The 70,144-nt window shown below is 39.3% G+C and overlaps 2 long non-coding RNA genes across 3 annotated transcripts; both read left to right on the top strand.

Annotated features, from left to right (window-relative positions):
* The first annotated feature begins 10,922 nt into the window (after window positions 1-10,922).
* LOC136115497 (uncharacterized) lies at window positions 10,923-43,789 on the top strand. 2 transcript variants are annotated; one of them, XR_010653211.2, is made up of 4 exons: window positions 10,923-11,167; window positions 31,336-31,455; window positions 32,261-40,238; window positions 43,141-43,789. It is a non-coding gene; the product is annotated as an uncharacterized lncRNA (long non-coding RNA). The 2 variants fall into 2 exon arrangements; XR_010653210.2 differs by lacking the exon at window positions 43,141-43,789 and having other exon boundaries at window positions 10,947-11,167; window positions 31,336-31,448; window positions 32,261-34,261.
* Window positions 13,978-17,251, top strand: LOC139826430 (uncharacterized). The gene is made up of 2 exons (XR_011736481.1): window positions 13,978-14,506; window positions 17,067-17,251. It is a non-coding gene; the product is annotated as an uncharacterized lncRNA (long non-coding RNA).
* Window positions 43,790-70,144: the final 26,355 nt, after the last annotated feature.

Genomic DNA, 70,144 nt, shown 5'->3' with positions numbered 1-70,144 from the left:
ATCTATGTATCTTTCTATATATTTGGTCCCATGACTATGTCATGCACACCCACATTCATTGAAAACTTGTGTTATCTAGAGCACATGCTGGGAACACAGCAGACGACAGACTGATCAAACTGTAGGCTCCAAATTTGCCACGTAAAGTATTGCTCGTTTTATCTACTGTCGTTTCTGAAGTGGTTACTGTTCAGCTAAGCTAACTTGAAATGTATTTTGTAATAGTTAGCACACATTTCCTTTTTCTCCTAAAAAATGAGCAAGTACTTTGTTGCTGAGCAGTGCAGTAGAGATAGAAGGGCCTGTGGTGTGTTGTGACTTCACTTAACCGCTGCATGTTAAAATGATTTAAATGTCTCTGACAGTAGTATTTCTTCTTAAAAAGCACTAAGTGATTCTGATGTTTTCTTCTTTGTACTGTACCTTAAGGCTTCATCTACATTGTTTTAATACACACTAAAGTGTCTGAAAAATTGAGCCATAACAGCAGGAATTTTGTCAGCCATGGGTCAGTACATGGTACAGTTTCCCACAGTAGCATTTTTGTGTAAAAAATCTTACCATGAGTGAGCAGACTACAAATTGGCAAAGTGTTCCAGATGTGTAATGTGAATAAAAAGGTGAAGATCTTTGGTATTTTGGTGTTGGAGCAAGCAGCAGATGATGAACGGCTCACTCAAATCTGCAGCGCGACTGGGGAAAAGAGCTTGTGCCGCTTTGCAGGAGCTGGACCCCTGAAGGTCTCGCAGGTCAGAAAGAGCATTTTAAAATCGATCATCCACTTCATGGGGAAGCAGCATAATGAACAAAGTAGCTCCGGTGTGTTTGGAGGCTTGGGAGGGAGTTAATAACCTGACAGGAGCATTCTTCAGACTCTCGGTGAAAATACCATGGGCCTCTACTCAGTGTCTCTGGTCCCCAAGCATCCAGAAATGTATTCCAGGCACTTGCAGGTATTGCTATGAGCCTTCAGCTGATTCTCGTGATAAAATTTAAAAAACAAACGATAAACTTGACACTCCAAGAATGTTCTTCTTCTATGAATCAGACTAAATGAGCAATGTGTACAAGACTCAGGCATAGGAGTTCGCCACCGCCACTGACACTTGGAACACCCGCCGCTGCATTCCTCACAAGAATGATAATTTGTGGAGCTCTAAACCGTGAAAGAGGCCCCAGGATGAATGACCGTGAGTGAGTGGGGATCCAACAACGGCTTGTTCTAATCCCATGTTGTGAAAAGGGAGAAAAATTCCCCAGAAAGTCAGTGGCCGGAAAACCGCAACACAGTGAGCCCTGAAGAAGGTAGCTGTCATCGTAGCTGAAAGCACCTCTGCCATCTAATTAGAGTTAATAAAATGAAGTGGTAAACCAACATCTGAGTTATTAAGATCTTCCCTCGCTGATGGGACTTATCTGGTGTTCGACGGATGCTCGTTACGTGTTTATACCTGGTGGTAAAGTCTTGTGTTGCTTCAGTAGCTTTAACAGGAAATGATGCTTTGTGATCACACAATAAAAGCTAGTAAGGAATTTTTTTACCTGTACTTTATTGTTTTACTCTCTGTCCTCTCTCCCTAAGCCTATCCAAGTGTTATCAGGAGCAATTCTTCACTCTGTTTAAAATAAAGGAAACCTTGAAAACATAACAGGATGATTATGAAGAAATAGGGATGGCAGCGTAACAGGCTGAATTAATCCCCAATGTAAATCCATTAATTTCAGCACAGATACACTAGTATGAATCTGGGTCAAAAATGTCTAAAATAAATGTAGTCAAGATGTAAAGCTCAAATTAAAACGTGGAACAGAACAACACATTTGTTGAGCGCTTTCAACTGTGTCCTCCTGTGCCTTATTGTGATTCCAGTGTACCCCTGAGGTAAAAATGTGAAGAACTCTGCCATCCTTCTGTAATGCGAAGTGTCACAGAGGCAGAGTTAGCATTAGTTCTCCAATGCGTGAAGGAGAGATCAATGAGTTTTGTAAACTGGCTCCAGGTAAATGATGCTAAAACAGTCAGTGTTACAGTGTTAACTGGGAATACGCAGTTCTGGAGGCCAAGACCCATGAGTCTTGGGACGTGTTTGAAAAAGCTGAATGTTTTCAATCGTGCCCTTTGAGTTCTCTGAGATTAAAAGGGAATAATAAAATAAAAATTGAAAAAGATTTAGAAAAAATGAAAATAGTTCTGCTGGCAAACTCTCTGCTGTAGAGGTGCCTCCTCTAAAACGATTCTCTAACAATCTGCGATACCGTGGGGCACAGGAAAACTCAGACATACTGGAAGTAAGTATGTTTTTCATTCTTAAACATTTCAGCCTTTTTCCCAAGGAATTAATCTGATTGTAATCGCTGGATGTTTGTGTGTGAGTGAGTCCCATGACAGTTTCATCATAATTTCACCTGGACACTTCAGAGCTCGTCGTCCAGTTCTTACCAAACCTGCCTGACAGATTCCTAGTTCTTACATGCCTGATGAAAAGGTGAAGCCAGTGTCAAGAGGAGACCTTCGTTATTACCACCAGCAAGGGTAGCGCTACAATGTGAGCTCGTCCCTGATTAAAATCTACACAGAACAGCACCCTAAATGCTGGCAAAGCATCAACTACCCCTCATATCTTATTCAGAATTAGAAAATCCAAGCACAAGACACAAAAAAACAAAAGAGAGCAGGCTTTGCTAACATGATATTTGTAGGCAGACAAATTTGAGCCTGTCGTGTAATAACACCCTGGAAAAGAAAGCTGTCTGTTTTAAAATGGTGGGGTTTGTTGTTGTTTTGTTTTGTTTGGGTTTTGGTTTGTTTTTTGAATTTATACACTGTGTTTTATGTAATAACCTGTGAAATGTTCTTCATAAATGGTAAAGACAGGTCTGCACCTGGCCTTGCAGATACTTAGAAGTACATATGTATGAAGACAGCTATGCTATATATATGTGTGTGTGATACGTGTGTGTATATGAAAAGCTCTGATTGATATCTCTGTGTGTGTTTACATGCATATGTGCATGTCTATATACTATATATATTTATATTTACAGAAAACTAGACAAAACACTGTCGCCACCTTCTTCATTAGAGTTCTGGGCATAGGTGTCTCAATTTAGGACTTTGCATTTAGGTACCAGTGAATAGTGCTGAGATGAATCTTTGGAAAATGTACCCCTTAGGTGACCAAAAAATGGATTTATCAAAACAAGTGTATGCACCTCTCATGCAAATATTGTTCTTCAGGCAGAAGGGCTGCATCAGGCAAGTGCTTCCCTTCCCTTCCCTTCCCTTCCCTTCCCTTCCCTTCCCTTCCCTTCCCTTCCCTTCCCTTCCCTTCCCTTCCCTTCCCTTCCCTTCCCTTCCCTTCCCTTCCCTTCCCTTCCCTTCCCTTCCCTTCCCTTCCCTTCCCTTCCCTTCCCTTCCCTTCCCTTCCCTTCCCTTCCCTTCCCTTCCCTTCCCTTCCCTTCCCTTCCCTTCCCTTCCCTTCCCTTCCCTTCCCTTCCCTTCCCTTCCCTTCCCTTCCCTTCCCTTCCCCCCCCTCCCCTCCCCTCCCCTCCCCTCCCCTCCCCTCCCCTCCCCTCCCCTTCCCTAGGTAAGTAAAGGAGTGAACATTCATGTAAGTTGGTAGAGATGAGTCCAGCACACCTGTGGCCATGAGAGCATGTGTGTGTTCTCATTTACAGTCTGAAGACCATAACCAGCTATGTCAATTGAGAAATACGTCAAATCTGAGACTTGAAGATCCTGACACAGCTCGCAGCAAAAGCCTCTCAAGAAGAGTATTTTTTTCTTCATGTGTCTTGATTTCCTGGTGCATATATGCATCTACATCCTCTGTTGGTGTAAGACTGTTGGAAAACAACAGGTTAATAGCAATTCTCTAACCAAAACTTCACACGGCAGCTGAACAGGAAATGGTTTTGATGGGGTTTTCTGCAGAACTACTTTTCAGACTATGAGGGAGGAAAAGAAGAGCTAAGACAATGCTCAAATAGACCTTTGGCTTTCAAAATGCTTCTCTATTCACTGCAACCATTTCAGGCTTTTTTTCCCCTCTTTGTCAGCATTTTATAAATATTTCAAAACATTTAGGTTTGTTGTCTATGGAGGGGAAAAAAAGAATAAACAAGAAAAACTTAGTTCTCTACAAAAATGTTTGAACTCAGCCTGGCTGCTGAACAAGGAGGCATTCATAACAGGATATCAGTTCAAAAGTGTTTTGAAAATAGTAGCATTGGTTATGTACCAGTGTGAGCAAACCCAAAAAGATGTACAAAAATTATTTTAATCATGAAAGTAAATGTAATTGTGAATACAGTTGTATTTACACATGCTTAATACAATCCGCATTTAAATTCTGAAGGACTGTAGGAGACAAGAGAAATGTGAACCCCACCCCCAGTAACCCACTAGTAACAGACAGAATTATGTCAATATTAAATTAGGAGGAAATCAGGTGGCACTATCCCTCTTCACATCTCTGTTCACACCACACAAGCAGTATTTTGAGCCCAGCAGACGCATCCTACATTTCAAGCTCCTGTATGTGGCATCTTCAGGAGCACAAGTGTTGTGGGGACATTTACACTGGGCTCTTTTGGGCATGTGAGAATTTTTTTAGCTTAAACAGGATGTGAACAGCACCAGCTCACTTGGTAGGTAATGCCATGTTTAGAAAACATCGTAAAAGGAGGAAATTGGAGTTTTTTGCTTTTAGATATGATAGGGAATGTGTAACCGAGACATTCTCTCACACCACTTTTAGTCCTTTCTTCTTTCTGTCCCTGTCTCGGGAGTGGTTTCAGTCTTTACCATAACTGTATGAATGCTTATGAAACACTTATTTGTCATTAATAACTTAGAAAAAAATGATGGAAATTGTGGGATTTTGTTGTGTTGTTGTTGTTGTTGTTGTTTGGGATTTTTTCCTTTGTTTGTTTTTTAATAACAGCACTTTATTGATGCTTCCCTTGTGCTGAAAAATTACAGTACCTTTGTACCTCCATCTTCCACATGCCTTTTGTTCCAAAGTCCCGAAAAGATACCTTATCACTAAGTACTAGTTATTGATACAAATCAAACAGCAGTCTCGAGAATTTGGTCATAATCTCTTGTGGTCAGCATGATCTTTAAACTCCCTCCTTCTTTCTTCTGTTACACTCAATCATGGTTTTCGTATTATTTAAAAAAAATAATTTTCTGTAAGAAAATGGAGACAAACAGGGCAAGCAGCTGCCTGAATGTTAGACAACGTAGGAGAAGTGAAGATGATGTGCTGCTCTTTGATGTGTCTATTCAATATTTACTGTCAACTTCAACTAACATTTATATAATATGAATATTTTAAATCAGACTCATTACTACACCCAAGTACTTACTTGATTAAATACATTACAACCAGCTCTGCCCTCCCATATTCCTTTAAATACCAGCTACTTGTCTGCACAATGAAAGCAGAAAATCAGGAAATAATGGAAAATGATTTGATAACTTGGATTTTCCCTTTGTAGCAAGAATTGTTCCTCCTTGTTTATCAGCAGCATATCTTGGGTATTGCCTTAAGACTTGGAATTTTAAAAAATAGATTATCATTCTCCAATTTTTGTATGAACTTTTGTTATACAAATAGGATAAATTCAAGACACTAGAGAACCTGTTGTGAAGCAGCGCAATAGTTGCATGAATGTGTAGAGATCATGGCTGTGCTTTCTGACTAAGGTTAGTACCCAGAAAAAGATGGAATTATAAACGCTGAAGATCATGGCATGTACCTAAAATGACCTAATGTTTTTATATATCTCTTTTTTTTTTCCTCTCTTATCTTATACAGGGCTGATTTTTTTGTTCCTAACTGAGAGGTGGTGTGGATTCCTCACCCATTTGCTACCCCAGGTCGTTCTGTCTTTTCCCCACTGCCTTGCAGCCGGTGTCTTGCTGAGATTTAACTGAGCTTACCCTGGTGTATATCTCTGTCTGCACTGAACCCACAGGGAAGCCTGAGTTGGGTAGAATTCCTGTTTGTGGCAGATGACTTCTTGGATTTAGCTTTAAGATTAATGTGCAGTTCCGGGCACTCTGAATTCATTATCCTGTGTTAACCAAAACTGCGACTCTTACGATGAAGAATGCTGTGGTTATCTAGAAATTGTGTGCTTAATGTGCATCACTGAGCCATTTCAACATTAGATCATTTTCATGTATCCTTTATTAGTTTTTTTGAGCTACATTGCTTCTTTTTATTTGCCTACCTGGTTTGTTTGTTCAACCTGTACTGAGTGGACGTCCTGACTCATAAAATGTAATGGCTGTGGTAACTCATGGGGTATACGAACACAGTAGTACACAGTGAGCCTTTGCTACAAAACCACCTACACAGGGTGGCTCTGAGGAGTGTGAGCAAAGGCCGAGCTGCGTTACAGTAGGTCAGATGCTTAAATAACCTTTCCAAGGACAGTCACTGGTCAGAAGCAGTGGCTTGAAGTATTTTTGTGTGTTTATAATGGCCATGAACCTCTGTCACAATTTTTCCCTGAGCAAAGAAGAAATATATGGCACTTACTGTGGGACAAGTCAGGAATGCTTATCTGATATTATAAAACCAAAACCAAACCAACAGCAACAAACAAAAAGAGTTGACTCTGTGTCTGCTCTGGTCGGAAGGCAGGAGCCTCGGTCAAGTTGCAATGAGTTTATCGAGAAATGTAGAAATGAGTGTAAGGTAGCTTTTAGTCTTCTAAATAGGGGACGAACTTACCTAATTTACAATCTGTTGGTCAGTGCTGGAAAGCTGTTAGCTGAACAAGTCCCAGGTTATTATCTTGGAAAGAGTTGCCTATGTATCTGGTTAAATGGGAGATTGCTGCTGACTGGGGACTCCCTTGCTATAAAGATAATTTACATGTGAAATGTTGCTTCTGTTCGGACACAATTAAAGCTTCTGTGTCATGTTCTTCATGACTGCTAACTGTGGAGCTACTGTGCCATCAGCTCATTCTCAATTACTCAGAATATGTGGCTCACTCTATTTTTTGAAGTTTTGCATGTTACGTATCATTCTAGTAATATATAAACCCTGCCCTCAGCTCTTCAAAGTTGACCAGTTGCAAATAAAGGAAATGCTTTTAAAAGCAAGAGGGAGAATGACTCTAGAATACAATATGACTGCTGGAAAATTAAAGTAATTATCTTTTAATATACTTTTTACTGTTATTTTCACAAAGTTTTTGTGAGGTTACTGAAAAAACAAGAAACATTTGATTCAAATCTGGGGAAGGGAAGGGAAGGGAAGGGAAGGGAAGGGAAGGGAAGGGAAGGGAAGGGAAGGGAAGGGAAGGGAAGGGAAGGGAAGGGAAGGGAAGGGAAGGGAAGGGAAGGGAAGGGAAGGGAAGGGAAGGGAAGGGAAGGGAAGGGAAGGGAAGGGAAGGGAAGGGAAGGGAAGGGAAGGGAAGGGAAGGGAAGGGAAGGGAAGGGAAAGGACCCGTAACATAAAGCGAATTTCAGACAGGAACAGTTTTTAAGACTACTGCAAGAGGATGCTGTGGCAAGCCCAGCGGCCCTGCTGCTAGCCCAAAGATGGAGGCAGCTGCCTCCACCTGCTTTAAGCGGGCACGACCTGAAAGCCGGACTCTGGGTGTGTTAATTTCCAGGCCCCATCCCTGTTCTGGGTGCTGGATGGCCGCAATTTGCTTTCCTCCTGCAGGCCGTGCGGGTCTCTCCGGTGTCTGCGGACTAGTGCCATGGGGAAGGGTCGGCAGGTCTTGGGGATGAGATGGGCAGGGGGCTGCCCCAGCGACCCACTCTGCAAGCCCTCGAGGAGCCTAGAAGGGATTCTTGAACCTGGGACAGAGAAAAAAAATAAATAAATAAGGAAAAATACAATAAACATTAGGGATCCTTTCACGGCAATAATCCTGTGTAGGGATTGTGTCATCGGGATGCCAGAGTCCCCGAGGCTCCGGGACACCCCCACTCTGGGGTGCTCGGAGGAGATGTATGGAATTCAGAAAGGTGTATGTGATTTGCCAAGGCAAACGTTTGGCTGAAAGATGCCCAGTGTCAGCCGGGATTAAACTGTCCGAGGACGGGGCTGTCTCCGTGCCGGAATAAAGTGGATGCTGTGAGAAAATCGACTGTCACACATGGTTTGACAAATTCTGGGTTGCTTTTAGGAAAATGTCTGTTAATTCTATCAGGGAAAGGAAAGGGGAGAGGCGCGAGTGGGCGCGGACCGGGTGTGTGGCTGCAGAAATACGGGATTTGTGGGGCGGGTTTACTTGTCACACCATTTAACGCTGCTTCCCGCCCTCCCCCCTCCGCCTCAAACCTTGTGAACGGCAGGAGGGGCGAAGCGCGGAGGGAAGGGGCGAGGGGAAAGGGGAATGTGGTGTTTCCTCCCGCAGACTTTGCAGGGGATGATTTGGTTTCGCCCGTTCCCTGTCCGTGGGTCGACTCGAAGCGCTGTCTCCGGGACAGGTTGCGGGCGCCTGCATCCCCGCATCCCTGCATCCCCTCATCCTTGCAGCCCTGCATACCCGCATCCTCTCGTCCCTGCATCGCTGCACTGATCATCCCGTCATGCCTGCATCCCCTCATCCCTTCATACCCGCATCCCCACACCGCTCATCCCCACACCCTTGCATCCCCTCATCCCCGCATCCCCTCGCCCCTGCATCCTTACACTGATCATCCACGCACTCCTGCATCCCAGCACCCCTACAACACCTCATCCCCGCATCCTCTCGCCCCTGCATCCCTGTACTGATCATCCCCGCATCCCCTCATCCCTACATCCGCGCATCCCCTCATCCCCTGATCCCCTCGCCTCTGCATCCCTGCACTGATCATCCCCTCATCCCTGCATCCCCGCACCCCCGCATTCCCGCACCCCTGCATCCCGACACCGCTTATCCCGGCATCCCTGCACTCCCTCATCCCCGCATCCCTGCCTGACGCCAGGAGGGACGGATGCAACGCGGCTCCCACTTTCCAGCACCAAATTTCGCCTGCGCCGGATTTTCACGCCCTTGGGCGGTGCTGCTGGGGCTGCAGGTCTCCGTTTTCCCCCGCCCATGAGGGTCCGCGACTTCCACGTGCAAAAGCTGGTTGTCCGCTATTTTTAATTTGTATTATTTTATGTATTATATTTATAGTACGTGCAGGTATTATACACGTTGATTCCCATCCGCTGGAGTGCCCTTTGGGTTTGTACACTCTCTGTCACACCCATAATCGTTTTCAAGCAACATTTCGTTCACGTTTGGAGGCATTCTGGAAGTTTTTCCCCGAAGTTTGGGGACAGGCAGAGAGACATTTCAGGAGGGGGTCTCATGAGGGCTTTACCGAAAGCCGGGAGGAACAAGTGGGAGAGGAACACCCCAAACCCGGCGTCCCTTTGGAGGGGGCGGCAGAGCACCCCGGCTGTCCCGTCGCACCCTTGGACAGGGACGGTGGCTTTGAAAGAGTCCTGAGGAAACGTCCTTGAGAAAAGAGGTGGCCCACGCTTCTCATGTAATCACCGTCTTCCTCATAAGTATTCAAATATTACATTAATTATCGCCATTTTCATATAAGTTCAGAGGGTATCTACACATATTTAATTTCACCCACCTACCAGGGAAGACCTGGCTACATTTTGTAAACCCCCAAAGCGGTGCATGTCTCTGTATTATTATTGGGTTTTGCTGTTGGCTTGTTTTTTTGTGGCAAAAGACTGGTTTTGAACCGGAGGGACATTGCAGTTGTCTTGTCAGCTACTGTGATTTGAAAGTGAACCTGTGCAGCGCTTTAGCCTGCCCTCAGCAATCAGGCTTTAGACTCACGAGGCTTTGATTGGAGGAGTTGCCTTATTTGCATTGATGAGGATGAACCAGCTGCTGGAGCATACAGAGCTGCACCTGACACAATCACCGAGCTCAGGATTAGCACAGGGAATCAGGAATCCACGGCGCTATATGGCAATCTCAGACCCGCATTAGAGTCACTCATGCAAAATGACCCAAATTTGCAATGAACACAATTAGCAATCCAGAGATGCATGTTAATTTAGGGGATGACATTTTCTTGTGTTCTACTTATTAAATATAACAATTATGTGCAGCTTAGTATGCAAGGCTGAAGAAGATGAGCTTTTTACTCCCCCCATGAGCCCTCCAAAGCATCCTGACTACAGTCCCTGATATTTAGGACAGAAGTTTTGTACTCTGTAACCTAAGGAGTGTTCCTTCCTTCCTTCCTTCCTTCCTTCCTTCCTTCCTTCCTTCCTTCCTTCCTTCCTTCCTTCCTTCCTTCCTTCCTTCCTTCCTTCCTTCCTTCCTTCCTTCCTTCCTTCCTTCCTTCCTTCCTTCCTTCCTTCCTTCCTTCCTTCCTTCCTTCCTTCCTTCCTTCCTTCCTTCCTTCCTTCCTTCCTTCCTTCCTTCCTTCCTTCCTTCCTTCCTTCCTTCCTTCCTTCCTTCCTTCCTTCCTTCCTTCCTTCCTTCCTTCCTTCCTTCCTTCCTTCCTTCCTTCCCCTCTCTTTCTCTCTACCTTTCTATAAAACCGAAGGAGCTTGGGGTGCTTTACCTTTTCTTTACTTTCTTTTCCCGTTAAGCGGTCTCTTACAACGCACAGGACGAAACGTGGCTGCCTTATATTCCCCAATGCCCCTGCAATTGTTCAAAGCATTTCCACACCTAAATCACCCACCGTTCCTCTCCGTGAAAAGCGATGACGGGGGGAGCGGAGTCTTTCACCAAAGTTAAACTGCTTAAGTGAGAATTTAGCAAAGCAGTTTCCCTCCGCACACCCCCTGACACCCGAGGATCTTGAATTCACAACAAAAATGAAAATCTGAGATTTATTTTTCCCATCGCCTTCGTGTGTTTATGTATTGAAATTGTCACCTTTCACTTCGCGGGGCGGCGGGGGGGAAACAGAGTAAGTGATAATTCGGAGAAAAGCATGCAGTTCAAAAGCTAAAGCTCCCATTGGAGAACAGAAAATTTAATGAGCTTTTAATGGAATGCGATGCTCAGAGTAGTAAATTATTTGTTGGTTGACGATGCAATCAGCATGCTGATTAAGGTTGCTTGGTTTTTTACTAAACATTAAGTGAATGAAAACGGTTAGTCCTTGTTGTTCTGCTTGGGGGGCTTTCCTGCAGCAAATGGACTTTCAGAACAGGGATTGTCAATAAAGGTGAGTGCACTCCAGGTGTCATTTGAATACGGTGATAAAATGCTTATGATAAATATTTAAAAGCCTTTTATATCCACAATGTTCTCCTACTGTATTGTGAACTCTGTTTAAAGAAACAGTGGGCCTAGAAAGGCCGTTTATCAATCCCTGCTTCTTTCTAGGAGAGTGGATACCGTGTTTTAATCGGTTATTTTTTAGCATTACCTCCAAAATACACATTTGGGCGTAAATGTAGGCAAGTTACAGAATGTGGAGACTCAATCTGCAAGAGGAAATAAAATCTACTTAAAAGAGAAATTGTTACGGGCTAGAAATTATAATTAAAACACTTCTAAATCCACTCGCAATATGTATGCACTTAAAATTAGGTAATTTTTTAATAACAAATGCTCTGGCTTTTTATGAAGGGAAATCCCTTCGTTTTTACTGTGGAACGAGATTTCTTATTACTTTAGTGGACTCGAAGAAAAACAACAAAATAAAACTCCGGTGACATTAACACCACAATAGGGAGGGTGGTTATTGTCCTTTTATGAATGTTGACTGTAAATATTTAGCCTATTGAATCCTTAGACAAGCCTTGGATTGCACAGATCAGTCCACGTATTGACTGAGTATGCGCCTGTTTTAAGACAATGTTTATGGTTTTGGTCGCCTGTTTGCTGTGATCTGTTGATTTACGAGAGACAGAAAGACAAATTAAAAACATTTTAAAATATTATAGACTAGAAGCTTTGCATTTTAAGTTAGCGATGACAAAGTTCCTCTTCTATAAATCCCAATTAGTTAAATCGTCGCGTTGTTCACTCACAATGACCAGATACCTTTAAAATCCGATAAATAACTATCTATGTGTTTTAACTATTCCTGTTTATGACCCAAGAGGTTAAAAGCCTTTGACTGGCATTTGACTTCTGACCTCATATAAATGTTATCTTATCAGTTCCTGCTTGTTAACTTGTATTGAGTGCTTGTCCCTGATGGCTTTTAGATAAAGGGGTTTTTATTATATTTCCTATTGAAACTGAACCATTTGCTTTGTTCTTCGTCTGTAGTCTCAGCCCACATAGTAACCTTGTAACCTAACAATTTTTGCTGAATAGACTAAAATCCAAACTATTTACAGTTTATGTGAAGCCTTATTTTTGTCCAAATTCGCTGGTTTGAGTCTAATGTGTTCTGCTATAGTTTGTTTTGTTTTGTTTTGTTTTGTTTTTCCCTTTAAAAAAAAAAAAAACAAACTTCTGATCCAACATTGAACCTCCTGTTTATTTTACTGCCAACATCTTGAATAATAGTAGATTTCGGTCAAGAGAAGAGGAGTTAATACGATCATATAAAGACACTTTTTAAAATTTGTTTTTCCCCCGAATGTGAGAAGCATAAATAAATAAAGTCTGAAGATGTTTTATATATTCAGTTTTGGTTTTGTTTTTACGGTGTGTTTCCTCAACTCCTAAAACGATGTGGTTGTTGCGTACGTCTGCTCTAATTCCGCCGTCCGCATTGAAGGGATCCCCTTTATTTTACATGTTCGCCGGTCCCTCGGTGCCCCCTCACGCACCCAAACTTGTCAATACTCGCATGTGCGGTAGGCGTTGCTCCAGACAAACATATATAATCTTCCGTATTTATACAAGCTTAACCGTGTTTAATACGTTTTATTGCTGTTTGCACACGCTTTGGGAGAGCGGATCTCCAGTTCCCCTGGCTGATTTGCGAAATAATATTTTCAATTAATTTTCCTATGGCAATTGGATGATAATCAGAGAGAATGAACGAAAAGGCAGCCATCTTGTGGGTGTCATATTGCACTTTTTCTCCTTGGTTCTTCCCCACCCAGTCTTTCTTTCTTGCTGTCTTATTGCCTTTCATCCTAATTAGCCTCGAAGATAGTACTTGATATGCAAAAAAAAGACATTTTCCTCATTCCATATATTATAGAAAAGTTGCGTTCCGTTTTGGCACTTCGGGCAATCACTGTCTACTGGTTACAAGGAAACTACATCTCCCTTTATATTTACTCATACATATGAATGAAACATAATTGTTGCGTTCTATAGCTCCGTGTGGAAACGCATTTACAAAAAGCAAATACGTAAGCAAAACGAGATTAATTTGTCCGCAAACTAACGTGCAGGTATACCATTCAGGAACGATATATACCATTCAGGAACGATAAAATGGGAAATTTGAATGCTCTCTTTCCCAAAAGAACTTCGTTTTGGCTAATACTGCTGATATTTCTTGAAATACCTATTTACTGTTTAAATCGTTCACATTATCTCTGTGGAAAGCTTAAAATCTTTGGTTCCTGTTAACGTCGATTCTATTTCAATTCGTCGATCGAATTTCAACAAAATATTTAATACAATTCTTAACTCTGTACTTAAAGCATTGTGTGTTTTAAAGGTACCGTCTCGAAAATAAAATATCCCTTGAAAAATCTGCTTAGTGTAACTTAATAATTACACCAACGAGCATTATACGTTTCTTACCGTGTTATATCTTTTATAAAGAAGGAAAGCTAAATTCTGAAGTTCGAAACTCACCCACCATAAAAGTGAGAATAAGGGTGTGAAGTTATTTGTCAATGAAATACATGCCGTCAGCAGCACCGTCATTAACATGCAGACTGTTCGGTTCAGGATTAACTGCTACAGACGTTATTGCTTACGCCGCTGTTGGCAATTTAACTAACAAACTTTTGATAGTAGCTTGAACGTGGCGGGTTTTAATTTGTTTGAAAACTTCAAGGGAAAATGGAAAACTTTTCCCCCCCTTTTTTTAAAAAAGTCTCGAAATGCGAAATAAAATAGCAACACTAATCAGCGTGTGTTTCGTCACCTCTTTACAAATGCAGAGTTAGGATTGCTAAGGGTTATTAATAACTCTGAGGACACGGGTAATTCCAAAAACTGCTGGTTCAGAATGATAACGCCCATACATACATCAGGTCAATACGAGTGCACACACACATCCGCACACAAATCAAAAACACCCCCTCCAAAAATAAACAACCACTTTTTCTTTCTCCACTTGCAAGAAAGCGTAAACCTAAGTCTTGTTTCTCCTGTTTTCGGATTTTTTTTTTTTCCTAAAAGCTTTATAGACAACAATTGGCGATATCCATTTCCAAAAGGGAAAAAAAATGCTGATTAGGAGGAAAACAATTAAGAGGAAAAAAAGTCTTCCCCCAACCTTCCTCCGCCGAAATAAAACACCCTTCCGCCCGCATCACCGCAGGAATTGGCAAAATCCTCATCGGAGAAGCCTGGACCTGCCCGTGGCACAGGAAACTCCTCCTTTAATCAAACTTTACCCCGAAAAAACTCGCGGGTACGTGTGTGTGTGTATGTGCGTGTCTTCCTTTGCGGGGGGAACCGGGTGCCCTATGGAGGAACTAGGGCAGACAATATTTTTATTCCCGGTGTAATCAAAGTCAATATGTGTCTCTTTTTTATATTTATCCTGTTTTCTCGATGAGGAGAAGCTTCCCCTCTTCCCCGAGAGCGCGGATGCTCCGCGGTGTGCGCGCCGACGGCCGCGGAGGCTCCACCGCACCTTGCGCCCCCGCCTCGCTCCCCCTTTTTCTCCCCCACGGGGGCTCACAGGGGAGCTTTTCTTCTCCTCCCCGGGTGAGAGCAGATCACATCCCCTAATAGATTGATTTCCTCGTGTATAAAGATAATTAACTCATTCTTCCCCTCGTAATGGCATTAGCGCCTACGTCCTGCAGAAGGGAATGAATATTTCCCTTTGTGCACAGACCTCAGATACTCTCCCCGCACCCCGCTCCAAAATCTAGTTGACTGCCTGGGCACAGCCCCCTCCCCACCTTGCCCTGGTGGGGACAAGACACCCAGGTAACCCACCCCCTGTCCCGGGGAGGGCACGTACTGTCGGAGCCGTAAATCTCTCCCTGGGCTTTGTTCAGAGCAAGGGGGGGCTGCGGGAGGGGCAGCTGAGTTTTTGGCTCTCGGCAGCGTCCCCTTGTTGATGCCCCCACCCCCGAGTGCTGATTTGGTGCATTTGGGAGCATCTCTCTCACCCACCTCCCGCACGGAGAAAGTCAACTTCGGAGAAATACCGTTTTTTTGTTTCATAGCCCCAAACCGAGTCGCATTTGGGTTATTACGACAGGGCAGCTTCCTTAAAAAAAAAAAAAGACAAAAAAAATATATGAACTACAAAACCATCCATTCTAGGCTTGCAATGCTGCAAGAAAAGGGCCCCGCTAGAAATTAGCAGCCTGTCCTGGTATTTGGAGAGCAAAAGTGACAACTTATTGGAAGTTCTCAAGGAATCATTTATATTTCACACTCCGGCAGGCAGCTGATTTGAGATTGTCTGTTAGCATAACAAAAGCTCTGAGCCTGTGAACTTCAGAAACCTTTCGACCTCTTCGCTGCTGGCATGAATAGCCCCCGGCCTTGCCTATAGAGATCTCCCAAAGCTCCCCTGTTCGTGGCTAAATTGTTAATCAGGGTAATTTAATATAGTTTTCAATATGCCCCCATCTCTTATTGGGTAAGGTATTCACGGATCTCAACCCCTCCCGAAAGAAAAGTTCGCCTTTATTCAACTGCGAGAGGGGCAGCTGCAGAGTCCCAGGACCCCCCACCCCTGCAGCCCCCAAACCTCTGCATCTCCCAACCCCCAAGAATCCACAGCACCCCCAAACATGACACCCTTCCCTCACGTCACCTCCTTATTGTGTTCCCCCCTCCAGTGGGGCTGGGGACCCCAACATTTAACCTATGCTTGATTTATTTAACGTTTTTGGTCATCATATTGATATATTTTCTCTGAGTCTCTGCGTTTCTTGCTGGGCAGCACCTGGGTTTTTCTCACCTCGGTGTGAACAACAGCTCAGTTGGCTCCTTCAGGGCTTTTCGGGGCAGATATGGGGGGATTTATTTCCCTCCTGTTACTTGGGGTTTCCTCTCCCTCCATCACTCTGCCCGCAAAAAGTTGATGGGACCAAAGTTTCTGCAGAGAAAACTTGAGGAATGAGCAACACCAGCATCTGGAGTAGGGGGACGGCATTTTTAGTTTGTTTATTTATTTGCAACACAACCTGGTATCGGGGCTCTTGGCATATTTCAGACTTTGGGCTACTGTTTGTCAGAATCGATAAATGATGGGGAAGAAATTAGTGTTGGCAATATGAGCGACGTGGTCGTGCGATCGTGTGGTCCCAGCGTGAGGTCACATGGCATTTTCCGTGGGTTTGACCTGCAGCAGGTGTGGATTCTCAATATGCCATGTAAATAACACCTGGTGCATGCTGAGAGCAACACACTGTAAAATAAAGTAAGGATAATGTCCCTTTAAAACATCTACAGTCATGCCTGGGTCCTCTTGATATCCAAAGATCTTGAGACAATTTGTTCTTGAAGCAAAAAGACAAAACAACGTAACTGTGAAGACTGTTGAATCAGAAACGCGTTTTCTGTATTTTACTTTCTTAAAGCAGAGATTTTATGTCTTTGCATTTTATTTGCATGTGTTGACTTCTGCCATTGTGCCTGTGGAGCAGTGACACAGCCAATGTTCTTAATTCTTTTATTTTTATATTTTGAAGCTCCATGTTTGTGTTTGATTGTCTTGATACAATTTTAATAGATTACAGATTTTTCAGCTTTTTTTTTTCCCACAAATATATAGAACAAGTCTTAATCAATATAAGTTTGTACTTCTAATATTTGTCAGATGTCTTTTGAACAGTCAAAACTTTCACATAAATAAGATAGTCCCTTCACAGAAACTCAAGAAGCAACTGCTGGTTTCTTCTTATTGTGTGAAGGTAAAATGACAAAATTTTTCCTTGCTTTTTGCTCGTTAACACTTTTTTTGTTTTTTCTCCGTTTAACTTTTCCTTCTTTATAATCCACAGCTACCATTTCACTCCAAATTTCAATTAAATTTTCTTTGAGAGACTGACAAACCTACAGGAGAAGAGAAGATACATTTGCGTTGCACCATGTGAAAGTATATTTCTATGTTCCCACCCCCTTCCCCCCCGAAAAAAAAATGTATTGTTTATTAAAATACTTCTATTTTGACCAAAAGTCAAATTAATTCCATTCTGGTTTTGTTTTTGTTTTTCCCTTCCAGCAATTAAATAATTTTTTTTTAATATTAGGAGATATTTGCTCAGGTTGTTGTTTCAAAGCTGTGTCCATCTAATGGTACTGATTGGGCCTATTGTATTGAAAAAAAAAGGATGTATATTTGGGATGGTGTTTGACACGGGGGATGAATGCAGACACCAGAACAATTATATTACAATCCCATTGGGAATGCCAGCACCAAATATAGCCAGACTGATGGGGCACTGTCTAGACAGTCCCTTTTGTGTATCAGCTGTTTTTCCCCTTCTTTATTGTCCGGCTTCAATATATGACTGGAGCCTGCATATGGAGCCCAAACATAACCGTTCTTGAGTCCGTACTTTGCTGTAGAAAAACAACAAAACCTCCACAAACCGAATCCATCCTGCGACCATCTTGGTGTCAGAACAGTTATAAAAGCCGACCAACTCTGCTTTTGCACTAAACATGTAGCTGTGTTCCCATACAGGCACACATATGTTTGCAGATAACTGCTGTGTAATTAAAAAAGCAGTGCAGTGAAATTATCGCTTGAGACCACAGGAGGGTGCATAGGAAAGACTTGCTGGGGTTCTGCAGCTTTTTTGGGGGAGGGAGCTGGGTGTGCTTTTGGGGTAAGCGTCGTTTTACAGAAGACATGCAGACGAGGGTAGAAACGTTGCTCTTTTCTCATGGGCTCCACCTCTCCCCAAGAGAAGGCAGAAAATAAATAAAACAAGCAGGTATTGTGAAGAGGCAATTAGGAGCCACAGCACATGTAAATTACAACCTTTCATTTTTTCAAAGGGCAAAAGTGGAAGAGAAGGAATATTTCTTAAGTGTTTACGCTGTAATTAGTAGCACAGTCTGCTCAGTTTTTCACTTACTGAAGCTGGAATTAGACCTGTACTAAAGACTCACAAGACCAATACATTTATTTATTTGTTTGTTTGTTTGTTTTTTAAAGGAGTTAGCATCAGAAACCTATGAGAAAGAAATTGCTACAGAGCTTAGTTTTGTCTATTAATGCGCATCCTGACACTATGTCACGAGGGGATTTTTCTACCACTCTACTTAAAAGTCATCTTAGCCAGGAACAGCCACTGGTAATTTTAAAAAAGGGGGAAAAAGACCCTGTTAGCATACTTATGCTGAAGAAGTTTTGGGAGCTGCACCACACACAGTCTGGAAAATCCTGTGGAGAGCAGCTCTGAGCAGTGAACCTCCTGTGCCCGCATCTTTACTATGTGAAAATGCCACTCTACGGGTAGATGCTCCCCTAGATGATTTTGCTTGGCCTTGGCAAGATGCCTGCTACCTATCAAGCTGAGCAATAATGGCTCATTTTTCACTTATCTGACCTGTCTGTACGCTTTTCTTTTTCTTTTTTAAAAAAATACAGCTCATTTGACAAATCTTTGGGCTATTTTTAACATTTTCTTTGTTCTGATCAGCATTAGGCCAAGGTGTTGATAAATAAGGGACTTATTGATTGCATACTTAATTGCAAATCCCACTTCCTTCCTGCCAAGGACAGCTTTGCCATGGTCCTTCTGCACTGTTTTAGACTACCTGCTTTTAGATTGTACCCATTCCCTACAGATTTGCTAAGTGGAAACACTCTGTGCTTACACTGGTGACTGATAATCAGTAATGGATGCAGACATGTCACACTGTGGGATTGCTTCGGTCCTTTCTTGGCCTGGCACGAGGAGGAGGATAGGGGCAGAAATCTGCATAACATCCTCTATTGTCCCTGGAGCAAAGGGCGTTTCTCACTCTGTGTGTCCTCAGATGTCCCTTCATGTGACAGTTTCAACAACGACCTTGCAGAGGCTCAGGACCCGGCATGTAGAAAGGGTGACTTCTCCCCAAATATTCCTGTGCGACCTCACCTAGGCGTTCCTGCTCCAGCAGGGGGATTGGACTAGATGATCTTTTGAGGTCCCTTCCAATCCCAAACATACTGTGATACTGTGATACTGTGATATGTCGGTGGTGGGGGAAGTGGAGGGCTGATGGGATCTGATGGAAAAATACTGCCATGAGTTGAGCTGTGCAAATGGAGCACCACCAGATTAAAATAATTGTCTTAATTGAAATTGCCATCTGAGACTTTGGTCAGAGCCCAATAACCACCAGGCTGTGATCTCCTGTTGCCACCACCATGACTCCGAGCAGCTGTGCTGTTCCTATAAAGAAAATAAAACCAACTCCCTCCTTGCTTTCCCTTTTTTCCTCGTTTTACTCCCCTTGCCTGACAGTACAGATGATGTCTCTGAGGTTGAAAATAAAAGCATAAGAAAACACCTACACCTTAGATTTGTGCACTGGTTTTGACCTGTGGATAAACATCTGCTTCTGTGGTTTTCCAAACCATGATGCTCCAGCCCTCCCCGCTCCCTCAGGGTCTAGTGTGAAGTCTCCTGCTGTGGGCAAATTGGCTTCTGATCTCTGAAAAAAAAAATATATATATATTTATATATAGTTTGTTTCCGGGTTTTGGTGAACACAGAAGGTTGCACAAACCTGCCAAGTGATTTACTGCTTATTCCTGGCACGTCAGGCAAGTTAAACGGCTGTGGAATTATGATTTCAATTGCAGGACTCGGTGGCTGGGAGAGAAAAACGCCAGTTCAGGTTGACCGAAGGCCATCACCGTGGGTGCTAGGGTGGGCACGGCTGTGCTCACCACCAGCACAGAGCATGACCCATCCTGACAAAGGGTTCATGAGGGAAAAGACACTTTGGGACAAAGTAAAGCATCTGCTGGTGATGGGGAGGACATCGGCAGCCCGGGTGGCTGGAACATATAGTTAGCAATCAGATTTGTCCAGGGATAGGGTAATTTCAGCTGACTCCCCAGCAAAAAATATTTGTGGCTCGATACCACTACCCAAGTCATGACCTGAGATATAGTTTAGCTGTTTAGGTCGGTAATATGAGGAAAAGTGGGAAAAGCTATGTGCAGTATTGCCCTGTGAGTTGCACATTTTTTAGATGTGAATGCTGACTAAGAGTGCTACACACACATGATTCCTGTTAAATTTATTCACTGAATCATGCACTATTTTACACCAAGAGGAACCTCAGGAGGACACATCATCCAGCTCTTGGAGTGGTCCAGGTGGGTCAGGTCATGTGGGATCAGGTCCAGCTGAGTTCATAATAGATGTGAGGATGGAGAGGCTGCAGCTGACCTGGGCAACCTGGTGGTAATTACCTTCATGGTAATTAATATGAAAGAAGTAAAATAAATAAAATAAAATAAAATAAAATAAAATAAAATAAAATAAAATAAAATAAAATAAAATAAAATAAAATAAAATAAAATAAAATACCCCTTTCCCAACATGGTGCCTTGCCACCCCATATGTCCTAGACTACCTGCTACAAGCATTATGGTTGCTTGAAGGTAAGGGTTCCCATCACCATCATCATGATCGCATACAATTAAATGTCCAACTAAGACTGTAATTAAGAAATTACAGGGTGTTTCAAAAAGATGGACCCAAATGAGAGGCATTTGGGATGAATTCAACTATGTCTTCGATGTTGTCCGTACAGCAGGAGGAGGGAACTTAAAGCGTTTATAAAAAGGTTACTAAAACTTGATAACTCATTAAACCATAAATTTTTGTGCAGTTGTGATGTGTTTTAGTGCTAGAGTTAGGTTTTCGTTGCACTCAATGATCCTGTAGGTCTCTTCCAACCAAAATGATTCTATGATTCTATGATTCATGTTGCCATCGTGAAATTGGGTCCATCTTTTTGGAACACCGTGTATGACACAGCCTTCAAGTGCTCAGATATCATAGCAACAAGCATAATATAAATGCCCAGAAAACCTACACTAGAAAACACTGATTTAATAAAAAGCTCAGAAGCCTTCATAAGCATTAACCTGGGTTGAGGAGCGTGTGTATGACATTCGCCTTTCCATATGGTGATGTTTTAATGTCAGAGAGCCAAAGCTACGAGAGCAGGAATGATGCACAGACATCTTCCCCACTTTTGCTTCCCCATCACCCAGCAGCAGTCTCTCCTGTATTCTTCTCTTCCTTATTCCTAAAATAATCCTTTCAAATCAGCAAAGCTAATAGAGTTTTTATTAAACTGGACCCCTAGCCTGTCGTAATTCCATTTTCCAATCACCCTGTTTGTTTAAGTCAGAATAAAACTATTTAAATCAGTTCCTTGTAATTTTCAGTTATTTACAGATAAAATTATTTACATGTTTGTGAGCTATCTGCTGTGGGCACAGTATTACTGAAAGTTTTTCTTTGGGGATTACAACACCGTTTAAGTTTATTTTCTTGTTTTTCACATCATGTTTTGATCTCCTAAAGGAAATAACTTATTCTCTCCATCTCTCTCCTTCTCCTTAAGATAAAATGCCCACTTTGGGCTACATTTATTTAAGAGAGTAATGTAGTTTATCAATTTGCTTGTTTGAAACTAGGATTGAATTTGTGTTTGGAGACCATATGGCAAAATCACTTCTCTTTTGCCTCTGTGGTGAAAGAAAATCAGGAGATTTTTGTTTGAAAAACCTGCATCTAATACTGATTATTTGGACCAGAGTCTGGTCCTTATCACAGGGACATGAAGTTGGCTTATTTCTCTTAGAGCTGCTAGAATTACATCTTAGTAAAGGTGGTGCTAGTTAATTATATTCACCATGTGCGTTTACAGCACAGTCAAAGGGTCGGAATCTGAAATGACCACACTTGACGAGTCAGATCTGAATTGGGTCTGTTGTGTTTATTCCTTGTGCTGAGTTGAACTCAGTTGTTTCTTTTATATGAATAGTTGGCATTCCTAATATAAGCGAGGTCTATGAATAAATATCGTGTCTTTTTTCATGGGTTATGAATGAGTTGACAGTCATTCCAAATGATTACCAATCATTTTCCACAACAAGGAAAATAAATGCTTTTGTTTGTTTGTTTTAGACTTTATCTGTAGTTTAGATGTATCTGTGATGGGAACTTCTGCAGCCTAAAAATCGAGGACCATTCTGGTTTGGGCAGACAGTAAAAATTTCATTAGGATTTTCTTGTTTAAAAAACCATTGGTCACTGCAACAACAGTCATCTGCTTATAGACTTTCAACTGTGCAAAGAGGTATTTCCCATTTGTACCTGTGATTGTGTTTAATTTTGGTTAATTTTGTATAGAAAATTAATATATTACTATATTAATTAATAGTAATAACGAGTATTTAACCATCTGAAATAACAGACAAAATTCAAGGACAATGACTTTGTCTCAAGAATCTCAGTTTTCAGTTTCCCACTTGTCATGGATGACAGTAAGAGTACTATTCTGATCAAAGATGTATTTTAAACCCCAAAATTTTTAAAAAAATGTGTTTTAGCCCTATCTCCCCCCCCATTTTTTTTCCTTGGTGAATGTTGTTTTTTAGTTATCATGGAAACCACAGAAAAATCTGCTCGCTTATGCATTCTGCGCTGTTGAATTTAGTCCACTTTAAAAGGAGGATACAAAATCCTATGCCCCTTTAAAAACCACCTAACCAGAAGGAGGAAAAAACAAGCCACCAGAAAATAGACAATAATCCTGAATTAGCAAAGAGATGAACATGTTATTTAAGTTCCTCCTACAACTCGCTTATTTTTCTGCATATGACAGTGACCGTGGGACCCTACGTGGGACTCCGAAGGAGGAACGTCAGTGGGAGCTGAGACTGATTCAGTTCTTGCACCTGCCTTGGTTGGTACCTTCGGGTAAAACATCTTTGACTCCTTATGAGAAGCTTTTACACTTTAATTTTTTTTAGGAACTTTGCCTCCTCATTTCATTTTTTCCCACCCTGCAGTAAAAGGAACACACAGTTCCTCTTTTTTTTTTTTTTTTTTAATTATATTATTTTTAAAATAAGAAATAATCAGTATACAAAAAATTTAGCTACTAATCCTTTAGACTACAATTTGATCTCCCTTCTTTCGATAATCTGAGAAAAGTAAGTGACCAATTAATACGTTAAGCCTGGGGAAACAGAATGTAATTTAAAATACATAATGCACATCCTCTCATAAATGTATTTTTGAAATACTGTCAAGGTTTGCTTTAATTAGGTGAAGAGTCCTACTCAGGAAAGCATCCCTGTTTCAGGAAGGGTACTTGAGGTCTGTCTTAACTTTAAGAAAGTGCTCAAGCCCCTGGAAAGTCAGTGGGACTAAACAGGTGCTCCAGATAAGACGTTCGTGTCCTGGCTCTGCTCTGCACTGCTCGCTCGGCCTTTCCTGTGGTGAGGTTTGCTATTCCTGACCCCAAATGGTTGACTGCACTTCCCTGATTTTTGGGGATGGTTTGAGGCATTTCAGAACTGGATTCACAGCAGCCAGCACATATTTGTGGTACACTCTTAACTGCCAGTTAAAAATATTCCTCATTGAGGGCGAAGTCCCTTTCTTGTGACCTTTGGTGTTTAATATGAGATACAGGAGTCAGCAGATAAACAGGTAAAATGTATTAAAAAAACCCTTAAACAATAATTTAACATATCCCCTTGATCATCTAACCTTCCTGCTAACTATAGATCTATCTCCACTAGAACTTGTTAAAAGAAATTCAAAACTCCACCGCTTTAAAATGAGAAAATTCCCTCTTTCCCCCAGGTGTGAATGATGTCTGCACATGCCCAAAGAAACAGAGAAGAAATTTCTTCTGTGGCTTGCAAATTTTCCACATATCCAAAGAAATAATTATTTCAGTGTCTGCCATTTTAACTGAGGATGAAAGTAAAGAAATTTCTGTCTGTATAAAAGGGATTTTCCTGAAGGGATTCATCATGTGCTTCTAGCCCTAAAAAACCTTCAGTAAGACTCTACAGGCAGCATATATTTGTATCGAGAAAAGTTATGTTTGGCACTTTTTGAAGGTTTCATTGTTTTCTCTAAGCCTATTGTATTTTGACTGATAATTATTTAGGGCACTTGGCTCTACAGGCAGAAGCAGACTAAAAATAATCTCTATGATATATCTTAACACCATCTTAAACACTCCTAAATGATGTTTTTTCTTGTAAGTATATATTGCCCGTGCACAGTGCAGGATGCAGAGGTGCAGTATAAGCATTTTACCGATGCTCATCTTCAGGGAACTGCATTATCACGGCAGTCAGTTGTATGTGACATGACCAGCCACTTTTACATGGATAAAATCTATATTTGAGGCTGCATCGTATATCCCGTGTATTTCAGACAATATCTATGGTCCTTCTGTCCCTTATTTTACCCAACATTTTCTGCTAATAAGTACCAAAAATGAGATATTCCTTCCTGTCCTCTGGCTTTCTTCAGCCGGTTTTCACTCTGCCTTTTGTGAGACCCTCTTGGTTTCTCCTTTCAGATCTGCTTGCATTTTTGCACCAAGTTTGTTTTATTTCCTTTGCCTTTTCCTTCAGAGCAAAGGTGGTTAAAGGCTGAGATCAAATCCCTCTCTGCCTGTGACTGCCAGGTCTAGCCTGAAGAACAATAGGGCTTTAGGGACTTGCAGTTCCCTACGGCTTTCCAAAACCACCAGATAACATCTTAAAGAAAATTTCAGTTCACAGTCTCTGATGAAACATAAATTAGAAATTTGAGTCTCTGCAAGAATAGCAAAATTACATAAGAGCAAATACTTGTATGAACAACCCCATACACATGTTGAGTTTGACTGTTAAAAGAACGTGAGAAGTTTGATGCAAAAGCGGAGTTGACTGAGTTGAGAGTGAATATCTTATTTGCTTTGTTGGAGGGATGTTTGTCTTTCATGGGGAAATAAGGTTTTCTGTCTTTTCTTACACGTGCCTCAACACTGAAATACTTTGTTCAGGAAATTACTGCTTCAGTTCGACGAACGTCAAGGCCATGAGAAACCATTGTGACTTTCCAGCCTTGCTGGGCTATATTGTATATGTCAAACCAGAGATGTTTTTATCTCAGTTTGGGGAGTGGAAGACATTCTTCTGTTCAGAGAATGACTACTTTCAACAATCTGTGCACAACCGGACTGTCCTTCCAGGGACCTATATTACAGCCAAACCTTTTTCATTATTTTCATTTTTAGGTTTATCTGTGTACTTAGACAAACTGTAATTTAAAGTGCATGATTACACGGATCCTGCACATTGCAATCTACCTTTTTCCAAAAACATGTAATTTGCTTACCAACAAACCATTCCACCAGGGTCATAATTCAGCAGCTATTCAAGCAGATGTCTAGTTGAAACTGAACTTGACTGTAACAGAGAGAAAATATGCTGAAAAAATATGCTCGATGTCTGGCACTGCCAGCTAGTATTCTTCCTCTCTTTTTGCAAGCCAGCTGATGGTTCAGTAAAAAAGTCAGTATGCAATGTCTTTCCTCAGCATCCTTTCCCTCTACTTGCTGTTCCACAGTCCAGGACATCAGTTCAACCCTTGCTTCTGCTCCATCATCTCCTCCCTGACAGCCAAGCCAGCTCACAAAGTGTTGCCTTGTAGCTCAGCATCCTCTTCATCACCCTGGTAGAGTAGTTCATATGTCTGCACTGGGCACCAGGTCAGTGAAACTACCCAAATAAACAGATACACAAACTCTTCACTTTTTACAGTTATTTTAAATTGGATTGCTTGAGTGAAAATCTGTTCAAATACACAGCAAATCCCCCAAATGATATTTTTTTATCCCCAAGCTGTTCCTTCTTGTTCAGTTAGTGGGGCTAGAAGGGGAAAGCGGGATTTATAGCTGAAAAACAGCTTTATCTACTTTCTCATCCTAAATTTCCTTGATGTGTTTCTTCACTACTAACAAATGGGGCAATTTAAAGAACAAAAAATGAACCTCAAAAGTTTGCGTGTGAGGTGCAAAACATCAGCCTTTTTTGTTCTGGTTTGCCTGTTTTCGCTGGGAGGGCTGTTGCTAAACACATTTTCCCTAAGCACCTGTGTGCTGGTCCAGCATGCTGGGCATCACACCACCCGTGGACCCGGTCCCTATGGACAGGACATCTCCCATGGCAGCCCTAACAGCTTCTGGGGTGCTCTCCTTGTTGTCCATAAACGTGTTGTCCTCTCCTGGAGACGTTTGTGCTGGATGGAAATGTGGGGATGACAGTTCCTACAAATGAAAATTAGTATAATGAGTTCCGTGTGACACTGTGGGTAGATGCATGTTTCCTGTTGTGAATAAGCGTGTTTCAGTGTAGACATGTAATGGATGTCTAACTGTCTATAACTCTGTCTCTGTGTCTCTTGATTTCTTTCTTTCTCTGCTGGGGTGTAATTTCACCTCTCCGTTTATACTATTACAACCTCAATTTCATGTCTGTTTTCTAAAAGCACTTGAATTAGGCTATTTGACATTTTCTTGTGCTAACGTGCTCTCATCCAGAGAGAATCCTGTTTTGCGGCGAATATTAATATTTCTATGAAGTAGGAGAACAGAACAGGGATGACAGGGAAATATAGTAAACACCAAGCAGCTTTCTGCAGGGGAAGCTTTAATCTGGCAATGACACTAGTCATCCATGATGTCTGAACAAGCAGGATCAACAGGATTAATGGTAATTAATTGTAGCATTATTATTTCTTTTATTCCATGCTGCTGTAGGGTCCATGGAAGGTGCCACACAATGGTGTTGTATCCATCCAAGGCACTTGCAGGGGAATTGGTTGGGATTTACAGTAAATTATCCAGTTTCAGTCAGCTGTCCTTAGAAATAAAATCAGGACATATATTGCTTTAAATTAGGGTGTAAAGCCTGCAGAGCAAGGGAAACCCCCACCTTTGTCCTTGTGCCACAGGTGACACCAAGGAGTTCCCCTCCTTCCAGCATTCTCCAAGCATGAAGTGTGCCTGATACAGCGAGACCTTCCTGCGTGCAGGGTTGTGTCCAACTCCATAGGTCTTTTATCATTCGCAGATTCAGAATTCCCAAGCAGGATTTTACTCATTTTAAAAGTTTAATTCTTAGGATGGACTTCTATTAGGGGTTGCAAAGTATGTGCACAAGTCAGAGCTGCTGTCATATGGAAACAGGGGTTGTGCGTTCTCATACAATTTTAATTGATGACAGGGTTGTTTGGGCAATATTTATAGCTACGGTAATTTATTCTGAGCTCTTTCCCACATTCTTGGAGCACAACAGAAAGCTGACTGGATGAAACCTTTGAGCAGTGTTTTACCACGTGAGATCTAGGTTAAGCTAAAAAAGTGGAAACGAGTAGACTTATAGTTGTTCCGATTTATTTTACAGCAGGTCTGGAATTAGTTTGAACTTGTCATTGCTTTGGCAGGGAAAATAAACATTAAACAGAAGTAAAGTCAACACATTTCAACATCTGCATTTTTACCATTGAGTGTGTTTACCTTAATTATCATCTTGTAGCAGACATCTCTGCTTTGCTTTGATCTTGCACTACCAAAGGTATTTTGTAAGAAGCAATCATTAAAAAACCCACACACAATTATGACAATTTCTGTAAAGCTCATCAAGTAATATAAGGCGTGGGGCTTTTTATTTTCATTTTAATGTACTGTGCTGTAGAATTAAAAAATAATGAAGTGTTTTAAAGAATTCTGAGATTTTACTTCTCCCCCAGCACAACAGCAGGACATGTGTGCTTAATTTGAAGGATGATGCCAAAATGGACTAGATTTCCTATCTAGCAGGAAGATTTATAGGTTGGGTAAGATACGAAGCAACAAACCAATTGTGCAATTGAGCTAAGAGGAAGAAAACATTCTATGAAACTTGTGAGCTATTATTATAAATATTTGTGTAAATATGATTTAGTTCTTTGTTACCGCTTCAAATTCTGTTTATGTACAGCTCCTAAGTACAGCCTCTGAACCAGGTTTTCTGTTTATATAAATATATTTCCTTTATTGTCAGAAAACAGGGGAAAATAAGCCTCTTGTGGGAAACACAAGTGGCCCAGAGAAAGGACTCCCACTGGTGAAATAAAAGAAGTCTGCAAACAGCAACAAAACAAAGTTTACAGTTAATTAATTAATTGCCCAGTTTTGAATACTTGGTTGTTTTTTAAGGGTTATTATAACACTGATGGCCAGTGCATGAATACTTCAGAATTAACAGGTAATCTCCACATGTTTTCCTCTCCCATTATGAAATAATATAGTTTAACATAAAAGCAAAATAGATACATGAAATTGTCCATCATGTACTCATAGTAACAAGTACATATATATAATATTTAGTGTGAATTAGTAAGAAAAGTAGTCCCGTTCTTGATCACAAATGTGACAAGAACTTTTGCCTGATGCTGTCATGGAAGTTTCTCTCTCTTGCTGGCTCAGAGGCATTCAAGCACTAAATAATTTTGTGGGAGGAGAGCTGGGGTTTTGATGCAAGAGCTGCACAGGAATCTGCAGCTAAATTTCCAAGATTAGAGACTGAACCAGAGCTGGTATGCAACTCACAATCCTTAAAGAACAAGACGTTTAATCATATTGGAAAACATGGGACTCAACAGATTTGCAACGCAGATGTCACCTTGGCTAAAGTGAAACCAGGGGTTGGGATCGTTTGGCCGAACACAGGCACAATTCTCAGCAATAATTATTCTCACGCAAAGGTGGGCATCTAAAATAGGCCACATGAATCACCCTTTGAAGGTTCCTGTTAATGACGGTGGCAGCTCGGGGTGAGCAGCTCCTCCCTCGCTGCAGATGTCTGGCTCAAATGAGGACTCTGTCTTGGGTGACCGGCTCTACCTGAGCCTCCAGCATGGTCACAAATGGGTCCAAAGCACAACTCATCTCCCTGAGCTCCAGCTTAAATCTAGAAAAGAGAGAGAGAGACTGTCACAGTCAGCAGGAGAAAAAGCAAGGATCTCCAAAATTAAAGACATTCCTCCTCAACTGCATCCTTAGATCTACATAAAAAACATTTTCATTATGTTATGGAAGTGGATTTGGCTAGTCCACTCCAAATAAAAATACTGTTTTTCTGATTTTGTTTTAATTTTTGTTTTATTGAATGGTCGCATTGTGTGTGATTACAATAACACATCTGCTCATAAAATGGGCATGCAAGACTCTGCTGTGAAGAGTCAGGGGTGTGGGCATTTGTTCAAGGCAATGGGTAATATATTGCTCGCAACCATCTGACAGATTGCTAATAGGGCACAGCTGTTTTATGTGTCCATGATTCCTTTGGCCACTCTCCACAATGGAGTGGGAGATACAGCACGTACAGCTAAAATGTTTCCAACAGGAAAATAAAAAGCCTCAAATTATGCTTTTCAAGATAAACCCTACAAATAACAATGGATATTCTCATAAAGATTGAATATAGTTACATACACAACTCCGTGAGCATTTTCATTTCCTACTGTCTTTTATGTTATGTTTTTACAAAGGCCATAGAACATGTTTTCAGTTATATGGACATGTGCAGCATCACTCAGGCAATGATCTCCAAAGACGAAGAAAGCCATAATTCTGCTGTTTTGTGCAAATCAGATTTGCACATTACTTTGCTCCTTAACTTTCAGAAATGACTGTGAACAAACCAGACAAAATTCCATTCTTCCCTATTTGAGCTAACCCTTCTGATGTCTTTAAGTCTGATCCCATGCTGATGAGCACGGTCTAAATACTGAGACAAAGAAGAAATATTTTGGTAATTTATATGTAGCAATATAAATTCTTGTAAATACAGAGTTCTCTTCCATCGGTGAGATAGTTTAAGTAATCTGTCTCTTGAAATATCATTGATAAGTGAGGTAATGGCGTAGTTATTTTTGTTTTATGTTGTATATGGAATGTTTGTAAGTATATGGAATGTTTATAGAAAGAGCTGGATCAACAGCCTTGGCACTGATGCTTTCTTGATGAATATAGCAAAGGGTCATAATGTTGATGTGCAGGACTAGCTTTTCTCACAGCATATTAACATTTGCTTTCCAACCATTTGTAAAGGAAGACCTGGGATGTCCTCTTGGTTCAATCATCTGAAAGAGTGTCAAAACATTAGATAATGTTTGGTATTTTTGAACACCATTAAAATTGAATTAATGGAGTATTGAGAGGGGTGTTCTTTTCTCTGAGTTGTACATTTTAATGATTTCTCCATTTGATGTGTGCTTTTAATATACTAAGGAATATTAGCAATACAGTTTGTTTATAACAAGAATATTCAAATATTTTGTTAATAAAGTGGTTCTTGGTGGAAGAAAATATTCTACAGGATCTTAACAGCTCCACACTTTTCTTAGTTCCTTCATAAACACTGGCAGTCTGAAGATGCCAAACAGCAATGGGAACATTTTAACAATTCCAATCATTTGTACTGGTTAGTGTTTTGGTGTTTATGCCCGTTAAAACCAATATTGGCATTTTTCAGCTGAAAACTTCTTTGCTCTTGCCTGAATATGGGCATGGCAATAGGTACACATAAATGAAAACTAGTATTGCATGCGGATTTTGAAAACACTTATTTTGTGCAACTTTGCAACACATGGATGTTACAGGAGGCTGGAAATGCAGCTCTTCCTGAATTATTCAGTTCTCTAATGTGTTATTTGCTAGGGCACAAGTGATATTACCCAACTTTCTCATTATTTGTTTCCATTCAGTTATTTGCATACGCAGATGCTCCTCCTAAGCTGTCTGACAGCAATCAAGTAGCTGGCAAAAAGGTTTGTTTCCTCTAACTTTAACTGTCTGGAAGTGAGACATCCAATTTAAACTAGCTATTGAGGTGCTTATGTAGCATCCACATGATGAATTATCCCACCTGTTTGAACTTTGATTTCTAGAAGTGCCTCTCTCTAATTTATAATGCCTAACTGCTAAGTAAGTCAAATTAGTAGAGATTAATCCCAGTCTAAACCCCATCAACTACATCTGCAAAACTGCATGTGCAAACAAGGGGACATTGCACTGACTCTGCAATTAAAAAAAGGTGCATAGCTTCTCTATTTTCAGTTCTGAAAAATTGAGTTTATATAAAAGAAACACATATGTAAATATACACACCTGCTTTTGCTGGCGCGTGTGCACTTGTGTATACATTTACTGTTTATTAATACCTACATGTTCTCTCACACACAGGTCTGTGGACATAATGCAAAACCAAGCAGATAACTGTCCTCCTTAAAATAATAACCACAGGAGCACAATCTTGCCTCCCTGTTCCCGGATTTTCCTTCATTCACCCTTCCAAAGTATGTGGTATGTGGTTTTTATCCATCAAAGACATTTATGTGGCCAGGTAACCGGTCCACTCAGCCAGAATGAATAATTAAAAGGAAACAATTATTTATGTGGAGAATACATGGTTTGGACTGATGAAGAAAAGACATGCTAGTTTGGGGAATTGGTAATTTATTTCTGATGAGGATATAGGATCAGTTATAGGACAACACAATTCTGGTTTTCGTGTTTGGGGGTTTTTCGTTCGTTTGGTTTTGTTTTGTTTTGTGGGGTTTTGTTTTGTGTTATTGCTGTTGTTTTCTCACTGAGTGTTCAAAGAAATCCTGAGACTGTGAAACATCTGCGCCCATCTATGAACACCCCTATGAAAGTTCTGTGATCATGCTGATGGCTGCTCACGGATCTGATTCTCCAAATATGCCTTCACTTCAGCCCCTGTTTAGCCAGCTGACGTCACACTACTGTCTTGCAGTTCATAAATGACTTCTTGCAGTATTGTGAAGTTAGATATGGAGTAACTTATTTGTTGGCTATATTAATCTGTGTTGAGCTCACTATTCTCCAACTCTGAGCTGGCATTCTTAAGTTTATTCAAGGTATTTCTGTTCCGAACCCACTGCCATTGCTTGCATGAAGTGTTGTTCTCTGGTCTTTTGGCTTCACCAGTGATTTACAAAATGCAAGAACCTCCCATTCTGACTGCAAAACAGGTGACACCTGCTCTACATGGAGGTGCCTGTCAAAGAGAAATAAAAGTTATTTTGTCAGTGCTGAGTTAAAAATATGAATGCTGTTAATTTCCCCAACTTTCCTTTTCACTCAGGGTTTTGGGAGAAGAAGGAAGAGAGTTGGAAGATGCTGCTACATCAAACCCAAACATTTTCACAAGAGAGCACATGGAGTCTAATGATACCTGCATCCCAAGGGGAACTTCAGTTTGGTTAACGGTGCTACACAGAAGCATAAAGAAGGCATAAGAGCTGCCACATCCTGGAGAAGTTCAAATTGATAAAACATGGGAGAATCGAGGACCAGAAAGAAAAAACTCATAAGTTAGTAATAATACATTGTTTAGGTTCATGTGTGGTAGATTCAGCACAGACTGATGGATGTTATTTGTGTCAGTGTGTGGTTTTGCTATGGAACTTCTTACCAAGGAGTATTCTGTATGCTAAATATGCTTGTAATTGATGGGGAAAATGCATTGGGAAAAACAAATCAAACTAAACACACAACGACAACAACAGAACCCAAACACCCAGGGCTTTTATACACAAGGATGAAACCTCTTGGGCAGAAAGTTCCTCAACCACAATATGTTGATGAAAAATTAATACACGCTTGCCCAGTTCTTATGGTATTTCCTAAATACCTGCTATTGACCTTGTTTGAAGACAGCATAAAAGGCCAGATGGTCGTTGAATATGAGCCACTGGAAGCTGTTGTCATGTCCTTAAGACACAAAGTGAGTCTCAGTGTCACCAGGGACATTAAGGGTAGCTGGAAAGTTGATGAAATTCACCTTGAGCTGTCTGAAACAATTGAGCTGTGATCTTGGAGGAGTCAAGGACAGGGATTGGTGACTCCTATCCAGTTCAAAAACCAACATTTGTCATTTCTCTAGCAAAACTTTCAAAGTACAGCAGACTTTGTGGCCTCATTGCAGGGTCAAGCAGGAGGCAATATCAAGTTGCACAAAGACCTCTTAAGCTGTTAAAACCACAACCTGACCTAGAGAAAGGCAAGGGTGTGGTACAAATCACATAAATTTTTTTTTAATAGTAGTTTTTAAGGTTTGTTCATGCTTTCTTCCTTCTAATGAATTTGCCTCCATCCCTTACTAATCCCACAGAATTTGTATGTTGAGTTCAAGATACAAGACCCACGCAATGTCATGAGGGGTGTAGGAAAAACAGCATATATATATATATATATATACATATATATATAATTAGTGTTGTGGGAAATGAAGAAGAATCCCAAAAAAACCCATGTATTAATTAGAGATATTCAATAAAAAAGAAAAGAACTGGCATCTACTTTTTAAAAATCTCTGTTGTTTAAGATATCTGATTTGATTGGTACTACTGATGGCAACAAGATTGACAGAAAACCACACTCCTTCCAGCAGTACAGTTAATTCCAGTGTGATTAGATATTTATGATTTCTGGCTCTTTCATGGGTAATCGAGCCAAAGGCTGAATTCTGTACTTTGCACACTGAGATTGAGAAGCTGAGGTGAACATTGTCCTCGAGTGGTAGTCACTAGAGTCCCCACATCGACATGCAAAGACAGTTACACCAGCCTTCTTCTTTTCAATAAAATCAATACATGTAATATTGACAGTTTCTCAGTATATTCTTCTACAGTTGCTGTTGGAAGACAAAAATACAAAGATCTCACTGGTGTGAGATGTGGTTAATTTGCAGCTCCGTCCTGTTTAAACACAACTTGTTCACCAGTCTTAAGACTGGTGAAGCCTGCAATTGTTTTAATATGAATAAGCAGATTCAAGTCCTACCCTCTTAATGTTTAGGTTGAAGGAAGAGACATTTTTCTGAGCACTTTGCTATGCGAAATATGCGGGAGCATTTCCATTATATTAGGTAATTCAGTATCAGATTTATTTGTAACTCCAAGTGGAATGACGACGTTTGAGCTGAATGAAACTGTGAGAGTCAACGCTAGCGCCGTGTTGGGTTTATTGTCTCCTGCATGCTCTAAAGCCGTGAAACAATTCTACAAATGTTCTTTGCATAGTACATCCAGAACACCACCTCATTAAACATCTCCTTGGCATTTGTTCCATTTCCCACTTTGAATTGCTGTGTGTAGTTGCAAAATGACCTCTTGTAGCAGGGAAATTTTATTAACTCTTCAATCCACTGGCACAGAGATGAAAATAACATTGAGAAGCGAAAGACAAAAATGAGTGGTTTGGGGCTCACTCATATGGCAGAGTGGCATGAAATGGAAGCAAGTTGTGCAGCTAAATTATTGCACATTTCTGCATATTGGTGGTATTGCCTTCATCTTCCTAGTAGGCTGGTGATTGGTTTTGCAGATCCATACATGTGTGTCTTCTGGCTTTCCGCGTAATACAGTGGAACTAGTTTTGCCCTCAGTGTATGCATACACTTGATGTCCAAATTTTGCGGTCTTCACCTTTTTGCTTTCTGCTGCACAATATCCATTACAAATCTGGAGCCAGATTAATTTATCCCATGAATTATTCCTAAGCAAGCAGGCCAAATGAGCTCCCATGAAAGGTGCTCTCAAGAGGCAGTATATACTACAGTCACAGTCTGGCCCTTGCTTTTCTCTCTTCTGAAATAGAAACAAGACTCAGCAGCCCTTTAGGAAGCACAATTTATTCCTTGCTCAGCACTGTGTTGGCGTTAGCTCAGGTGTGTAGAGGTCAGGGAGAAGACTTGGAGTTAATGGCAAGTAGGATGATTGTCCATGGGCAGGTTTTTCTCTTTTCCTGATGGTGACCTGCAGTTTGTCTGACATCCCCAACCACCCTTTGCATGGAAATGTAACTGGGTCTGCAGCTAAATGTGCCTGGCTCAGTGCACCAACTGTTAATTCAACTCATTAATTTAAGGGTAAAAAAGCAGGTTGTCCAGACATCCACTGGAAGTTACCACTGCTTCACTTTTCTCTGAAATGAGCACTAAGCAGAGTTTATCTCTACCCTGGTTGCCAAGAAGTGATGCCAAAGGCACCTTGTGCTCCACCATTGCCAGCACACAGCATGAGTAAATTAATTCACAGTCCTACTATCAACATACAAAGAATGATGAACATGTTGTGGCCGTATATTGTGTGGTCCCAAATATTTTTTTAAAAACCCATTTTATCTAAAATTAAGTGGTGCTGTGCTATTTTTATTCCTTCTGTCACTTCAGGGTGGTGCTGCACAGAACTTCAGACTTTACCCATCACCATAATACTCAGATAAAAATAGATCAAGGTAAAAAGGAGAAGCCTTTTCATCAGTTCAAATTCCCAAAAGGTCTAGAAATGGGCTTTTAAAAGAATTTTAAAATTTTAATTAGGAGTCCAACCAAAGAGAAGTTTTTAAGCAATATGATTTGTTTATTTTATTAGAAAATTGGGAAAGATCTATACATTACTTACAGCAAATGTAGATTGTATTGGTGGAAAATCTGTTCTGAATAGCCAGCAGGATGTGGCATGAAAAATGGTCGGAGCCTGTGTTGCATGCACAGAGAGCCAGTCTCACAGTCCAGTTTTATAATCTCTTATACAATTTCAAAAAAGATTTTGTCTGCAAAGGATCTACAGGATTTTTAAAAAGCTAAGTTTGTAAACTTTTACTAATAAAATTTGTGCAAAAGAACGATAAAAAATACGAGTTAAAACCAGCGTAAGGTTTTTTTCAATGAATTTTGACTTTTGGTTCATATAAAGCTATAATGTTATTGCTAAATATAAGAAACACAAGGATAAAGCAAGAAATTTTGAAAAACAGTAATTTCATATAGAATATGAAGATTGTTCTCTAAGAAATCTTTAAAGAATGAAATATACATAACCATATTTCACAGAAGCAAACTTGGTTTTAATTTTAAGACATAACTTATAAATATTATGAAATAGGAAAATCATGCTTTAGGTACTGATCATAGTTTTTCTATGTTGATTTCCGGTTCAAAATTACGATGGTTGTAAATCAGCCTGTTTCTGGAGTTCATATGTATTCAGAATGAAACAATGCCATTTTACTTATTTTTCCATCAGGGCACATGGTGCTGAAAGTGAGCAAGCAAGAAAGTAAGGGAATAGGAATTTAATAGAAGAGCTGTATTTCCAGTGCACGGTGCAATAGGTAAATAATGAAAAAACCCAAGTAAAAATTAAAACTCACCTAAAATAAATAAGTAAGTAAGTAATTAAGTGATCATAAATGCATCTTCGGGGTATCTTGAACCTTTCTTGTCTTTCATTTAGTTTAACTCTATATCAAATTAGTAGACTTGCTCCTGTTTGAAGTTCCCAGTCGAGTACTCAGACCTGCACGGCTTAATGCACAGTTTAGTGCCCAGCTTAATACCCCTGAATATTGACTTAAGGTAGCAGTCTCTGAGCACTCTTCAGGCCGTCCCTGCACAGCTCTGACTTCAGGATTCAGGAGATGTATTTCTTCATGAAATACACACCTTGCTATTTTGCATTCGCTGGAAACAGCACACATGCTAAATGTGTCTCAGTGGATTTGCTCCCATGCTGGGGATCATCGATGAATCTTTGAAGAAAAATTAGAAATAAACTGAGAGATAGGCTTTTACTTACTTTACGTTCATGTTTTTTCTCTCTCTCAAGGATATTTTTAATTCCATGTGCTGTCCAAAAGCAGAATTTTCCCTGCTCCACATCTCACTATACAGTTTATCAGCAGTTACTGCCTTCAGAATATTCCATAATGCAGACAAAGAGCAAGTTTTCTTTTTTTGTTGCTAACATACTTTGTTTCCAAATCATTCAGAACCGTAGATGTATTTCCCAGTACTCAGTAATCCATCTTAATTGCTTTTATGGAATACAGCTAAGATAACTCATCTGCAAAACAAAATAAACAAGACAAAATAAAACGAAGTTAACAGTAACTCTCTATTACATGAATACCACAAATAAGCTGTTTCTGCCATATATGTCAGACAAAATGATCCATGATTAAGGTGTTATCTTTTTGCACTCACTTTCCACTTCACATAGTAAGAGAAACAAAATTTAAAAAATTGGTTTTAAGATGTGGAAAACATTTTTAGATGGTGGTGATAATCACATTAACGTTTTCATAGGTAGGCATTTATATAGATACTTAAATAAATATACAGAAAAAAGCGTGGAAGTGATCCATGTTTCACCCATAGTAGGGGTTTCGTTTGGTTGGTTTTTTTTTTATTATAATACAATGCAAGTAAATAGAAGAGAATTCAGAATGCCAAAGTTTGACCTTGGTGCCATCCACTAAATTATCTAGTTAATTTTTTATTCAGAAATTAATTTAATTAAAATATATTTCAGCAATGGGAAACGTCTTCATGGAATGATACAGTAGCTTTGGCAGAAGTGACAGCCTCTCTCACGGTGATGGTGGAACATCATGCGATAGTACTGTGCATCAATTTCAGTTTTCTTAGCACTTTTTTAGCCGGAGGTAACCAGTGGCCAGGAGCACAGGCAGCACACCTTGTAGCCTTAGGGACAGGATTTTGTCTTGAGGATGCTCCATGGAGCAGGGAAACCTCAGAACTAACAGATTCTTCTTAATGACATGTCTGATGCTATCCACTGAAGGTTCAAGAGGATAACTACAGTTGCCTTTAAGTCCAGCTAAAATTGGGATCTTCTGGGAACAGACCACATCTGGAATATTGTGTCCAGTTGTGGCCCCTCAGCTCCAGAAGGACAGGGAACTGCTGGAGAGAGTCCAGCGCAGCCACCAAGATGCTGAAGGGAGTGGAGCATCTCCCGTGTGAGGAAAGGCTGAGGGAGCTGGGGCTCTGGAGCTGGAGAAGAGGAGACTGAGGGGTGACCTCATTAATGTTTACAGATATATAAAGGGTGAGTGTCAGGAGGATGGAGCCAGGCTCTTCTCGGTGACAACCACTGATAGGACAAGGGGTAAGGGGTTCAAACTGGAACACAAGAGGTTCCACTTAAATTTGGGAAGAAACTTCTTTACAGTGAGGGTGTCAGAGCCTGGCCCAGGCTGCCCAGGGAGGCTGTGGAGTCTCCTTCTCTGCAGACATTCAAACCCGCCTGGACACCTTCCTGTGGAACCTCAGCTGGGTGTTCCTGCTCCATGGGGGGATTGCACTGGATGAGCTTTCCAGGTCCCTTCCAACCCCTGACATTCTGTGACTCTGTGATTCTGCACTGAGATTATTCTGACTTCAGAATACAGAGCTCATCTTTCCTGGATGCCAAACATTTTACACCACACCCACTGATCCCATAGGAAAGGGCAGGAAGAGTAATGTTCCTCTAATCCAGATAGCAAAACTGAAATCATGATCTGTTCTCTCTTGATCTTCCATAATTTCACACCACTTTGATAGTCCCATAGTTTGGGTTTTTTTTGTTTGTTTTTTTTTTTTTTTAACTTCCCATTAAGGCCTATAAGCAAAGAGCTCCATTTCCCCACCAGCATGATTTTAACGAAAAATGTTCTTCCTCCCCAGCTTGCAGGTTTATCCCATCCTAAGCATCTGGTGCTATTTTGCTTTAGCAGAGAAAGAAAACTAAGTGCATGGTCCCCAAACTGGATGACATTTTCAGTAGCTTTACACAGATCCAGTGAAGAGCAGAGAACAGGCAGATGTTGCAGGATTTGTCTGGGTCTCAGCCAGTTGGTCTCAGTTATATGGCAGTAGGTATTTTTTCTTCATTGATTGCCCCACATATTTTCCCTTGTTCTCCATAGGACATGAGTACGGAAAGGATGCGCTGCTGAAAACAGTGTGAGGTGCCTGCAACCTGCAAATAAGAGCGTTGGTTTACACACTGTGTTGCTTTTTAAAAAATAAAACCTCTGAAGAGCAGGGAGTCGCAGTTAATCATGTTACAGAGATTTGTCTTTCACTTGCCACTTTAAAACTGGTGATTAGTTTTATTAAACTGTGATTGCAAACATCTGCTTGTGGAAGCTCCATTTGAAATGCTTCTTCTCTTATTTCATACACTGTGTTGCCCCAGATGCTCCTCAGCCCCATTTGCAGCAGACTTGATTTTTGGATAGACTGGTCTGCATAACTCTTCTTGATTTATTCACACTTCTGACACATATTTATCATTTTTAGATTTTTATGTTTTCAGTGAAAAACTTGAAAATGGAATTGAGACAAAAATTTTAAGTTTATCTTGATGCCAGGAGTCACAAGCTTTGTGTGATTTTCATCTGAAACAAGAAATCAATGAAGCTAAGTATCTGCAAATGTTAGTCCAGCATAACCTACTTGCTCATTGCAGAATATAAAACCAGCCAAGGCCTAACTGGTTTTCAGTTTAAATCTATGGTGATCCGGCAACAACTTTCCTTGGTTTTTAACTTTCTACACCTGTCTCCTGTAAAGTAACAGTTCCGATCCTTACCCAGTGTACACTTACTTGCTAACAACATTTAAACCAGACTGTAGAAAGTAAGTATTTACTTCTCAGCAGTTGTTAAAATGCCATTACAGACTGTATTTAAATCTATGTGTTACATAAAGTGTAATTATGTTCATTTGAGACTATGATGATGATGATGGTGGTGATGGTGATAAGATCAAGCAGCAGATGTGTGAACGTAAGTGCCAACTACCTTATTTTAAAAATCAGATGAGCTAAATGGAAATTCAAGTATCTTTGAGGTATCATTCTGTTAACTCAATATAAATAATTCTTTAAATTTCATTCTCCATTTGAAGATAATAGTAAATTATAGTCAAATGCTCTTCACAGTGTTGATATTATAGCAGCACTGACATCATTACTTCAGAAGCGACTTACTCAGAAACTCATTTGGTAAGATGTCTATTAAAATGCATAAGCAGGATAAGAGTTTAGAATCGGGTGCCTCTCATCAAACCCTGTAGACACTTACCATGCTTGTTCTCAATAGAGTCTACTGCGGCACAGCCAATGGTCTGCTTCACATCTGCAGCCTCTTGGGCTTTCTCAACTTCACCCATCTCACAAGATCTTCAAGAAAACATCTAGTGGGCTGGGCATGACAAAAAAATAGTCATGGAGTCAGTGGTACCTCTGTTTACAAATATATAAAGGGTGAGTGTCAGGAGGATGGAGCCAGGCTCTTCTTGGTGACAATCAATGATAGGACAAGGGGCAATGGGTGCAAACTGGAACACAAGAGGTTCCACTTAGATATGAGAAAAAACTGCTTCTCAGTGAGGGTGCCAGAGCCTGGCCCAGGCTGCCCAGGGGGGTTGTGGAGTCTCCTTCTCTGCAGACATTCAAACCCGCCTGGACACCTTCCTGTGGAACCTCAGCTGGGTGTTCCTGCTCCATGGGGGGATTGCACCGGATGAGCTTCCAACCCCTCACATTCTGGGATTCTGTGTTATTTGATGTATGTTATTCATTGTTCACCCAACGGAAGTACAGAAAACACATCGCAGCACATGTTAAAGCAAGAGTTGACACCTGTTGCTTCAACTAAAAAACACCAAGGAAATCGTATAAAATGGCAGGAACAGGCTCTCAAAAAGCAAGTGTAGATCTTCATCACCCTCTGTTCTCTGCCACAAGCCTTCCACAGTAGTTTGGCTGCCATTATATGGAGAAAAAGCAGTGTTTCTATCCAGGCTGTGATGGATAGCTGTAGTTGGTAGGAGCTACATCAGCTATAATGTATTATAAAATAGTTTTATTAGAAGAGGAAAAAAATCAAAGATTGTTTCCACTAACCTTAACCACTTTATTGGTATTAAAGCATATTAAGTCACTGTTATTTTCTTGTGTTTGGCATTTTCTTCTGTATGTTTATTCTGATTCACCCTGGCCTCCTGCCAAATATGCATCAAGTCTCAGGATTCAGTTCTAACCTCTATTTCCCCTATAAAAAATGAAGAGAGATAATTATACTTAAGAGCACTACATAGAAAAAAAAAAAAAAGTAGTTGTAATTTACTTCTATGGGCAGGTATGGAGTGAAACAATAGCTTTGAAAAGACATATCATGTGAGCTGCTTGAATAGACCGTGTATAAGTACCATGTATACATGGCTCATATACATGCCTTGTATACATACTGAAAAAACAGCCAGTGTGTGTGTGTGTATCACTGAAGCATGCAGTCTCTTACAGTGAAGTGTTTTTAATCTGATGTTGAAGATGACAACGTACCCAATATGGGACATGAAGACAGCTCAGACACCTCAGCTCTGAGTCTGAAAGACAAGTTTTTATACGTTTTTCTTAGCCTAATATTTATTTTCAAACTAATGCAAATGACATCTTCATGTTGTGCAACTATGAAACCTTATGTCAGATGGAGGTAAATTAACAAAAACTCTACTGAACTTAGAACAAGCCGCAGCTCTAAGAACAGGAGCATGTGTGCATGTTTACATATACCAATATAATTAATTACTTCACTGAACTGCTTCTAGGGGCAATGTTTGGTCTCACAGTCTCCAGGTGATGTATTGACTCTTTAGAAGTTAATCAGTGGGTTGAATATATTCTGCAAGCTTTATAATTCGCCATATTTTAGACTTACTATTGTAGAATAGTGCCAGTTGGGCTAGTATTCAGAATACATTCATAAAACATGCAGATAAAGCAATTAGCCACTCTAGAGTTGGACAACTGGTGACATTGTCTATACCAATTAAACTGGTTAAGAACACCTGCAGTCTCATAAGAGAATCAGGTCAGGACCAAATTTTTCTTATGAGGGTACAGTAAATAGGTCACAAAGTTAAGCAACATCAATACTAATTGATTAATGAGTTCTACAAATCCAATGTAAATGAGGGGAATCTGCTGATTTTAAAATTAAACTGGTCATAAATGATCTGAGGCAGTTTTAGCTGTCTAATCCTAGGCCACTAAATTAAAACACTTCATCCTATTACTTTTAAGTGATACAATTAATACGTGCAAATTAACTAAAGTTTCCTACATCCTAACTGACTGAGTCACATGTTTATCCTTTTGCAATGAATGAATGTAAATACCATCAGCCAAATTAAAATGAAACACCTAGAAACTTTTCCTATAACCATCCTTACAAAATGTAACTTTAGTATAATAAAATTATGTTGGAAAAATAACAAAAATTGCTTATGAATTTCAAAATTGCTTTTCTTAAATTATGTGTATTGCGTGATCAAAAAGATAACATGAACACAGCAGAAGTTTTGGAAAAGCATTGTAAGAAGACACTTTCAATGTAAACAAAAACTGGACATAGCTTAAATTTAAGCTGTTGAAAAAGGAAAAATAACATTTTGTCACTTACATACAGATACATTGAGTCCTCAGGAAACTTCTTGAAAGACTACAAACTAGCTTTTGTGGGGGGTTTATGTGAAAGTTACTTAGATATCTTGATCTATTAAATTATGTAGGGTGCTATTTGCATTATACAGTGAAAGTATGCGTATGCTATGCATATTCTGGGTTTCTAAGACCACTACAATACATTTAAAATTTGCCTCCACTGAGTACTAATGTCTTTTAAAACAAAAAAATCAACTTTTACGTAAATACAGGGAGAATTTGGCAATGTGTTACAGGTATAATATCGCCATATTCAAGAACATTAAATTTCACCTCGAATGAACTTCAGAGGTAGTGAAGGATTTGCAGTACCTTTCACAACTGGAAAAGCCCCAAAACCAGAGCAGCTTAATAAACACATTTCTGCAGCAGACAGACATCCTGCCCCAATCTCAGTAGCACTGTTCACAGCCGTGATTAGGTCCTTTTTGCCTAAAACATGCTTAGTCAATCAGGACAACCCCAATTCATTGTTTTTCACATTTTTCCATGTTTATCCTCTGCAATAGTCAACCACATTAGCTATCAGATTAACACTGCAAAATGTGTATAATGACACTGCATTTTCAGTATCCTTATGTTGGGGATATACTTTGGCCAAGTACATTAGAACCTTTAATAGTGAAAACACGTGTTTTAATCAACCTTTGGTTATTTTTAGATGCCCTGGAAAACTCTTTCAGCCCCTTCAAGTCCACAGTCCAGCCCCTGCACAACAGCTGAAATACACCAACATCTTCATAAATCCATCCCAATATTCATCCTGAAAGGTTTTGGATACTTATCTGAATCAAATAAAATCTATACATCCTTTTATAATTTACTTATTACTAACAGCCTAAGTTGTGCCCAGAGCTAATAATGGCAACTCAATTTATGGTACCGTCCTGAGACTAATGTTTCTAGTCAATGATGTCAACAGTAGAGTCATGTTCAACAAAATCCTCTTTAGATGGCTTCCAGTTTTGAAGAGAGATCACTGATTATCTCAAGCAGACTCGGTAACATCACCCCATAAACAAAACGTAAGCTGAAAATCACTGTTTTACATGTTTGTTATACACTTGTTCTACATCTGTAACTGCATAATTGTGACTAATAAGCCAAGTTTAAATTTCTTTGGTGTTTTCTTGCCATGTAAGTGCAACAGATGTGCATACTAACAACAGCTAAATTATCATCTGGGATCTGGTAAATAAATTTGTTTTGTTCTCTTGCCTTTTGAACACATAATATCAGCTGAGGTCTTTTAAAACAATTTATCTAATGGAGTGTTACCAAACAAAATAATATGCACAATTTACCACATTTTTTCTTTTTTAACTATATTTTGCAGTGAAAAACAGATACTCATACCGAAACTTGTCAATAAGATCTATTTGAGTAAGGCTTTCAAAAGTCACTCTGACAGTGGATAAGAGTGAGAAATTCCACTATTTACAAAGTATAATTGCTCAGTCACCCTGGTGGTTGACAAACTGAGGAAACCAGCAGCAAAAATATTTTGATGAGGAGAGAACTTTAGGCTACGCAAGTTCTTTCTATAATTATTGTTTTCTGAACTTTGTTCACATCATTAATCAAAAATGAAGGTGTATGACCCACTTCCTCATCTTTTTTTTTGCTCCCACCACCCTACTTCACTTTTAGACAATATAAAGAAATCCACAGTATTCTATGTAGCTGAACTTTTCCCCATTCTTGCATTTGGATTCTAATCCCTGAAACTGCTCCATAATAATGTGTGGAAATATGTTGCAAGTAAGGGTGTCATGTTACTTAAAGATATTTGACATTTTAGTATAATCTCAACACGCTATTTCCATTAAGCATGTGGTGGTGGTTGTTTTTTGTTTTTTTTTTTTTTTTGATTGGTTTTGCTTTTGTTGTTTGTTTTTGTTGTTTATTTGTTTGTAAATAGTTAATAAAACAATTTATTCGCAACAGAGTGGCTGCTGGACATCTGATGCAGACCATGGAAACTGCTTTGAACCCAGTGCCTCTGTGCTGCTGTAGCGCCCTGAGAAGCAAAGTTGTCCAGTTCAGGCCATATTTTGAGCACATATCTTCCCTGTGTGTTGCACAAGGACAACACAGTGCTACAGGCTGAGAATAACTGGTGAAGCAAAGAGAGGTGACGGGAGACATGGAAATTAAGGCTGAGACTGACACGTCTCTCCCCATGGATCAGTATCTGATGCGTGTGGCTGTGGTGCTCACAATTGCGCTCTGAAACTGGATTTTGCACTCACAGCCCTTTCCTGCGTGTACTGTCTCACATGGAGAGCAGAGTAAAGAGAAACTGTGAGAACATTGCTTTGTCATCAATGTCAAGGTGCCTGTTTGGGGGAATTTGTTAGCAACTTTCACATAAATTCCATACCATGTTGTATTTTCTTAAAGTAAGTTTTATTTAATTTTGTTTATTTATTTATTTTCATTTATTTTCATATTGCTATTTCATTTTTAAAAAGTTTTGTTTAAATTTTGGCTTGTAACTTATTTCACTCCTCCCTCAATTTGCTGCCTGCCTTTTGATGGGTTTCCTGCCTGCATGTCAACTTACTGTTGCTTGCAAATGTTTACAAACTACCATTTACTGTCATCGTGTAAGGAAATCTGATTTCAGAATGCATAGATAGAGCTGATAAAATCACCCTTTCTTGCAACTGAGCTTACTAAACAATAAAGTATTTTCAGACAAACATCACTGAAGATAATAATAAAAACCCCCATATATCTGCAGTGTGCAAAAAAGACTTCTAGGCAATTCATCCATGTCATAAAAGATATTAAAATATCCCAACTCAGCTATAGGAAGGAAACAATTCCACAAAATGCTAATGCTTTGGAACTGCACACTCTGTATCAACAAAAAGTAACATGTGCCTATCAAAGTGAGAATAAAAATAGGAAAGCAGATATTATCATAGCCACTTGTTGGAAACTTGCTGGCAGTTTTGTTAACATCCTCCGCCTTGTTCAGCTGTCTTCTCTCTAACCTGACAGTAACCTTAAATGCACAAAATCTGTACTCTTGTTTAACCAGAATCCCAAATCCCTGGGAGCCAAAAGACATATTTTCTCAGATCAGATAGAAAAACACCTGGAAGCAAACCCTCCAAGGCTTGGTGATCACCCTGATCAACCTGCTCATGGCCATTTCTGAATATTCAATATGATCTCTGCATGCAGAACTGGGAAATCCACTTGTGCGCAGAGGATTAATCTGCATTTTACGCACTCTGAACAAACTCCATTAAGGGACCTTCGTTAAGTGGCAAGTGAGTCAAATTGTTATTGTCTTCAGCTAAATCACTTGCAGATTGTAATATTCCTTACCTGCCTCTAAGTGGCAACAGGTATAGTGTTCTTCCCTGCAGTTCCCAGAAAAGACACACTCCTCTCTAACTGTAAAAATCAAATAAATCTTTCAAAGTCTCTTCCATCTGGCTAAATTCTAGTCCATTAGGGAGGGAAATATCCCAACAATACTAGGAAGTTGCTCTTGCAGCAAGTCAGACTGGATCATCAGAGATTAGTGAAGCCACTTGTCTGTGAAACTTCTGCTATTGTATGAAATATTTACATGTTAATACCAGAGTGGCCAACACTTTCCGAAGGGAGTTGATCCCATTCCTGTGTCCTTGACTTATGGGGAAGATCCCTTGGCTTTATCCAGGTTTTTATTTTTGCTTTGTTTTTAGGACATTTCTGTACAACAGCATCATAGAAATATTTTGAAGAAGACAGAACAGCGATGATCTGCAAAGTCTGACCTGAAAAAGGAGAAAGATATTGCAAAGAGTTGTTTCTGCATCATTGTTTGGATGGAAATTTGGTACCAATATCAAAAGCTGGAATCTTGGAAAATATTCCTTTTTTCCAAGACTAAAGATGCCACAGGGTTCAGTTAGCTGAGAACAACATTTATCCAGTCTGTGGGAGACACATCTTCCACTCCTTTCTGTGCTGAAAATACAAATTATTGTCACTTAGGCGGGTGTCATTACCACAAGGCTACTCCCGACCTCACAGATTGGGTAAATGCTAACCCAGAGAGCAATAAGAACGGTTATGTCTCCCCCTGCCAAATTCACAGCTTCATTTATGTGTGTACATAGGAAAACACCTGGACAACAGGTGTGTGAGCAATCTGCTCTCACCCTGAAGTGTGATGATCAAAATCAGTCAACGGGAGAGTGTTGTGCGTATTCAAGATGAGAAGCAGGTACCTGCAGAAGCAGCACTTTAACAAGCATCTGTTCTTTTGTTCATGAAGAGATTACCAATTATAGTGTTGACCAGAGGAAAAAAAAAAAAAAAGAAAAAACCCACAGAAATAATTTATTTCTTCTGATCATTGTTTAAAAGAAAATATTTTATTTTTCTGTTATTCTGAAAATGAGTAAGAAGTCACTGCTTGTAATTCAAGGGGTGTTTTCTGTAGGATTTCCAGAGCTGACACACCTCGATCCTAATTTTTTAGGTCTGGTCTCAGTTTAGGTTTATCGATTGTGTCAGAACTTCTTCTTTAATTTTAGTGAATCAGCTGACAGGTTCAACACACTTAATATTAAAACAGAAAACTTTATCCTGTGATCAGAATATAGATAATATAGGTAATATATCAACCTTGTACTTCAGACATTATCTTAAATACTTATGCATGTGAAAAATACAATATATTTGGAGGATATCAGATGTATTAAATCAAGGTCTTTCATCATTTAAATTTATGAATGCTGAGAAACCTATGCTAGAATTTGGCCTACTGTGTTATTTATTAGGAAGTTAGAAGATCATTATTGTTTTGGAGCCTACTGCTAGCTGAGGAACTCTTCCTTTATTGCATAGATTTGCCTGCACAAAATTAATTTCATTTGACTCTTAAAGGTGCTTTTCTAAACCTTAAAAGTGTACAACCTTTGTCAAGGCAATGGTAACGGTAACTTAATCAAGAGCAACAGTAAAGAAAACAAAGGCTTTTAAAGAACTGAATTTTCATTTCATGCCTAAATTCCACCACATACACGTAATTTGCATCTCAATCATATCAGTCTAATGTATCAACAGCACAGCAAACACAAGAGAATGCAGAGATTTACAAATATAAATAGGCAATTACATTACTAATCCACTGGATCATGCAACATTCTTAATCATAGAATTTGGCATAAGAATAAAAAATAGTAAAGAAACTGTAGCACCTTTCAAGAAAAGATTACAGCTTGATCCAATTTAATACCATTTCAAATGAATATTCGTAACAATTCAGGCTTGACTCTGTTGAACCACTTTCCTGTATTACAAACTCCAGGAGGAATTGCAAAGTTTTATCTTTCCTGGTATGTTTGCCATTCAGCACTATTTACAATCAGCAAAGGAACCTAACAGAAGCATTAAAACAGCACAAATATATTACCATGAACAGCTATCATACGGTCCCATAAACTTTATGTTTTATCTGTTGAAAAAGATTCTGCTTTTTAATAAGATTTAGCCTCTTACTTTTAATCTCATATCGCAGGAGTAAGAAAAGACCTAGTCTTGCTCTGTCATGTTGCAGTGTTGTCATGGATACACAAGTATGGTCCATCACTTCTACTGGTAAATAAACAAGATTCTTAAAGAGTGCTCAGCAAGATTTACTAGCTCTGTAGTATTGTTAGCTGCACAGGGCTTTAAATAAACAAATGGTTTGTAGTTTTAGAATAATATCCAGGGCTGTGTGGGGGCATGCATACGTGATGTATCTTGCTCTAGAAGAATCAAAGGGTAAATGTTATGCGGTGTAACTTCACTCTTCTTACTTTAAAATTCATTTTATCTTTGCCTCTAGCTTATCGGAAGGCGCTTGTAGATTGCACAAGGGATCATTCACTAATATGTGAGGCAGCTTGGGGTGGTCACCTAGTAACTGCTTAAACGAGTTACAACTTTACGTATATGAATAATAAAATGCAGTTCGTCAATTTTTATGGGGAAAAGTCATTTTAATGTGTCAGCATACTGTTCAGTGGTATTCTTGTTGTCTTTACCAAAACAAAGTCCTCTCTTCACCTAGAGACTAGGAAGATGAAATTCAGTCTTATCAGCACATCTGTCAACAGCTACAACAGGCTTGACTTGATTCTGACAAATTATTATCTTATGCTGATGAACGGGTGTAGATTTAGTGCCATAAGCTTGTGTTTCAAGGAGGAAATGCACAGATACTTAAGAATGCTATATTTAGTGTATTAAGTTTCACAACAGTAGAAGCCTTAGCTAGGGACTCCAGTTTATTAGAGAAATGAAAATAGAAATGTCAAATTAATTTGGGAAGAAAAAATTGGTCTGAAAGCTCTAAACCCGCAAACCTGTGATACTTTGAAAAGATAATTTATTGTAAAGCAACATCTTTCACATAGAGTTTACAAAAGTATGCCCATCTTTCTTGTTCAAAACACTTGCACTGTCCAATGACACATCCAGGCACACACACACTGTGTGTATGACTGGGATGTTCTTTTGTGTTTAACTGTTGACATATTTTTGCTGATTAACCTAAGTAAACCTAATTTAAGGCTAGACAGAGCAAACAATTCATGGTGAATACATTATTTTATAAATTTAGACACTTTTTCGTCTCTTGTCATATCTGTGAGCAAATTGCAAGGTAGATTTAGGGTTGGTTATTTTGTTTCATTTTGTTCTTCCTACTGTATAACTTCCTTACCAATACTCAAAACCTGCGTTGAACACATCAGTTGCCCTTGGCTGGAGAAGTCATAAGCTATTGTACCTGTGCTTTTGTTTTTGAAGCTGAAGTCTTACCCAACAAAGCATCTACCTTCAAAGGTGGTTGACTTCACTGAGGGTTATGGAACAATCCTTAAGGATCTGGACTGGAGCACCTCACCTTCAAGCACATGTATGTTCTTCCTGATCTCAGGAGTGTCCAACATCTCCATCAAGAAAGGGCTCCAAGAGTTTCTAGCAAACAGATTTCTTTCCAGGATATGAAATTTGCTTTCCACATACTTTTTTTATCCATTGGTACTCAACTGCTACAATATTTACTGGAAGTGAGCACAGAGAGGACACAAGTGAAAGCAGATTAATGTGATGAATGGATGTTTTTGATTTGGGGTTTTTGCTTTCATTGGTTGCTCTTTGGTACTTAAGTCCCACATGTTGCTTGTAAGAACCATGTGAGATCCTCGGCACAAAAGCATTTCTCCTCTGCTTGGAAAGTACATGTCTCACTGGGATTCTCAAGGAAATAATAAATTATAAAAATTAGTGCAACCTTTTCTCTCATTGATAATTCTTAAATGTGTCAGAAGGCACATTCCAGTAACACCTGTAAGGATTAACAGTGCAAGTAAAGGCTGCGGGATCACACCCAGCTGCTGTAAGCCACGTGGTGCTGAAAAATACAAATATCTTGAGTTGTTAGGCTGTGCTTAATGCCCTCTAAAATAAAACAAAATTAAAATTGTGAAGGCAACCACACTGTGCTTGCAGAAAAACAGCAGCAAATACTGATTTACTACTTTATTTCCAAATTAAAGCTGAAATCATGACTTTTTTTTTTAAACAGAAGAATGGGAGAAAAAAGACCACTGTGGCTTCTAATAGAGAACAAAGCACAAAGATATCTCTCAGAAATTAACCTCCTTTTTAGATTACCGCTTTGCAGGCCTAAATACATGTAAGATTTCCACCCTTTGCAAAATAACACTAGCTCCTATGTCTATGAGCAAGCTCCTTCTTCAAACAGCAAATGCAGTCTGCAAAGCTGCACTTTATACATCCAGTGCTGAGTGAGTTAACTTAAATTTGATAACAAATGGCTCTGCTTTTGAAACGAATGTAGCCTGGCAACTTCAACTGAGAACCCTTCATAGGGCCTCAATTATGCATGCAGCTTCTTTGAGAAACAGTTTCACACATCTGACCCAAGGCCCGCGATGCTGTTGCCATGAAATAAAACTGTACGTAGGCAATGGTTCATTTCTGTACAACCTCTGCGTTTCTGTATTCCCCCTACCCCGGGTGTACATGTAAAAACAACAAAAGATCTCTTATTCCAGGCAGGTTTCTTGCATTTCTTATGTTGTCTCATCTACTACAAAATTAACGTGTATGATCTTGGTTCCAACATTTAACCTGTGTGTTCATTTTGGGTTTTTTTTTAGGAATTTCTGGCCACCATGTGAAACCAGAGAGACAGACAAGGGGTTAAACACCTACACAATTTTTTAATTTTTTTTTTTTTTAAATCTCCCCCCAAAATGACTGCTTTGTCTGTGTGCATATACCAACAGCAAATGTCCTTCTGTTATTGTACAGCCAATTTGATGTGTCAAGTATTCATATGCTAATGGTGGTACAATTTCTCACTTCTTCACAGATAAATTGTAAGGATTGTTACAGACAGTGAAACACAAGAATAAACAGCTTTTATTTCAGAAGTGATAAATTACTTTCCATTCAAATAATGTGCAACACATGCTACTGACCATTATTGTTTCTATTCACTACGAGTTTGCCTTCTGTTATTGTTTCTTAGAATAGTTAAAAAATATTTAGCAGATATAGCCAGAGTTGATGCAAATGATTCGATTTCCTTAATTATCTTTACACTTCAATGATGTGAAGTTAATATTTTCTTAGTTTTCACCAGTAATGAAAGTTTTGCAATGGAGGATTGAACTAGATGATCTTTCGAGGTCCCTTCCAATTCCTAACATTCTGTGATTCTGTGTGATTCTGTGTTTCTGTGGCTACAGACATCATTCTCCCATATAGAACATCCATAATTTTTAAAGCCTGCAATAGATGAGGTTTGAAGATTACGATATTTCCTCTTACGTATTAACAAAATAAGCCATAGTGTGCACGCCCAGAATCCATTACTTAAGAATGCTACTGGCAAAGGACTCCCTAAATATAGCATGAAGTAGGAGCAGAAGAAAATAATAGCCAACACCTTTTTGTTTTGTTGCAGGACCAAAATTTATTCAAAACCCGAAAAGAATTATTGTTTGTATTTTGCACTTGAAGTAAAATAGGTCTATTTTCAGAACCTGTATTTTATAAATATAGAATGAGTATTTGGTATGGATAAAATAAACTTGCTTATTAAGCAAAGACTATTTTTTACAAACATAAAAATGCGTTTACATTTCTACTGATTGAAAGTGTGTGGGTTTACGTAACACAGCCAAGGATTATATCTGTGTCCTCAATTCAGACATGAAAATGCATTTATAAAATCATGTTGTTGCATGATCAATCCATAAAAGAAAGGAAATTCACAGTTAAAACCCCTGAGTCTAGACAGGCACCACTGATTTCATTAGCCACTGGCAGAGATCTGTGCCACCCCACTGCAGTCCCTTGCTCCTCTCATCTAGGTTACTGCACCCTGCCCCAGTCTGGGCAGGAGAGCAAGGTCAACTACAAATAAATGCCATATCTGAGAGTACGGACTTCTCCATGCCTTTGTAGAGGTGAAGAAATGGAAAGTAAAACATAAATGCCAGCTAAATGCATGCTGCACCACGTTGCTGCAGATGTATGGTAACAAAGAGTTAGGCAGTGCAAAATGTAAGGCCCTCAACCTAGCTTCAGCTCACCTATAACATGTTATCTGGTATATTTATCATGTATATTTAACCAAAACATAACTCCACATTGGATGTTTTATTTTAATTACAAAACAGTGTGAAATCCAAGTCTTATGAGGAGCGGCTGAGGGACCTGGGGGGCTTAGCCTGGAGAACAGGAGCTGAGGGGAGACCTTCTGATCTCTGAACTCCTTGGAGCATGGAGGGAGTTGGTCTCTTGTCCCCAGTAACAAACAATAGAATGAAAGGAAATGGCCTCAAGTTGCACCAGGGGAGGTTTAGATTGGATATTAGGAAAATATTCTTCCCAAAAAGGGTTGTCAGGCACTGGAACAGGCTGCCCAGGGAATGGGTGGAGTCACCATCCCTGGGGAGGTTTAAAAGGCGTTTAGACGAGGTTCTTAGGGGTATGGTTTAGCACTAGAGCTACGTTATGGTTGGACCAGGTGATCCTGAGGGTCTCTTCCACCTGAAATGATTCTGTGATTCTTTGATTCTATAAGCAAGCGTCTGCTGGAGGTTCGGGCAGTAAAGCTTGGTTTATAAAATATGTAAGCTTTCTTGGTTTAAATATCCCCTATTAAGGTTGCACTGATCTTGGCGATCTCTTACTTCATGAGGGAAATCAGAGGTTAGGGGAGGAGTTGATTTTTGTGTACTTGAAGAGATATGTTTTATGTCACGCTTTAAGCAAAAGCCTTAAATACACAGTCATGAAAACTACAAATAAATGAGAGAAATGGGGATCACCTTTGCTGATCAGTTGACCTGTGTGCTGCTGCTTTTCTGCTATATAACAAAGTGAGCATCATCCTCACAAATAATCACCTCCCGGTAAATACCCTTGACAAAAATGTATGTTTCTGGAGAGATGCACCCTCATGCACATTCAGGTCTCCAAAAGTGCAAGCTCTCAGGGTAGTTTTCCTGCAGTATGTGCCAATATTGTGCATTTTCTAAATGTTGTTGGTCTTGCTGGTGTTCTCCAGATCTTGCCTGGGAGAAGAATCAGTTTTTGCAACTTCTTTTTTGCAAAACAAATGTGCCAGTGCACCGAGACCTCAAACTGAAAAACAAGTTAACCAAACTGCCCGTGATCTCCTTTGAGTATTTCTACAGGTGTATGAAACGATGGCTGGAGCACAAAAGAAATGTCACAGTGCCAAGGCCTTGCTTTTTTTCTGAGAGGAAGAGGGGAAAAACTGAAGAGAAAAGGACGTTTGCAATTTTTGTGCTTGACCACATTCTCCAGTAACAGCAGCATAGCCCGTCTATGCTGCCCTTGGAGGGCTGATGACTCATTATTCATCTCATGCACTTGCAGGTGAGCGTATAGCCGCTTATTAAAGAGTCTGGCTCTGCAAACACTTCTGCACTTGCTTTACTTTAAGTATGCAAGTAATCCTATCGGGGTGAACTGTCAGCAACCAATTCTGGGAGCAATGACGTTGCTGACATCTCAAGATTAATACAAGAACAAGAGTCAAAATCCTAGTGCCCTGAAGGCTGGTGAAAACCAGTGTTCTCCATATTTTTATCTAGTTTGCTCTCAGAAGTTTTCTTTCACATTTTAATGTTGGCCTATGTAGCTGTTTTTGCAGTGGAGGGAAAAACACAAAAAACATGTTAAAAACAAAAAGAAGTGAAAATGTTCAACACGAATATTGCTCCTTTATAAAAAGAAAATACTCAGAATACAGGACAGCCAAGAGTTTTTCCCTCAAGTGTGGCACAGGAAAAATAAAATAATGAAATTTACATTAATCATGACCATTTTTCTCAAAACCATGAGAAAAATTACGTTTTGCGTTTAATAAGGTAATTTCTTCCAGACATCAGCCAAAAAAATTAATACTTTCAAAGGAAAATAGACAGTGGTTACAACTAGCAGAATATGCAACTGGAAATGCCAGAATCTGCAGAACTCTGTTGCACCTATATGCAATGAGTTCCCATCTTTGGAATAGTTATAGAACAAGCAGGAAGATATGCAACCAAGTTATTCTAAAATAAGCAAAGAACCTTTAGTTCTAAGCATGCTGGAAGAAGTTTTGGGGTTTCTGCATCCCTGTTAAGAAGCGGGGAAAGCTACAGTAGGAGCCACAGGAATGTGGACCCTCTCCCATACTCAAGAGATGGTGCTCCAGGGAAGCAGAGGAGTGAAACTGTGATTTACTCCACCATGATTCAGTGTCTTTGGGGTAACTTCTCCCCACAAAGGCACGGATGTAGAATTTTATCAGTGCCCCACTACAGGAGAAGGCCACTCAATTTCATAATTATGGTAATTTTAAAATGTTAATCTCCTGAGAGTTGTTGTCAGGATAAGTTGAATCAAAGTTTACTTAGAAATGTTTAAGCTGGTAGATAGTAGAGGCTAATTAGATGAAAGGTGATGAGCAGGTCAAGGAGAAGAGGTACACAAGGTAGAATTAGTATACTTTATATCTTTGTGAAATTTTCATGTAGAGACTGACTGCAGATGATTAACAAGCAGCTTTTTTTTTTTTAAGATGAAATGCCATAGTCAATTGAGTTTTTTCACAAATGACAGAAAGTTATGGATTAATATCTCTGAGTAATCCCTTCTACCCACCCTTCTGCAAAAGGCTCCATTTGCAATGGGTGCACATGCTAAAACTCCATGGAAATGACATATTTGGAGAAATTAGATGAGCATCTCCAAAGGCTCAAGTGCCAGCGTGGTCCTCTTCCAGGGATTAAAGGGGGAAACACCACAACATAAGATGGCAGGGCATCTTATATGACAAAAATGTGTCTGGTCAACTGTCTCCTCATCTCTCCTCAGTCTGGAAGCAGAAGTCATGTCTCTTTTGGCCTCAGAGGAATAGGGAGAATTTTTGTAGCCCAAAATCTTACTCCTTTTCCCCACAGAATAATCCAGTTTCCTGGACTACATCTCTTAATCTGGATTTGGCCCTTTACATTTCAGGCACAACATAAAATTCGAACACTATATTACTGTTGCAATTGTGTTTGCAATTGCCATTGCTATTATGATTACGATTACCATTATGATTACTATTATTGACCCATAAATTCCCAAAGCTTAGGGCTGGTGTGACTCATCGTATCACACCAGATTGACCTTCTGAGCAATCACAAGACACCACATTTTTTGTCTTCTCTCCTGCGCTGAGCTCAAGGACCTCTGCTGTTTGACTGAACTGTTCCTTGTATTTAGCCAAAGCGAGTCTTTCAAAAGATGCCCAGTCTTCATCTGAGAGATGGAGAACCTGCAGCCTCCCTCGGTCATTTGTCTGGTGATTCATCAGCCTCCCAAGGAAAAGATTGTGTCTAATGTCTCATATGAATTTGTTTGGCTTCAGTTTCCACCCACTAGTTCTTCTTATGCCTTTCTCTACTGGATTAAAGAGCTCTTTAGCACGCAGTCTGTTTTCTCCATGAACGTACATACTGTCTTCAAACCCTCTCTCAATCTGCCTTTTGATAATTGGAATAGATGGAGTCTTTAGGCCTCTCACTGCAAAGCATTATCTTCAGTATGAGAACCATTCTGAGGGGTCTTTTCTACTCCCTTTCTGACTTTGCAAATTCTTCTTTAAAAGTACCCAACAGAACTATTTTAATGATGGTTTTATCACTGCAGGGTGCAAAGAAAAACCCCATATGATGCCATATCTGCAAGGGTAGCACGACCTTTTTCTTGCCACAGTAACACTGAAGTTTAATATGACAGATATATTTCTCAGTCGCTACTGACTAGGGTGTAGTCCCACATTGTTGCAGGCACTGCTTGCTTTCTACATGCAGCTTTCCTAACTCTGCATTAAAATGTCAGAACAGACTCCATTTATTAAGTGAAGCAGGCCACTTTATTTGTTGATTACGTCACCAGTAATTTTGGACTTACAACCAAATAATCTGTAAAAATGTTGTCAAGCACTCTCAGTGCCCCTGTTCCTGCAAGTTCCAATGGAAGATCCCTATTTTCACATTCCCATTTTCAGAAGTGCCCATCAGCCAATTATGAACCCATTTACCATTTATTTACTTGGGTTTGGGAAAGGCAGGGACAATAGCCTTTGTTTCACATGGTGTAATATTAGTAGTTGTATCCAGAAATTAAGTCTTTTTGACAAAATTCATTTTTCTTCGTCACTTGTGAGCTGCCCTGTAATTGCCTATCAACTGATTCCCAAAACAGCTTTTTTTACTTGCTGACTCAAGTTGCTTGGGTAGGACCACCTGCCCTTTCTGAATGTTGTCACAGCAATGTTCTCCCACTCTTCCAGTATTTCCCTGCTATTTCAAGGTTTATTAAAAATTAACATCAGTGAATGAGTGTTCTCCCAAGTCAAGTCTTTCAGGACTCTTGGGTGAGAGTCACTCAGACCTCCTAGCATATGTTGTTTAACGTCTATTAATTGACTGGAAAGTACTTATTAAACTAATTAAAGGATATTCTTACATAATAAAAATGTCCTCATTGTTTCCAAATGGAGAAGAACATTAATTTTGACTGTTTCTGTGTTGAATATCTGCTAACAGGCTCACCACAACTACTTACTAATAGAACCCCTATGTTTGTAGGATTTGTTTTGTTCCCAATAAATTTTTAATTTATACATCTGTCCCCGTCTTTTTCAAATCCTTGTGTCTGTGTCTCTATTTCCATAAAGATACTATTAATTTCTTTTCGGTGCTTTAAACTTTTCATTTAGTTACACAAAAATTCTCTGTCATGCTTGTTGCAGTCCATTTTCTTCGTTACACCAGTGAAATGTATTTATATATTTTTTTCTTTTTTTTTTAATTTTCTGAATGCTGTATTCACTTCTCTGCTTAGCAGACAAAAGTAGTGTTGCCTATTTTTTGTGTGTAATCAACATTTTTGGCTGTCTTATAAATAAATTCATCTTACAGAGCCCTTAATTTTCATTCACACCTTTAATTCTAAATATTCCTCTCCAACACATCCTTATCTTTTCTCTGCCCAGGAGACTTACAGTTTGAAAGCATGATGTATATGTCATGTTACTACTTGAGCCTTTCCCCCTTTTACTCATGATGAAAGCAATCAAGTCAAAATCAGTCATTCTTGGGCATCAAATAACTTGCAATGATTAAATCTTTCTTTTGTCCATCACACTGAGGTGTAAAGTAGGGTTATTTACTGTTAGGAGCTTTATCTTTGTAAATAGGGCACGATCTTTTCTAATTTTTAGCAGAACTGTCTATATGCTGCTGAAGCATCTACTTTGTGTGACTCACACCAAGTTGTAAAGCAGTAACAATTTTTTACAGTCTGTTTTTCTATTTTTCACTTTCACAAGTCAAGATCTAAATTGATTTTTTTAAACTGTTGATGGAACTTTTAATATTATTAAGACATAAACGTTAACAGTAACGCTTACAGTAAAAGTTAGTGATAGAAATGCCATAAATAGTAACGGTTTTCTGGAATGGGTCAGGAATGAGCTCTAACTGTTATGTAACGATTAAATAGAGTATGCAGGAAAATGCTTCAAAAAGCATTAAATTTTAGTTAAAACTTCTAATAGCTATTGTATAACACCACAGAATGCTACAAATTCAATTTTTCTGTGTAATCATGTAAGATGGAATTAATAACTTCAGTTTTTCTTATTATTTTGCCTTGTAATTTCATGTTATCTATTTAAATACAATAACACCCTGTCCAGAGTTCTGAGCTTCCAGTTCTGCACTTTCAAATTCCTGCTTCATGCAATTAGCACCTTATCTGCAAATACACAAGTCAGCCGCCTGAGTTTGCACTTTATTTGCAGCTCGAGTAGTTAACCTCTGCCTCAAATCTCATTTATCACTCAACATTCAAGCACCGTTTTTATTTGCTGTTGGGACTGCTTTTCAAAAGTGAGAGTTTAATGTACTATCTCGAACCTGAAACAGTGAATACAATGTTGCTTCCTGATCAATTCCATATGTGTCAACTCCATGATGTATTTGATCTGACATAATTTACTAATGTATATGAAAACCAGGTAAAGCAATCTGCATTAATTTTACAATACTCTGTCCTCAGCAACAGTAGTTTAATTGTAAGTAAGGTCTTAATTAAAAGCAAATCTGTTGAGAGCAAACAGTTAATGGACTGAAGCCATCAGGTATTTCTTATTTTTGCTTCAGAAAAAAAAAAAAAGTGCAGGTTCTGGGTGTTAATTACAAAACATGAGAAACTTACATCAAGTTAACTGTGTGGTAAGAGTTCCCACTCCCTGCAAAATACGGAAAAGGGAAAAGAGAAGAAAGAGAGACACAAGTGTTGTTGACCTGTGAGATTCATTCAGTTGAAAACAGGTTTTATAACTCAAACACCTCATGAGGAGAACAAAGTTTCCAGCTGACTTCAGACATAGTGTAGGTGTCATGTGTGACAGAAGAAATGAGACAGAGAATTTCAGAGTGGGAAACGAGAAATGTTAAACCTTTGGGCATCCCCAGGAGAAATCATTCTCCTTGAAATGTGGCCACTGTTGCCATCTCTTCCATTGCCCTCTAGCACCTAAAGATGCTACCTGAATGACAGCTAAGCTGTCTTAGATTACTTGTTTTTCCCTTTAATTTTGAAAGCTAAGATCTTAGTCATGCTTTCAAACTAGGAAAAAAACCAAAACAAATTGTATTGTGTTCCTGAAGGTCAAATATGAAAGGGACAGACTCATGATTCTAGATTCCTAATATTGCCTTTTCCTTTGCTAAACTCTTCTTGTCAATATTTCCCTAGAAGAATATAAAATAATCTGTGTAATGCTTATAAATTACTGGTAAAATGAGTAACTCACTGCGTCCTAGTGAAAATGTAAACAATCCTAAGTCATTTTTGGAATTTTACTTAGATGCTTTAAATCAACCCCAAAGACATTTAAATCTTGCCATTGACTACAGAACCAAGATATTCTGGTGGTAGATGTGTAACTTCACACCTGAACCTAATGCCATCTGCAACCTTTTCTCCAGCATCCACCAACAATCAAACCCAAACATCTGCCTCTTCCTGGGCTTTTTTTAGAATATCCGTGTTCCTCTTACAGTCTTATTATTTTTGTGTGTATGCTCCTTGGTTTGGGAACAGCTGACTCAGTGGTTATCATCAGCTCCTGGTTTTATTGTAATTGTTGCACTTTGGGGATGTGAGGAGAGCAGAATTCTTCATATTGCATTAAAAAAAAATAAAGGATCTAGTAAGAATATTCAGATTGAGTTCAACACTCAGGGCTCAGAAACCAGAAGAAAAAGAACAAAGTTATGGGTGTTTGCTTCATTTTTTTTAAATAAAATCAAATACACAGCTGTTATCATAGTGTTGGAGTTCTGAGAGTGTTGACTGTTTTCTTGGCCATTGTTTGAGCATTGAAGCAACATACAGGAGCAACCAAATTCTTCCTGTGCCATGTGCTTTCAGATGAGCATGGTGCCCAGGACACATGGCACCTACCTGAGATACAGACCTCAGTCAGGCTCAAACCTGACCTTAAGGGGTAGATCTAACCCTCCACAAAAATGCAGGTCAATCTGAGGCCAATCCCACAGTAGTTTTTGGCTCTAAAATGGTCTTCTGAAACTTGGCTGCAACAGGAGGGCTAGTGGCATGCAACTGCCATAGCCCACCATCATGATGTTGCCTTTGAGGGAACAGTTCTGTGTGACTCAGAATCCCCTTGCAGACCTGACATTGACCTAGAGGAAGAAAGCAACACAATGAGAGATTCATTTTGGTTTGCGCTTGCACTGCAGCTGCAGGAATAAGGATCGTACAGTTTAGCAAAGACTGAAGCTGATTATCAGCTCCTGCTTGGCAACTGCTCTTACTATAAATAGTAATGGATTGCCTTTCAACCAATTATTAGAATCTTGTTATTGGAGATGAGATGATAAATGCATACGTAGCATATTCACATGGGAAAGTTAAGATTCCTTTTGATTTAGTTACTGTAGGTGAAATAGGGTTATATTTTTGAGTGTGCTTAATTTAGCTCCCTGATTACTCTTATATGGTGCTTTACTGGGTCTCAATGAGTTGGGTCCTTTATTTTTTGTGAAAAGGAAAAATAGCCTCGCCCTTGCTGATTTCCAAGTTTCTCTTGTATTGCACAGCAGTTGTTGCTGTTCTTGGAGTACATGTGTGTCCTAGGATGAGATTGTTAGAGATCACCCTCCAACAAATGGAACATGGGGCCATGCAAGATGCACCTTACAATAGCAGGTGTATGTGCCAGGTCATTCCTTAGTCCTTATTAATCTGTATTTACTCAATACAAATAACATTTTTTGTACAAGATGTCTCAACACTTGCTGTTTATCATATGAAAAGCTTTTGGCAAACACACCTATGCTGTCACATCATCAATTGACTCTCCCCTTAGTCAAAAACAATGATGATATTCTCAACTTAAATGTCACTTAGTGGAGGGTTTCATCCTGGGAGGGAGCAGACAGACTCTGCAATGTGTAATTAATACTGTTGACATAAAAAAGGCCATAATTAAGCAACAAAGCCAACATTCCATTAAAGTTATTGTAGAACCTCACTCCTTTTGTAGTGATGTGACAATTTCTGTGTTGAAAATATATTCAACGTGACATCAGGATGTCATTTTACATTGTAAAGACTAATTTTGAGGAAGAAAATCAAAACTCATTTTTTTCCAAGTCGTCTCTTCATAAAGCTTAGGTTTATAATAATTCCTGAATATTATTCATACCTGAATTTTATTATTTCTGTTTAATAAATAATATAGATCCATTCCTCTGTTCTCGTTTGTGAGTGGCAATGGAAAAGCAGAAGGGTGAATTATACACCATTAACTCATTAGAACAGACATCTCTTTTTCTATTGTTTGCATGGGGAGTCTTTGGCAAACCACAATGTGAACTAACATTCATGAATCCGGTTGTCCAAGTTAAAGACAGTGGAATGCAGGATGGTAGTTTAAATCTAGCCTAATCTAAGCTAAAGCAGCCTACGTGGCTTCATTTGGTCTCTATGGGTATAAAGCCTGGATGTTCACCAGAAAAGCCAACGTACAACAAGCTGCAAAAATACATATTGTAAGACTGGTTAGTATACTGTAATCTCTGAGTGTGACTCTGTATCTATGGGTATTAGAATATTTATGAAGTGGAGGTCATTGTTTATCTATTTATAATTTTCTGATCCAAACGTTTTCCAGACACTGGAGTGCTGTAGAGGAGAAGGAAGGAAAGAAGGGAAAGTAATGTAATTTTGCTGTACTTGTCTTGATCTGCTCTTATTTTTCCATATAACAGTGTGTATGTTTTTACCATTGTAGAATATATTGCTCAGTTACAAATTCTATATGGAAAAAAAATTTCCTGTTTAATTACTTTTTTATTCCTGTATGATGACATATAATATAATAACATATAATAAAATAACAAGTCTTGAGCTGAGACCAAAATATGCAGGAACTGTGGAGTGAACAGAAACATAGACAGAGAAAATCCCTTCCAGCAACAACTCCATGACACGTCTAGCCTGCACCGTCCACAGTTATCAGCCACTGAGAAAGTAGAACTATCACATATATTGCAGAAAAAAACTGAAGAGGAGACTCCCAACATTTTCACCCTTTTTACTACCCACTTACAAGATAAACAAATTGGGAGAAACAAGTGAGAAGGAAAGACCAAAAGCAAAGAAAAGGAATAAAGTTTCAAAGAGAGTATGTATATCTTTTCAGTATTATTTCTTCAGCGCCTAAAGTGTTGTCAAATAAACATATAATTTCAGTTCTTCAGGTATTTATAAAATTGTATGTTCTTCTTAAAAAAATCCTTCTGAAACTGAGTCTTCCTTTTCAGGGGAAATCTCAGTTCAGCTGCCATCTGATAGTCATGATTAACTGGCAGAAGGAATCATCTGGAAAAATTGAGTGGTTCTTTTCTTCTGTTGGCAACCTCTTTTAGAACCTGTGCACAGGCTTGCTATAGCCACTCTAGATTTTGGTTTTCTGAAAAAAAAACCACACCACAGCTTTCTTTCCAGGAAAAAACAAATAAATAAATTCTGCCATAGACAATCTAGAAATGGAGCTGCTGAGTCTACCCAGCAATACATCTGTATCAAGAACAGGTCAGTGTTTGGTGTGCTAAACTCCTCTGCAGCTACATTTTATTTGCCTTTGAATATCTTGCATATCTATGGTACTAAATTAAAACAGCAAATTATCTTGCCATTTCTGATGGTTTTTGTATCTAGGACAAATCAGCCTGTTCCCAAAAACCTAATAAAAGACCTGTTCCTGAAAAAACTGTGGTTTTCTCCAGAAAAGCCCTACTGATCCCTGACATTCTGTGGGGATGCACTACTCCTTCTAGGTGGTATCGGAAAAAAAAAATATTTAAAAATATATATATTATATATATGTGAGGAAAAATATAGTTATTACTTTCTAATACAACCTATAATTATTTCAAATTTATTCTGTTTCATACTTAACTTTTCCCCCTGTTCTCTGGCCAAAATACCCCTCATCTTTCTGGATTGCATTTTAGAGCTTTCTTTCCTTCCCTGCACAGTGATATTGCTTTGCTGTGCGAGTTCAATGTGAATGGAAAATCTGACTCCCGAAGTCAGAGGAGAAATGCAAGAGTGCTTGGGGTGGGGATGAACATGCATTCCCCAGAGCTTCTGGACTGTACCTGGAGCTAAATGGCCCTTATTGTCTTCTTCAGCACGGCCAACTGATATCAACGGCCTTCAGTAATCCAACACGAATGCAAGTGCAGTTAACCCATAGGAGTAGGAGTTATCCCCTGGTCTGTATGTGGCCATGGAGCACAAGGTGAGCTCTGTGCAGCACTTGATCTGTGGTTTGTCTGAAGGCTATAATGTCTAATCTATCGGTATTGATCACATCTGTATAGATTTTGACTAAGAGCCTGGTTTCAGATGTGTCTAACTCTCATGATTTGACTGAGTTTAACAGTATTTCAGGGACTACTGAGAGATTTGCATTCCTGGAAACCAAGTTATTATGTGAAAAGAAGAAATTTAGAAACAACCATCAAATACACCCTTGTTTTTATTTTTAAAAAACTGAGTTTAAGTCTTTCTGGCTGCAAGGAAAACCTGGATAATGTGATCTGGATACAATCTAATGACTTGAACTTTGGACAGAGAATAAATGAAATTACATATTTAATTCCAAAATAATATTTTTAAAAACATCTGATTTCAGAAAATTCAAAGGAAGTTGATTCCTGGTTTTCAAGGCATCCACTAACATTTTTGACGTATTTTCTCCTCTTCCCAGTTCTCCAGAGGCTATAAAAATATTTTCAGATTGTGCTGTAGATTTTTCAAGAAAAACTTCCCCAGTTGGTCAGAAAACAACACAACCCAGTTTTAAAAATGTGTCCTTGGTTTGAGGCACCCCCCAGCTTCAGGAAAACAAACCAACTAACAAAACCCACTACCAGTCTAAAACCTTCATCCTAATTTACATCCTAACTCATTCAGAAACCCCTCAAAGATAAGGTTGGGGACAAAGAAGGGGAAAACCCAACATTTCAAACTAGACTTACTTGTTTTAAAGCACCTTTATAGAAACAATGCTATGGATGAAACAGCAGAAGTCAGAGATAACTCCGTAGCTTCCAGGAACATAGTGGTACTTGCTTTTCCTTAAAAAATAAACATGTAGACCCACAGTCTGGACCTCTCTGCCTGGTGATCTGGCCTGACCCATAGACTTGCAGGAGGCTGGTCATGGTAGTGTTGTAGGTGAGAACTAGCCAGGACCAACCACGAAAAGTCTCCATGACCACCTTCTATCACACAAACATTTAGTTTTAAGTTTCTCAGTCATTCAGGCAAAACTGAACTTCATCACCCAGTGACAGTACCAAATCAAAAGAGAGCATGTAGTCATGCCACAGCTCATCAGAGAGCTCTGAAGAGCTGAGATTACTCTTCAGAGAAGGTGAGAAGGACTGTGATTTTTCTCTCCTCAGACCCAGTACTGATGGTCCTCAAGAACCAGACCCTCCATCGCAGAAGCAGTGGACATCCTGGTGTTCCAGGACACGACCACAAGCAAAGCAAGCAGAACAAGTTGCCATTTGCAGCTCAAACAGTCTCCTGCCCCATTTCTCCTCTAATGAGAGCCAGCTGATCACATCTGTGTTGTTCTCAGAGATCTCCAGGAGACTTTCAGAAACTTCAGACAAGTAGTGTCCAGACAAATTTGGGTGGTGACTCAAAGCTTGTCAGGTTTTCATGTCTAGAAGCAACACAGCCTTCTAAGAAGGAAGTATCTCCTGCCCCCAGGCAGCATTCTGGCTGGGTATTGCATCAGGGTAAGTGCTTTCATGAATATTTCCTTTCCAGTGCTGACAGTAGATCTGACCTAAAGGTGGAGATTGACAGTCTTTAGGTCAAAAGAACCTGACCATTCATTCTGCTGTCTTGCTGCACAGTCTGCAAAGCTCATACAAGCAGAGACTTTCAGTTGCCAAGCAGGAAAAACAAAATGAAAACAGAAAGAGTAAATGTACTGTTGGTGAAGGAAGACATGATGCTGGTGAAACCTTAGACAGGTGCGCTACAGATGATATAAGAAACTTAAGATAATCAGTGAAAATAATTTCATTGGTTCTGGTGTTATTTGGGCCATGGCCAGATGGTTTAAGTTAGGTTGAAGAGGAGAAGGAATAATAAATGTGCATATTGCATATGACTGACTAACATAGTTGCAGCATGTAAGATTCATACAACATAACATGTATACTTTGGAATGTTTTCAGTATGAGGGAGGACAATTATAATAAAAAGTGAGTTGATTTTCCTTGAAAAAAATGTGCAAGAAAAATGTCTTAATTCATTTAACCACGTTTATAGCACTCTGTAAGAGAGATAAGGCATAAAAGCAAACACAGAACAAAACAACCATTGTAACTCTAGAGTTGCTTGTAAACTCAGTTGTTGTTACACTTAGTATCATTGCTACAGTTAGTATCATTTACCTTTAGATTTACTGCTATAATACAACCAACAGTTTTCTCTAATTCCATCTTGAGTGATGTGATTCAGATACGAGTGTCATAAAGCAAACTCGTACACATGTAAACCTATGTAAACAGTGTTTAAGTCTTAAAAAAAATCTTCTAGTAGACTAGACTCACACTGTACAAAGTAAAAGAGGATAAGGAGATATAGAAGGGCTTAGGACTGAACTGAGTAGTGTAATTACACCCTCACAAAACAAAATCCCTGTTTGTGACTTCTGCCTTGCATTGGATTTCAGAAGGTCCAGCTTTCAGTGAAAGATATTAAACCTGAAACTAGCTCCAGATTTAGTTTTATTCCTATGTGGGGAGTTAGGCTTCTCCAAAACATGCACCCAGATTGCTTCCTCAGCTCATGAAGCAAGGGAATGCCTTTCCTCTGACCTTGCTTTATCTATGATTTAAAAAGGAGCTTTTGTCTGAAACACAGAGGATCAAATATTTTAGTTAGGCATCTGGTTACATTCTTAACAATAAAGTGTATTGAAGCTAGTTCTCAACATGGTCTAATCACTTTCCCCCTTTCCCTTTATAAAAATCTAAAGAACAGTAAACATTTGGAAAAATGTAGAACAGTAGATAAACCAAGGAGAAGGAGAGGAAGCAACAACAAAAAGAAACTTGTTTCATATAATTTATGAATTTGTCCTCCTGAGAGATTTTTAACTAGCTAAAGATAAATCTTCCCTCTGTTAAATGCCACCTTTATTTTTTACAGAATATCAAATTTTTTTAAGTTCAACAGGGAATTGGACAGAACCTCAATCATCTGAAAATGTTATCTGACCAAAAATATTGGAAAATAAGTTGCTTTGTGGTGTGCAGGATCACTTATAATGCCTTTAAACTAAACACTTTCTCAATTCATGAGAAATGTCACAAGCAGAAAAACATTAAGAATTTATGAGATGATAAGAATTGCCAAGATTAGCCTATGCACATGGACTTCAATTAAAAGCTGCTTTGAATAGAAAGAAAAATTGTGGTTTCTCTATATTTTACATGATAGAGAAATGTTATTATATTAAGAAACAAAAGATGCAATTAAAACCAAAATAACAGTGAACTTTATTTTTGAAAGTTTAATTTTATATCAAAAGGGTATTGAAACTTTAAATTTTGCAGTTAAAAACTTCACATTAAAGCAATTCTATCATAAGAGGTACAAAGACTGCATGTGTAGATTTCCTTGCAGCAAAACAACAAATTGAGTTGTCTGCCATGTAGGTGATACTTCAATTGCTTTATTGTTTTATTTTAACAATTGCTTGGAGGATGGAGGAGGACGATAGGTTAAAAATACTCTGTTTCACATGACTTGAAGTTATTGCAAGTTAAGCATTATTTGAAGAAAGTATCTTATCAAAAGCACGAAAAAGATTTCAAGATTTATCTATTTTTGACTTCAGTATATTTCCATGGGGAAACATGAATCAACACAGGAAACGTCAAAATGTAGGCAATTTTATGAGATTTAGAAGTAGCACCAGGTCCAATTTTATAAAGTTCATTGGTGCAAGTTTACCAAGACTTCTAATGAAAGGTTGTCTTTTGAAAGATTCTTTGTTCAGAAAAAATAGTGCATTTATAACGTGTTGTCTTGGACATAATATGTTATAGCACCTTTGCAGATTGTAGTATTATTGCCTACATATTGAAAGTTTAATTTCTTTTTTATACGTTGTCATTGATGTTCCATTTTTATATTATTCCTGGTCTTTCATAGAATTTGTTTCCCGGAGCTGCCGAACAACAACAACTAGAATCTCTGCACCAGAGCACAAGTTTTTTGTGCCAAAAAGTTAAGGTGGCTCAGGCATGACTTGAAGATTTACTTTTTCTGTTAAAAAGCAGAAAATGCACACAAAGTAAGCTCAGAAATTCTTCCATAACTCTTTGTCCAATCCCATCCCAGTTTAGACTGCCACATATCTTGAATTTCATCCATGAACAAGCACTTAACAGATTTGTGCAAGTTTTGTCTGTGATCCTTAAGAGCTTTTCGCTCTGTCTCTTTTTCCACAGGTTTGTTTTATCCCCTTATCATGCTGTTCTGTATATTTCAAGATAGTTCATTGAGACAAATGGTAGATTGCAGTCACATGCTGAACTTTGCACAATGTTTCTCTTATTTCCCCTGTTTGTGCCAGTCTGGCTCAAAATTAAGCCCATCTCAGTTTCTTAAAAAAAATAAAAATAGAAGTTGCAGGTCATCTGATTTTTTTAATACAACTCGACTCCCTCCACATTTTTCATTTAGTTTGCCTCAAAAAAGACACTTAACTCTCCAATATCCACAAGACAAGACAAAACAATAATCTTTTCTCATGCTGAATTTACGCCTATTTCTGTGCATTTCCAGGTCCGTATGCTATTATTTTACTGTTATTTATACCAGTTAATAGAAAGGATTCTTTTTCATGCATTGTAGGTCAGTAAGCATGCTGTCAGTTCTAAGCAAGCAAACAAAAATATGTAAATGTAGAAAAACAGGTTTTCATGCATCTCCAGTACCTAAATCAAATTCCTCCTGGAGGCAAAGCTATCCTCATCCATGTGGCTGGTGCACCCTTGTTGCACAGAGATCTAGAATATTCCTTATTTTCTGCAGTGATGCATTTATTTATGGTTTATATTTAACATGACTTAAGTTCCTCTAATCACTTTTCCAGGGGACATTCCTTGCGATATTTCATGACCAGATCACTGAAACCTTGTGAGTCAAAGGCTGTTTCTGTCCACCCTGCCCTCTGAAGTTTTGTTGTCGTCCTCAGCAGGCTGGATAAATATATTACTTTAATCACCTACACTTTCCTCACTTGTCACAATTCCTTCTTCACTTCTCAAAGAGAAAGCAAGCCAGCAGGCCAGCATCTTTTGTACCTTCTGTTCTTCCTTGCATGAGGAAGCCCTAATGCCCAGGTGACTCCTGAGCTGAATCTATTACTTTTTGATAGATGTACTTTTTGTCCTCAGCATCTGCCAGAGTCGGCTGATGTGAAAAAACTGAGGCTCATACAGAAAACTCAAGTTACACATGTATCTTTGCTCTGGTGGGATGCTGAAAGAGTGAGATCATGTTCTTATTATTTGTGTTTATGGCAAGGTGTTCATAACTGAGCAAAAATATTAATCTTAGAGGCATGTCTCACAAGTCTGGCTGCAGTGGTTTTGTGCTCTACGCTACCATTTGCCACTTTTTGTTCATAGGAGTGGGTGGCTAGAAGGGAATCATGACCTGCAGGTAAGGCAGAGCAAAATACATTATTGTTGCCCCAGTCTTTACCCCATGCAGAGATTCCCATGGTACACACAGAGGTCACTGAGATCATCTTGAGGCTGATCTAAGTGATAACAAAAGCTCTTTGAGGCCCCAAAGTGTTTGTAACTGTGTGTGTGCTGGGGTTGCCTCACCTCTTGTTCTAAATTTGCATTTGCCTCAGTAGTGGAGATGAGACCCAATTGTTTTGCTTGAAGAATAACTGAAAAAGGAAGTGCCATTCAAAAGTGTGGTCTTGAAAGAAGAACTGTGCTGGTGGTAAACCAGCACTACTTAATGAAGTAGGAAAACGGATTGTAGACACAAAGCCTGCTCCAGAAGAGGGAGAGGCAGACCATTAGCATTTGGATGTCTTTTAATTATTTCCTATTTTCTTCTTCAGTTTTTCTTGAGCAAAGTTCCAGCCTGCCAGAGGACTTCATCCAGAGAAAATCAAGATGATCGGATGTTGAAGCACTTGGTACCAAAGTGAGAAGCCTGTACAGGAGAGGGGTATGACAAGTTGCTGTCAACCACTCAGACAGTCCTCCTGAAGGACTGCTCATCTTCTCCAGGTACCATTGCCCAGCCTCTTCTCCTTCAAGAGTACATCATGTGCCTGAAGATAGGAGCAGAATAAGGGCATAAATCCATCAGGTTTTAACAGAGCAAAGGTGTTAGGAAAAGATGTAAGGGCATAGAAATAAGGAAGAACATAACTAGGCATAATGAAAAATGGAGAGAAGAACTTGTTAAGTCCTCCAGTGGAGTTAAGACCAGAGGGACATTAAGCTGCAGAAAAAGCAGAAAAGACTATCAAATCAACACTTGAGTAGGGAAGAGAAGTACAGTTATTTTATAACATTTGAAAACATATGCAGAAAAAGGAAATCTCTTGGTACTTGGCCCTAATTCTATGGCAAAAGAGCATAAGAACATGAGACGTCATAGGTGGAAGATAAAGTAGTGTTTGGGGTCTTACAGGAGGTAAATACCAATGATGAAATGACAGAGTTTACACTATAAAAAACATAGCTGTAGACAATAATCCCAGTAGAAATAACACAATAACACTGTCAGAAGTGAAAAGCAGAATGCATTGCAGAGATGAGAAACGCTGTGAACTTGTAAGTCTTGGAAAGGGCAAAAAGCTAGGGGTGGAGGTCAGCAGAGAAAAGAGATTTCATGTGAAAGATCATAGAGGAGGATCAGTTCCAAGCAGAAACGGAGTTGAAAGCATATCGCTGCAGTAAGATGTGAGAACCGATGAACTATTTTCAGACAAATGATAAGGAATAGGAAACAAAAGGCAGCAAAATGGAAGTGCTAGTTGATTTGATGATTAAAATTAACAGAGAGATTAGGGGAGTTGAAATACAGATAAAGGGGGTGTGAGCGGTTAAAATCAAAGGGGAGATACAGTAAAAGTCATGTAGTGACACCAGTCACAGTGGAATACAGCCAAAACAATTAAAATTCAGTTTTTACAAAATTGTATTGTCTGATTGCTTTTGCAATAAATATTTTCATCCCATTTACTTATTTAAATTAATGGAAGCTCATGGTATCTTGTTCTTGCTTGACAGATAGACAGCTGAGACAGAAAAGTTGACAGAGCTATCTACAAGGCACTGGGATTTGAGGTGAGACTGCAGAATGTCTGGCTGAAGAACTGAGCGCATTGGCCTGGATGTCTCAATTATTTTAGAACTGCCAAACATCTCACTCCT

This window comes from Patagioenas fasciata, chromosome Z (genome assembly GCF_037038585.1).
Source record: "Patagioenas fasciata isolate bPatFas1 chromosome Z, bPatFas1.hap1, whole genome shotgun sequence".
Taxonomy (NCBI): domain Eukaryota; kingdom Metazoa; phylum Chordata; class Aves; order Columbiformes; family Columbidae; genus Patagioenas; species Patagioenas fasciata.
This window is presented reverse-complemented; position numbering and strand designations above follow the sequence as displayed.